The sequence below is a fragment of the Nicotiana tomentosiformis genome, chromosome 8 (assembly GCF_000390325.3).
Source record: "Nicotiana tomentosiformis chromosome 8, ASM39032v3, whole genome shotgun sequence".
Lineage (NCBI taxonomy): Eukaryota > Viridiplantae > Streptophyta > Magnoliopsida > Solanales > Solanaceae > Nicotiana > Nicotiana tomentosiformis.
In genome coordinates this window covers 99,779,044-99,851,132 of record NC_090819.1, presented here as the reverse complement: position 1 = coordinate 99,851,132, position 72,089 = coordinate 99,779,044, and the positions used below count along the sequence as shown (strand labels likewise).

General features: G+C 39.1%; 3 protein-coding genes, 2 long non-coding RNA genes and 1 pseudogene across 19 annotated transcripts; 4 read left to right on the top strand and 2 right to left on the bottom strand.

Annotated features, from left to right (window-relative positions):
- The first annotated feature begins 16,494 nt into the window (after nt 1-16,494).
- On the top strand, nt 16,495-26,702 carry LOC104091273 (protein PLASTID MOVEMENT IMPAIRED 1-RELATED 1-like). 15 transcript variants are annotated; one of them, XR_011410514.1, is made up of 5 exons: nt 16,495-16,603; nt 16,740-16,852; nt 18,728-18,782; nt 18,899-18,999; nt 19,400-19,911. XR_011410514.1 is itself a non-coding variant. In XM_070182557.1 (5 exons), the coding sequence occupies exons 4-5, from the start codon at nt 23,053-23,055 to the stop codon at nt 26,513-26,515; spliced, it is 3,354 nt and encodes a 1,117-aa protein (XP_070038658.1). In that variant the 5' UTR covers nt 16,495-16,603; nt 16,740-16,852; nt 18,899-18,999; nt 23,045-23,052; the 3' UTR covers nt 26,516-26,702. The 15 variants fall into 15 exon arrangements, 8 of the variants coding, with proteins under 8 accessions (XP_070038658.1, XP_070038653.1, XP_070038656.1 ...); XM_070182557.1 differs by lacking the exons at nt 18,728-18,782; nt 19,400-19,911 and adding exons at nt 23,045-25,292; nt 25,402-26,702; XM_070182552.1 differs by lacking the exon at nt 19,400-19,911 and adding exons at nt 23,045-25,292; nt 25,402-26,702 and having other exon boundaries at nt 18,728-18,999.
- LOC138896917 (uncharacterized) lies at nt 19,182-19,569 on the bottom strand. The gene is made up of 2 exons (XR_011410515.1): nt 19,429-19,569; nt 19,182-19,374 (listed from the first exon to the last, which is right to left on the bottom strand). It is a non-coding gene; the product is annotated as an uncharacterized lncRNA (long non-coding RNA).
- A 1,765-nt stretch (nt 26,703-28,467) lies between the features above and the next one.
- On the bottom strand, nt 28,468-30,327 carry LOC104091271 (probable WRKY transcription factor 50). The gene is made up of 3 exons (XM_009596562.4): nt 30,090-30,327; nt 29,777-29,915; nt 28,468-28,931 (listed from the first exon to the last, which is right to left on the bottom strand). The coding sequence occupies exons 1-3, from the start codon at nt 30,325-30,327 to the stop codon at nt 28,802-28,804; spliced, it is 507 nt and encodes a 168-aa protein (XP_009594857.1). The 3' UTR covers nt 28,468-28,801.
- LOC117275530 (uncharacterized) lies at nt 29,830-30,969 on the top strand. Its single transcript, XR_004505706.2, has 2 exons — nt 29,830-29,968; nt 30,099-30,969. It is a non-coding gene; the product is annotated as an uncharacterized lncRNA (long non-coding RNA).
- Nucleotides 30,970-39,087: 8,118 nt separating this feature from the next.
- On the top strand, nt 39,088-39,744 carry LOC138897891 (uncharacterized). The gene has a single exon (XM_070183912.1). The coding sequence runs from the start codon at nt 39,088-39,090 to the stop codon at nt 39,742-39,744; it is 657 nt and encodes a 218-aa protein (XP_070040013.1).
- Nucleotides 39,745-67,541: 27,797 nt separating this feature from the next.
- On the top strand, nt 67,542-70,795 carry LOC138897890 (uncharacterized; annotated as a pseudogene).
- The last annotated feature ends 1,294 nt before the right edge of the window (nt 70,796-72,089 follow it).

Genomic DNA, 72,089 nt, shown 5'->3' with positions numbered 1-72,089 from the left:
AAATATACTCCAATGCGAATAATTTATAAATTTATAATAATTTTCAACTCCACTCGAAAAGTCAACATAACCCACGTACCCAGATTCCGAAAATTTTTGAAGATAAACATTACCCATAATATTACGAACTCAAATATATGATTTATTCCCAATTACATGTCTAATTTCGTGGTCAAAATTCAAAAATATCAATTTTTAGGTTTCTTTCAAAATCACAAAATTTCTACTAATTTTCATGTTTAAATTCACATATAATCCATGTATTTCACTAACATTATATAGGAATTACTTACCTTGCAATAGATGATGAAAATCCTCCCATGAAGAGCTTCAAAAATCGCCCAAGCCATGTGAGAAGTACAAGAAATGAACCAAAACCCGCAATAAAACAAGTCTGCCCAGCAACTTCTATGCCTCGCGATCGCGAAGGCTAAAAAATGCTACTGCCCAAAATCCTTCTTCGCGTTCGCGACCTGGACATCGCGTGCGCAATGCATCACTGCCCCGATCCTCCGCATTCGCGATTGTCATGTCGCGTAGGCCAAATGCCTCGTGCCCCATTTCCTCCATTTCCTCATCGTGATCGCGATTGGGCCTTCGCGTTCGCGAATAACTGCCAGGACAACCTACGCATTTGCAGACCCATCTTCCCGTTCGCGTAGGGCAATCAGCCTCCCCCTCCAATTTCTTTCTTCATGATCGCGGTACAATCTTCGCGATCCAAAACACACTAGCACACCAGCAGTAACAAATCATCCAAACTTGGTCTGAAACCATTCCGAAACACACCCGAGGCCCTCGAGACTCCGTCCAATCACACCAACAAGTCCCAATACCTTATACAAACTTACTCGAGGCCTCAAATCACACCAAACAACATCAAAACTACGAATCAACGATCGAAACCTTCTTTAAACTTTCAAACTTCCAAACTTCGACGAACGCGTCCGTACCATATCAAAATATTTCGGAATGACGCCAAAATTTACGTACAAGTCATAAATCACGATACGAATCTACTACAAGGCTCGGAATCCCTAACGGACATCGACAACATCAAAACTCACTTCAAATTAAACTTAAGAAACTTGAACTTTAAAATACCAGCCTTCCATAATAAGCACTAAAATGCTCCCGGGCCACCCGATACTCGACCCGAACATACGCCCAAGTACAAAATCATCATATGAACCTATTGGAACCTTCTAATACCAATTCCTATGTCATTTACTTAAAAGTCAAACCTTGGTTAACTCTTTCAACTTAAAGCTTCTGAAATGAGAATTTTCCATCTGAATCAACTCCGAACTTCCCGAAATTCAATTCCGACTACGGGTACAAGTCATAATACATGAAGTGAAGCTACTCAACGCCTCAAACCGCCGAACAACGAGCTAGATCTCAAAATGACCGGTCAGGTCGTTACATTCTCCCCCACTTAAACATACGTTCGTCCTCGAACGTGCTAAGAACTACTCCGGAGTTGCCTCAAAATCACTATTCAATACCTTATGCACCTACCCGTTCCACCACAACCCAGTTGAGCATATTAGCTCGAGCCAGACTAAAGATCCTCCCTTTTATTTAGTCAATAATCCTTAGAACAAAATTCCAACCTCCGAATTCTTCTACAAGACCTGATTCTAACATACAAACACCGTATCAATCACCACACACTATACCAAAACATGATCATACACCTTTGCTGAATTCACACCATGCACCGCATGATTCACATGCTTATAATAACATCCTCCGACTACAATAGCTGCAATTTCACGAATGTGATACCCGCAATATGCCTCATAACACATGTAATCCATGTCCCAACTCTTGCAATACCGCCACGACGAAAGAGATGTGTAGAAACTCATAACCACCTGCCAAAATAATAAATCATGGGGTCTCTTTACCTGACAAGCACCATTACCTCATTCTGAACTAAATAATAATATATTCTCTTTAATATACCCTACTTTACTCTGATCGCACAGATCTCAGAGCCAATAATCTCATCTCATCCAATACAGGTTGCTCGGGCAATAAGTCACCTCAAACACCGTCTAAAATCTTATATGACGCCATCAACGTGCCAACAAGCTACAACCCGAATATGACTCATAATGGAAAACGAACTCTGGCAAGGAACTACCCTGCCTGCATAATTAATGAAATGTCCAAGACGATGTTATGCTTCCATCTCGGAGATAAGAAACAATACACACAAATAAGTATAAGGAATCGTACATAAAATCTCACTGTTGCGGCGTGTAACCCAATCCAACTATAACACTATTGCAGCATGCAACCCAATATGAACATGAAACTGTTGCGGCGTGCAACTCGATCCGAATATGACATTGTTACGGTGCACAACTCAATCTACACAACATACCTGTGGCGGTGTTCCACTCGATCTAACAATATACCCATGGCGGCGTGCCACCCGATCCACACAACAATCAATAAGGACTCACCCATCAATCCGTAAATGTTTATACTTACGACTGCTCGAGTATCGACCACAAGCACGCCAAGTGCATAATACAAGCCCTGGGGAGACGGATAGCACCATACACTAAAAAACCCAAGAATGACTAAGGTGCAATAAATGACATGCATCTCAAGAGCCATCCTGCTCATATAACACCATAAACTACACGATATCACAACACATGTGCGAATAATCAAGCCGTATCATGACCCACCTGGCACAATACAGTATTACATGGAATAGATGATGGGGGGAATAACATCCAATGCCCAAAGACTCCTCCATAATCAATGTTATGAAGAATGAACACATACGACCTGGCGTAGAGCACACATTCACATTAGACTTACCAACGGACCTCAAACTTATTCTAATCATACCATACTAGTCCAACAACCTTTCATGGATCCAAAATGGACCTATTTATGACACATACGAGCAGTCGTCCAACCCGGAACAAACTCTCACGGTCCACAACCAAATGACTAGAGCGCCTTTCAGGCATAAACAATCATATTAGCGATAGTACCAGAATCTCCATACTTGGATTCAATCATTAACAATTAAGTGACTAACATGTAACACTTATACAAATCACCCCATGGGATACGCTCCCACGACCTTCCGCACCAGGTAGCCAAGTCTGCACATCCATACCATCAACCGTACTAATTTTGTAAAGCAAATGAAGAATCCACAAATCTACAAAGCCTCTTACACAGGACACCGTTCTTAGGTGACACTAAATAAAATACCAGCTTACTCTGAACATATGAATTCTTCCCTGCCCATCCGAGCTTGTGACATTCTTGTCAACACCGAACCGCAACCTTGATCCTTCACTTTCAGTTCCCATGTTGTTCACTGCACCTATCATGCCGCTACGCGAGAGTACAAGAATTCATCATAACCCCTATACTACTAGTAGAATAAACACTTCATTGGCTAGAACATTTCACTTAACTCATTTCAGAAGAACCATTGCAACACGCAGCTGAATTCCCATAACTGCAGAAAATACAAACCTCAAGTTGTGGTCTAAACCGCCATAATCCTTTCGGGATCCATTTACGCATAACAAGTCCATTGGAATCAAATACCTCTCAAATAAATCAAATTATGGTGGTTGTCATGCCCGCACATACAACCACAAACCACATGTATAACTTAACATGTCGAAGGAACTGATCATTGCCATAATTACATTGATTCAAACCATTACTAACCGGTCCAACTTCTTCCAATTTACTCTTGACTTGCCTTAGAAATAATAATAGCTCCATTAAAAAACATAACAAACTCAATCAGAACTCATCCCGAGTGACCCGAATCACAAGACCATATCGTCTCAGTACCCATGAATCATATCATACCCTCCTCATGCGCATAATAGCATCTCCAACTAGTACACGCATTCTGAAAGACCTCCCGCGAATCATTCATCAAGTTTTTTGCTCGAATTACCCTTGATGTTTTTTTTCATAGTCATAAATAATCCACCAATACACCGATAACCAGAAATCGCACAAGCACACAACCACGCGATCCAATCATAGACGGTGGGCTCCCCCACTTAGCTTAAGACGCCATCACATAATGTAGAACCCACAAAGATTTCTCCTTCTTAATCACTATGATCTCGCACCATTAACCCGTAAAATTTCTCGAAATCTCTTGTTAAACTTTTCATGAACATTCCGAATCATCAGCCACAATCGCATATTCGACCTTATATCGAGTAGTAAGTAGAAATCTTCGTAGAAATTTCATCAAAATCACGCAACCGCTAACCTGCCCACAGGAGATAGCCCATATGTGGAATTCCATACCGACATCTTCAAGCGACACTGCACTGGGTACCACTACTACGAAATTAGTAAACCCTCCTGAGCCCATGCTCGTCCACCCACTGTAAAAGTCTATTCATTCCCCATAGACATCAACTGAAAGTCCGACAATACATTCCAAACTCGAAGTCACGTTGCATCCCAAAAACGATAATCAAGTTTTCACACCCCTCTTCATTTCAAGAAAACTCCTCTCTGCCATATTCAATCTTCCTCAGTACAGTAGCCACCAACCCAAATAAAATCCGTAGACCTAGTCACTTTCCACCATGATTCCCAAATCGCTCTAAACTTTGCCAAGGCATGTGGCTATACTGCCACAGAATTCATATGCTACTCTACTACTCCGACTCCAGTTAAACCATGTTCTTTAAGCAACTTCTCGACCTCTGCTTTTCATACTTTACCTTTTAGAAATTAAACCACCGCGAGACACCTCCCATCATGTCCTTCCTCGTCATTCGCTACCCAGAGGTTGCCTCAAATGAAAATCCATCTTTGTAGAACCTGAACTAATAAATTGCTACCAACTCTACGCCTCTTCGAAGATCATCTTTCTCGAGCCATCAGCATTAGAAACACCGATTCGATTCTGAAACTGCTACACACCGACATCTCTAACAATCGCTTCTTAGGTACCACTTCACAATACCCTACCCAAAAGCAAACCACGGAAGACCATAACGTCGGCAAACCTTGATGCGTTCAAGCAAGGACGATGACACCACATCACAAATGAGAATTCCACCACACTCAAAAATTATCAAGTCTCGTACTCCATCAAACAAAGCCTGAACATTCATAGTCTGATTGCCTTTCCTCCGTTGGAATTAAATGCTGAACCTCTAAACCATGCACTGATAAATACTCATTTCAAGTCATTCACTACCTCAACATATAAATAAGCACCCTACCATTACACTAGCACTGTGGGATAACAACACATGAACATCATGATAGTCTGTGCATAGCCTCGAAACCATAGGAAATACAGATGTTGGGCTGCAATGATAGAACACCCTTCTGCAAGGCAACGATAATAGTCTGCCCGAATACGCAGGGAGAAACATCCCGCACCACGCCTGCAGTACCACTACAACTCCTCAATGCCCAATTGATAACAAGAGCCCCTCATCGCATAAGATTGAGTAGGAATGAAATGAAGGCATAAGCTCCAATGGAATCAAAGCGCACGAAGAGGAATCAAGAAGGAAAGTTATCCTAATAGCCATGTAGCCTCTCAAAGAAAGTACAGACGTCTCTGTACCGATCCGCAAGACTCTACTAGACTTGCTCATGACTCGTGATACCTAAGTGAACCTAATGCTATGATACCAAGGTGTCACGGCCTAAAACCCACTATGGGCCATGATGGCACCCAATGTCGCCGTTAGGCAAGCCAACGGTGACCTATCTCATTAATTGTTCATTTTATTACTTTCGAAATCATACATTTTATTAAGGAAAGAAATTTACATTTTTCAATCTATAGGAATGAACATAAGTAGTAGTTTATAAAAGAAATGAAAGGCGATAATAATATATAAATCCGTAAGCAACAACTAGCATATCCCAAAACCCCGTGTCATAAGTGTATGAGCATTTACTAGGGAATACAATAATAATACAACATCTATCAGGAATGTAAATAAGATAGGATAAAGTAAATAGTACGATGAAGACTCTATGGGTTGCGATACGTACCATGTAATGCAACTCATCATAAAGTCTCCTCAGCAGCTGCGCCTACGCTCCAAGACAACCAACAGATGAACATGTGAGATCCTGCACATTTAGTGCAGAAGTGTACCATGAGTACGTAAATTAACGCGTACCTAGTAAGTATCTAGCCTAATCCCAAAGAAATAGTGATGAGGGGTTGACATAGACACTTACTAGAGGTCCAATAAAGCAATATAATAAACCATAAGCAAATATGAAGCACACAACAATAATGGGGGAAATCTGTAAGTTACATAATCTTCCAAAAATTTCTTTTAAAGGTATAAATTTCTCAGTCTTGTATTCTACCTCAACAACTCAGATGTATCAAGTGCCAGTATCAAATGGATAAGGAATACCACATGAAATTCCATGCATCAGTGGAAGGATAATCTCGTGAATATTCGACTACCAGCGATATAACGCACGATTATGCCGAGGTCGTTCGGCCCGATCCTGAATAATGTGTACACTGCCGAGGGTCGAGCAGCATGAACCATAGATGCATCTATTTACCTTTTCTCAAATAACTTGCCAACAACTCAAGGTGATAAGGCTCTACCTAACATATATATATTTTTCAAACCAATTTCAATTATAAATTCAATTAATTAAGCTAGCAGAGTGAGTTCAAGTAATTCGCATATTACATGATAAAGTCCTAAGTCTACCCGGACATAAACATGCTTTAGTTACGTACGGACTCTCGTCACCTCGTACGTACGTAGCACCTACAATTAGTACCACATAAGAATTATATCACCTACTGTCACGACCCAAATCCATTATCGGTCGTAGTGGTGCCTACCGCCGCTGTCAGGCAAGTCAATAGTGATTGATCAACTTAATTACTCATTTTATTACTTTTGAAATCATAATTCTTATTAAGGAAGGAAATTTATGCTTTTAAATCCACAGGAACGTACATAATTAGTACTTTATAAAAGAAATGAAAGGCAATAATGATATATAGCTTCATAAACATCAATTAGCATATCCCAAAATCCGGTGTCACAAGTGCATGAACATTTACTAAGTAGTACAATTATGATACAACATCTGTCTAGAATGTAAATGAGACAGGATAAAATAAATAGTACGATGGAGACTGTGTGTACTGCAATGCGTAGCCCAGAATACAGCTCACATAAAGTCTCTGCAACAGTTGTGCCTACGCGCCAAGATGATCACTAAATGAACCTATTAGATCCTGCAAATTTAGTGAAGAAGTACAGCATGAGTACGTAAATCAACGCGTACCCAGTAGGTATCTAGCCTAACCCGGAGAAGTAGTGACGAAGGGTTGACATCGACACTTACTAGTAGTCCAATAAATCAATATGGCAAATCATAAATAGATAAGAAGCACAACAGTAGTAGCGAGGTAAATCTGTAACTAACACAATCTTCCAAAATTTCTTTTAATGATATCAATTTCTCAATCTCGTATTATATCTCAACAGCTCAGAAATATCAAGTGCCAATATCAAACGGATAAGGAGCTACCATATAAAGTGTCGGGCATCAGTGGAAGGATAATCTCGTGAACATTCTGATTGGTAGCGATATAACGCACGATTATGCCGAGGTCGTACGGCCGATGCCAGAAGGAATATGATACTGCCCAGGCGAACGGCCCGATCCCATCATAACGTGTACACTGCTGAGGGTCGCGTGACACGAACTATAGATGCATTTATTATACTGCCGAGAAAAAACAGCCCGCTCCCATAAGAGTGTAGTACATGATCCTGCCAAGGCGCTCGGCCCTCTCCAAAAGAAAGGAAAGGAGTTTTTGAATTACGAGGCACGTGCTTATGATATAATATATGAACACAAAGTGAGTATAGCCTTTACCGATTCTCAAATAATTTGACAACAACTCAAGGTGATAAGGCTCACCCTAATATATATGTAATTTCTAAATCAAGTTCAATTATAATTTCAATTAGTAAAGCCAGCATAATGAGTTCAAATAATTCAAATATTACATGGTAAAGTCCTAAGTCTACCCGAACATAAACATGCTTTAGCCACGTACGGACTCTCGTCACCTTGTGCGTATGTAGCACCCACAACTAGTAGCACATATCAATTACATCACCTGAGGGTAGTCCACAAGGTTAGACATGAGACTTACCTCGCTCTAAAGTTCCATAACCGGCTCCAATGCCTCTTTAACTTCTCGACTCAAAGCCAAACGATCTGAAACTAGTCAAACAATGTGTAATTCAATCAAAATATACTCCAATGCTTATAATTAATCAACTTATAACAATTCTCAACTCCACTCGAAAGGTCAATAAAGCCAACCCTTGGGCCCACGTGCCTGGATTCTGAAAATATTTGAAGATAAACTTTACCCATGATGCCATGAACTCAAATATATGATTTATTCCAAATTTTATGTTCAATTTCGTGATCAAAATCTAAAAATACCAAATTCTAGGTTTATACCAAAATCCCACAATTTTTACTAATTTTTATGTTTAAATCCTTATATAATCCATGTATTTAACATACAATAGGTGGGAATAACTTACCTCACAATAGATGATGAAAATCTCCCCTCCAAGAGCTCCAATAATCACCCAACCAAATGAAAAATGTGAGAGAAATGGGCTAAGTCTCGGATTAAAAACACCCCATTGCCCAGCGACTTTCGCACCTGTGGACGAATTTGTCGCACCTGCGAGCTTGCTTTTGCGAGACAAAGCTTGCTTCTGCGAAGCGCACTACCTAGTTGCTCTATCGCACCTGCGGCAGAATGTCCGCTTCTGCGCAAATGCAGGTGCGAGCTACCATTGCGCTTCTGCGCTTTCCATCGCTTCTCCGTTGCCAGAGACCGCATCTACGATCATGCAGGTGTGGGAATTGCTTCGCACCTGCGACCACTGCCTTGACCCTTCCCCAGTCACTTCTGTGACATTCAACTCACTTCTGCATAATCGCTTCTGCGACCAAGGCTTCACATAAGCGATTGCACCAGCAACAGAAATTCCAGCAGCTTCAACAAAGCTCAAATCGATCTGAACTCCATCTGAAACTCACCTGAGCCACTCGAGGTCTTAACCAAATATACCAACACGTCCTAAAATATGATACGAACTTAGTCGAAGCCTCAAATCATGCCAAACAACATTAAAACTACGGATCGATAATCGAAACCTTTCTATAAACTTTCAAACATTCAAACTTCACCGAACGCGTCCGAATTATACTTATACATTCCTGAATGACGCCAAACTTTACACACAAGTCATAAATCACAATAAGAACTGATTTCAAGGCTCAAAATCCCAAATGGACATCGATAACATCAAAATCCACTTCAAGTCAAACTTAAAAATTCTTAAACTTTCAAAATGCTCACTTTCCATAATAAGCACTGAAATACTCCCCGACCACCCGATACTCAACCCGAACATACGTCTAAGTCCGAAATACGAATCTATTAGAACCTTCAAATTCCGATATCAATGTCATTTAATCAAAATTCAAACCTTAGTCAATTCTTCCCGCTTAAAGATGTCGAATTTAGAATTTTCCATCCGAATAACCTTTGAACTTCTTGAAATTCGATTCCGACTATGCGTACAAGTCATAAAGCATGAAGTAAAGCTACTCAAACCTTCGAACGACGCGCTGGAGCTCAAAATGACCGATTGGGTCATTACACTTATAGGTTTAGTTTCCGCTCACAAGGTTAGACAGGAGAGTTACCTCGCTCCGAAGTTCCATGACTGAATCTAATGCCTCTCTAACTCTCAAACCAATGCGCATCAATCCGAAACAAGTCAAACAAGGTGCAAATCAATCAAAATATACTGAAATGCAAATAATTTATCAATTTATAATAATTCTCAACTCCGCTCGAAAAGTCAACAAAATCAAACCTCGAGGCCACGTGCCCAGATTCCGAAAATGTTTGAAGATAAACTTTACCCATAACAATACAAACTCAAATATATGATTTATTCCCAATTCCATATCCAATTTTGTGGTCAAAATAATAAAAAATAAATTCTAGGTTTCTTTCAAAATCCCACAATTTCTACTAATTTTCATATTTAAATCCACATATAATCCATGTATTTCACTAACATTATGTGGGAATTACTTACATTGCAATAGATGATGAAAATCTCTCCTTGAAGAACTCCAAAAATTGCCCAAGCCATGTGAGAAGTAGAAGAAATGAACCAAAACCCGCAATAAAACAAGTCTGCCCAACAACTTCCTTCTTCACGATCGCGAAAAATGCATTGCGATTGCGAAGGCCAAAAAATGCCACTGCCCAAAAACCTTCTTCGCGTTCGCGATGCAACACTGCCCCGACCCTCTGCGTTCACGATTGCCATGTCGTGTTCGCGTAGGCCAAAGGCCTCCTACCCTGTTTCCTCCATTTCCTCATCACGATCGTGATTGGGTCTCTGCATTCACGAATCACTGCCAGGCCAACATACGCGTTTGCAGAACCATCTTTGCGTTCGCGTAGGGCAATCAGTTGCCCCCTCCATTTTCCTTCTTCGTGATCGCTGCTCAATCTTTGCGATCGCAAAACATACAAGCACACCAGCAACAACAAATAATCCAAACATGGTCTGAAACCATCCCAAAACACACCCGAGGCCCTCGGGACCCCGTCCAATCACACCAACAAGTCCAATACCTTATACAAACTTACTCACGGCCTCAAATCACACCAAACAACATCAAAACTACGAATCGATGATCGAAACCTTCTTTTAACTTTTAAACTTCCAAACTTCGACAACGCGTCCGAACCAAATCAAAATATTCCGGAATGACGCCAAACTTTGCGTACAAGTCATAAATCACAATACGAATCTATTCCAAGGCTCGGAATCCCAAACGGACATCGATAATATTAAAACTCACTTCAAATCAAACTTAAGAAATTGTTGAACATTAAAAATGCCAACCTTTCATAATAAGCGCCGAAATACTCCTGGGCCACCCGATACTCGACCCGAACATACGCCCAAGTCCAAAATCATTATACGAACCTATTGGAACCTTCAAATCCTGATTCCGAGGTCATTTACTTAAAAGTCAAACCTTAGTCAACTTTTCCAACTTAAAACTTCCAAAATAAGAATTTTCCATCCGAATCAACTCCGAACTTTCCCAAATTTAATTTCGACTACGCGTGAAAGTCATACATGGAGTGAAGTTACTCAAGGCCTCAAACTACCTAACGACACGCTAGAGCTCAAAACGGTCAGTCGGGTCGTTATATTCGGTCTAATCACTCAAATATCTATATGGCAGCTACAGTAAGATTCCTTTTTATTCAATCACATTGCTCCATTTCACACGAAATCGCCATAACGCCCTTGAGGTTCCAAGCAGGCATGTTGACTTCCTGCTAGCTTATTCCCCCTTATTAATAGTTAGAAATTAGAATATAATATATAATATATTATAAATATATTATATTATGGATGTCCATTTAGTACTCCATTGTAAACGAGCTTCCTGAAGAAGATTATCCATATTGGACTCCGCCGTAAATATGTTTATATATTTAGTACTCTGTTGGAAATAAGCCTCCTGAAGAAGCTTATCATTTCGGCATTCCGTTGTGGATAAATATTATTCATGTAGAAGATTATCTATAACTCGTACAAAAACAACTTACAAGAAGCTTACACATCAGCTTGCAGTAGGAGCTTACAAGCAGCTTAAACAGCAGCTTGTAGTAGCACCTTACACAACAACTTCCTTTTTTCTATTTCAGTTCATTATGTACATGAGTTTGAAGTTGAATAATATATCAATATCTCTCTATACTTGTCTTCGATTTATTTACTTTATAGTTTTTATTTTACAACACGTTATCAGCACAAGACTCTGCCATTTTGAGCACTTACTTTGAATTTAATTTATATTTCAGTGTTCATCTCTGATGTAAGGCGACACTCTTATATCCGTGGTTAGATCTTGTTCATTCCAAACATCATAAGGCAGATTATATCCTTGAGGTGGCGGGTTTTTCTTCTTGACAGTAGTGATGTAGATATCACCTACATCTGGAGTGGCCAAATTTGCGTAAATTAATTTGAGCCTTTTGCTTATATTTTAATATCTTTATCATCGCTTGCTTGGTTATATGTTACGTATATAGTACCTATTTTGGTATTTGTTTTCATCCTAATTATCTTAATAAAGGATTACAAACTCGATAACATTTTTAGATCCACTTAAACTCCAGCAGAGTATGCAAGAAATATACAACCACCAGAAGAGGTTATGTTTCGTATATCTCATTGTAACTAAATTTTGTTAACCACCTTGAAGTGGTAAATGCCTATGACCGCCAGAAGTGGTAATTTAGGCTTTCTATGCACGCCTCGATTTGCTCCTGAAGTAGTAAATATTTTAAAAGAGGTTGAATCATCATAATTTGATGTGATTAATGTGCGTTCAGATAATTATGTTCGATTTCCTGAAGGATGAGAATTTTTGATAAATATTAATCCATTCCCTGAAGTAAATGTGATAATATTAATAAAGCTGTAATTATGAATGCGCTCTTGATTTAAATATATTATAATTCACCTCCAGAAGAGTTAATATGGTTGAGAGAATATATACTCAATATTTCGTATTTTAAATTTGCTCCTGAAGAAGTAACACAATTGAAATTTCCTTCTGGAGTAGGAAAATATTATGAAGAGGTATTTTCTTGTGCTTAAACAATTATTTTATATTGTTTATTTAATTATAATTTTCTCTCACGATACCAGAAGTGTCTGAGAAATATTTGATAGTACAAAATGTATCAACAACTCCTGAAGAGCTAGTTGTTTGTCTTGAAGACACATGATACCAGTAGTGTCCGATAAATATTAGATTGTGGATAATAAACGAAGTCTCTCGAAAAGCTTATATACAAATATGTCATTCATATTATATGATTATGGTCAAAACATATGTGGTAGTAAACCTGAAGTTTAATAATACAAACTATCATATTGAGACTACAAATGATTGGAAGAATGAAAATCTTCATGTTTCTACAATCATAGGGGGTAAAATAATATGTATGTGAGAAGTGACCCGCCTTATTCTTCAATTTGTACTATATCATGTATCATAGTAAACCAGAAGTTTACTAATGCACAAGCACTCACAGTAAATAAGAAATTTTACTGAGGGAAAAGTAGCTACAGTAAATCAGAAATTCATTGATATAAAAGTAGCCACAATAAATCAAAAGTTTACTAATGCAATAATTTATGCCATAGTAAACCAGAAACTTACTAAGAGATAACACATGCCATGATAAACTTGAAGTTTTCATTTGCCATTTTTTAAATGAGCTATTTGAGAATTGAGATAAGCATATACTGAAGAACTAGAAGATTCTTCAAGAATTCTCTTGTGTTGCTTGTTCACATAATAAATTGATTATACTAGCTAAAGTTGGGACTAAGACCCCTGAATTTTAGAATATATAAAAGGTAAATATGGTTCTTCTTGATGATGCTGGTTTATATCCAAGCTAATTTAGCATTTAAGAGCATAATTTTCAGATTAAGAAATCAAGATAGTTCATCTTGATGATGCTGGTTTATATCCAAGCTAGTTTAGGATTGAGTACCTCATATTAATGGCTAAACTATTGCTTATGAGAACAAAGTCTCATGTGTTGGTCTAAGATTTTCTAAATTGCATACATCAATACTTGTATGCATCAGACTAACAAAATATGATAAGCCCTCCCCTCACAATTGGTTTAGGATTATAAACCAAATATTTTTACTATCTAATAACTTTTGATGTGTGAAATATGATTAATTTCTCTACCACAATGCACAAAGATAGGTTTTCTAAAGAAGATTGGGGATATGTGTTAGTTTTTCTAACATTTGGGGGATGGAATAAACAGCTGGAAAATATGCCATATGAATCGAATTATTATTAATATGATCCTCACTTAAAAGATAATTCAAGTCAAATGCCAGAAACATTTGCTGATCCAAAATTAAATATCATATTTCAGCTGCAAATGCTCCTATTAAATTAAAGTCCATGAATGATAAAGTTTACTGCACGCATGAAGCGTAGTAAACCGATCAGTTTCAAAGGTAACAATCCTTGAAAAATAATATGAGCAAATGATCAAAATGATTGTAATGAGGAGGAAATGGGCTTTAGAAGAGCCCACGACATAACATTTCATTTAACTCCAGAAGAAGTTCAAATACCTGAAAATAAAGAAAGTGATGAGATCTCACCAAGTTTTGTCGCTTAGGAACCGATACAAAATCGTCAACGATATATTTGATGCAATATAGTTCACAATATTATAAAAAGATTGTGAGGATCAGACCTGTAGTCCAGACACCAGAAGATGTCATGCCATCTAAATGCAAGTCATAGCCTATATGACTCATTTGATTAAGTCTATATGAAGATCCCTGAATAATTTAAAATGCTTGAAACAAATAGTTCAAAGTATCGTGAAATGTGCTCAATCAGATTATAAAGATCTTTGTACGATTTAAATCAATCTGGGTGCATGTGATATAATCGCCTCAGTACATATTTGCTGAAAGAAGGTTACATAAACGATGTTATTTGTCCATGTATTTTTATAAAGAAAATGGTATCAGAATTTGTTATACTTGCTATTTATGTTGATGACATAAATCTTGTTGAAACTCCAGAAGAGCTCCAAAAGGCAATCGAATATCTTAAGAAAGAATTTGAGATGAAAGATCTTGAAAAAATAATTTTTTGTCTTGGTCTGCAAATTGAATATTTAGCAGACGAGATCTTTATCCATCAATCTACCTATATAGAAAGGGTCTTTAAATGCTTTTACATGGACAAAGAGCACCCATTAAGTACACCAATGGGTGCTCGATCACTTGAAGTGAATAAGGATCCGTTCCGACCTCCAGAAGAGGATGAGGAACTCCTTGGTCCTGAAATATTCTATCTCAGTACAATTGGTGCACTTATGTATCTTGCTAATACTAACAAAGGTGGTGCAGATCATATTGGTTATGCAGATGCAGGTTATTTATCCGATCCCCTTAAATCTCGATCTCAAATCGGGTATGTGTTTACATGTGGAGGTACTGTCATATCATGGCGCTTCACAAAATAATCTATTGCTGCTACTTCTTCAAATCATGCTGAGATAATAATTATTCATGAAGCAAGTAGGGAATGCGTATGATTGAGATCAGTGATTCATTTTATTCTAGAAAAATCTGGGTTGGAATGTGATAAAAACCCACAATATTATACGAAGATAATACTGCATGCATAAACCCAATTAAAGGGAGGATTCATAAAAAGAAATAAAACGAAATACATTTTACCAAAGTTATCATTCACACATGATCTCGAGAAGAATGGTAATATTCACACATGATCTCGAGAGGAATGGTAATATCGTTGTGTAGCAAATCCATTCAAGTGACAATAGATTTATTCACTAAATCTTTACCAATTTCAACTTTTGAGAAGATAGTATACGAGATTGGAATGCAGAGACTCAATATTTGAAATAAAGTTTTTATCAGGGGGAGTAAAATACACGCTGTACTCTTTTTCCCTTATTAAGATTTTTCCCACATGGTTTTTCTTATAAGGTTTTTAATGAAGCAGCTAGCAATATGTATTACTGTATATGTGTAGTCTTTTTCCTTCACTGAAATATTTTTCCACGGAGTTTTTCCTAGTAAGGTTTTAATAGGGCACGTTATCTTTTAATAAACATCAAGGGGGAGTGTTATAAATATATTATATTATGGATGTCCATTTAGTACTCCGTTGTAAATAAGTTTCTTGAAGAAGCTTATCCATATTGGACTCCGCTGTAAATATGTTTATATATTTAGTACTCTGTTGAAAATAAGCCTCCTGAAGAAGCTTATCATTTCGGCACTCCGTTGTGGATAAATACTACTCATGTAGAAGATTATCTATAATTCGTACAATAACAACTTACAAGAAGCTTACACATCAGCTTGCAGTAGGAGCTTACAAGTAGCTTATACAACAGTTTGCAGTAGCATCTTGCAAGAAGCTTACACAACAGCTTATACAACAACTTCACTTCTTCTATAAATAGAAGAGATTTCAATTCATTATGTACATAAGTTTGAAATTAAATAATATATCAATCTCTCTATACTTGTTTTTGATTTATTTACTTTACAATTTTTATTTTATAACATAATTCATATATATATATATATATATATATATATATATATATATATTACTTATTACTATTATTTAGAAATGAGAGTTGGGTGTACAAGTACGAACAGGGGTACTCTTGGAATTCCAAATATAGTTAGGGATAAATTGGTAATACTTCTTCACTTATTAAATTGGTAATACTTCTTCATTTATTAAATTGGTAATTGTCCCTCCTTTATTGGCAATGACACCTGTACTACGTTTGTGACACATTTCCTTTGGCTTTCTTTTTTATACTATTATTGTGCGCTCAATCTCTCTCTCTCTCTCCAGAAAATTCACAATTCAGGCAAGTATTATTTTTCAGTGATTTTTACTTTTTTGCTTCTCTTTTCTCTAATCTGACTCAATATCGCTCTATCTGTTTCAATAAGAGGTTTCCTAGGATTATATAGAGGTTTATCCTTATGTATTTTCTTCTTCAGGTTAAAATTTGGTAGATGGATTTTTTATGCGAATCGCTGCTGCTGACTGTGGAAAATGGGTGCTTGCGGATCTCTTTTACCCGTGGGATTAAATTTGTCGGGTGAATGCGCAGGTAAGAGTTGTCTGACAAAGAATTTGTAGTTTGTATTGCTCTTCTTTGTTGGTAATTGGATTTAGAGCTGTTCATTTTTTCTGTAGTTTTTGGTGACCTTCTTCTGCTTAATTTCTTGCCAGAATTCTTCCATGTATGTCAGTAATTGTATATGGTTTGCACATGCATTATGTCTTTTAGGTAAATTTTTCTTTTGCCTGCAGATAATTTCACTTATTTTACGGAATAAAAATTGAATCTTTCTGAAGATAACTTTGAAAACCAACCACAACAATTGTCTCCGTGACAAAAATTCACCAAATTGACACACCAATATTTTTAGTCATTTATATAGCATAGGAAATCAGAGACTAAGAAATGCGTTCTCTCTCTTGGGTAGGTTATTCTCGCTATCTCTTGTCGGTAAGTATATCTGTTATGGTATTGCTGTCGTGCCGTTCCAGTAGTGTTTGTTAATTTGTAGTTTTGAGGGGGGAATGAAAAAAAGGTAAATAAAGGCCTTAGCCAAAAGCAAGGGCTTCCCGGGGTCCGAACGAAAGCAGAGGCAGCAGGGCAGGTATTCTCAAAAAAAAAAGACGAAAACATAAAGAATATTGATTAGAGTATTCTGAAATTAGTCTCAAAGTGCATTTTGAAGATTGTATTGAGCTAAATCTTTGGTTTGAAAGATCTGTAAGATATAGTTAAATAGACTTACATCGTCGATTGTCTGATATTATATTTTTTTCTTACGCCTTCACACTTCTTGCCTTTCGGTCCTTATTGTTTGTGGCTTATGTTGTTTTCATTAGGATAATTCTTACACGCATAAGCTAGAACTGTTTGATTTTAGGAGTATACAGATATTGATATGTGATTTTAAGTGCTCTTGTTCCTTCTAAAATAGCGAATTGAAAGATATAAGATGTTTTCCAATGATTGGAAGACCTTTTTGGCCTTTGGAATTTGTAATGGGCCTTATGACATGAGGCTTCTCATCAAGTGTTATTATAAGGACAAGGTGCTGGTAAGGTGTGTGCTTATCAGGGAAGAAGATATTTGTTTATGATATTTTTGCTTTGTCAAAGCATGCATCTAGCTGAAATCTTTTAGTGGAATGACATATAAAGTATATGTTACCTGCAGTAACTTAAAATAAACAATCAGGTAACGTTTCACCATAGTTGAATATGGTTTTAAATTTATATAGTTGGAGATATGTCCTTGGTATGCCATACATGTGTCGAAAGAAGAAAAAAGATGAAGGAAGAGGATCCAGGGTCAATCAAATGTGCTAGCCTGAACTTTAAAGGATCGGGAAAGAAATTATTTGAAGATCAATGTAAAGCTGGTAGTCTAAGGGCATGGTGTTTTCTTTTATATTATGTAGGTGATATATCCTATATATGACTGCCAAATCTACAAATATACTTGTTTCTGCAATACTTTTGCTTTATTTGAGATGGAAATTTGGTGGAACTCGGAATCAAGTTAGTTGAGAAGTAAAAATTTAAACAGGATGTTGCAAGGAAAATTTGAATTAATCTCAGACCTTCAAGTTAATTAGACTGAAACTCTTTGACCTTCTAAACATGATTCTCTTGATGAATTTACTTTTATTACCTATATGTTGATTCTGATTGGAATTCATACTGTTCTGAGACATCAAAGTAACTTCTTATGATAAATTTAGTTTTGTTTATCACCTATGAGGCTGCATGAAGTTCCTACTCAAATTCCATATTACCAAATAAATAATGTGATAATATGTGGCTTCATAACCATAGTATTGTATAACTTATACATAAACATAGTGCTCCGATTTAACCGATTTTCTATTCTATAGTTTTTAAAGGTAGGCAAATTGTTCAATTTGTTCTCCTTTTCCTCTTCCAGATAAGTGAGGGAAGGCGGGAAGGTGTTGACCAGAAAAGAGATGGAAGGCTGCAATGTGCTGCTAATTACCTGATCCGACTGTATAGAATGATGGAAAAATTTAGCAAGCTACCCACCTTTCTACATTTGATGTGATATTTACTGACTTAACAGTAATTTGTTGATTTGCAGCGAAGCCTGTTCAGATATGCTTCATTATTGCTCTGCTACTGAAGCTGCATCCGGAGGAAGAGATGCAGAACAAGTGACTAAAATTAGAAATAGAAGCTGAGGTAAGCCAACACACTGTGAGCACGTTTAACATTGTCGATTGTTTAATTCATTTGCATCTGTCCAAAATATACGCCTATATACATTTCTAGAGCTAGAGATAAGGACATCTCCCCACCCTCACCCCAAACGGGAAAAAAGGTTTCTCAGTCTTTTTTACACCAATTTTGAAGTATTTTAAAAAAAAATAGGAAGTTTCTACAACATACCTTGCTTCCTTTTTTTTATTATAGAAAGAAAATGCCATCTGTTGCTTGTCTATTACCCCTTTTTAGTTGTCAAACATATCTCTATTATACTCCTAGGTGAAAAAATCCAACGTTAGGTTTGTGCATTATTTCATCATGGTATGATCTTGAACTTACATATCTTAAAAGCTATTTTTATGTATGTGCTTCTCAGACTCGTGTGTTCAGTGGAGCCCTTAAAACATGAACCTATCACTAAAATATGAACCTAATTAGTGATGTAGTTGATTGTTACTTCTCCATGATGATGAAAATTGGGAAGACCTGGAGTTGCCTCCCAGATCAAACTTGCTTCGGTATGCAATTGGAAAGTTCTGTTCTTTGGATCATAGTGAGGTCACAGAATTATTGCAACAACCACCCCTTTACTGGCTTATGACTAAACACGTTATTTTGTTGTATGAAATTTCAAAACGCTAGCATGAGGGAAGACTGTTATTACTTAATATTCCCCAACCAGATATCTTTTAATGTTGTTTTTTAATTTGTTTCAATGTAATTGGTTCTTTAATCTGTATCAATGTAAATGGGCGTAGATGAGATTTGTCTCTACTTTACAAGATTTTCTTGAAAAACAAATAGTGTAATTTAGTTCTGTTAGGAGGGAGAAGTTTCTATCCCTGAATTTTCATAATTGTATATGCTATTGATTTTCAGTCTTCCTGAGATGACCGCCCCTTATTAACCCATTGGTCAACATTAGTGTATGAAAGTTTGGCGAGAAAAAGCCCAAAACCATACATTATCTTTGGCTTTAGACTCAAAGTCATACATATTCTTTCACATGGAGTACTTATAGTCCATTTTACTTTAACAAAGTAGTGCACTTTTAGTTATAACACTGAGAAAAAGCCCAAAAACATACATTAACTTTTAACTTTAGACTCAAAGTCATACATTTTCTTCCACATGGAGCACTAATAGCCATTTACTTCAACGAGGTGGTGCTAAATTAAATGGACTATTAGTGTTCCATGTGGAAGAATATGTATGACTTTGAGTCTAAAGCCAAAGATAATGTATGTTTTTGGTCTTTTTCTCAGTATTATGACTAAAAGTGCACCACTTTGTTAAAGTAAATGGACTATTAGTGCTCCATGTGAAAGAGTATGTATGACTTTGAGTTAAAGCCAAAAATAATGTATGGTTTTGGATTTTTTCTCAAAGTTTGGTTCTTAAACTAAGTAACATACTGGTTATAATGTCTATATATACGTATAGCTACATGTCACGAGGCGGAGTGAGAAGCTCAAATATGGATCAAGTCGCTAAATAAATATTTATTAAATACTCTTAATATTAAATGTAGAATTTAGTTATTAGCACTTAAAGTTATTCTAAAATTTATGTTTAAAGTTGAAATTTTGGTTCCTGTTGCTGCACATATTTTACTATTCTAATCTATATATTGCTAAAGGGGTCATTAATGGAGTGATAACGGTAAGTGACTCTGTAGATGTTCTCGTGAATCGTGATAGAGAAAATAAACTAAACAATCTCTTAAGTGTAGGACTAGGTTAAGTTTGGCCATTGTCCCTTTTGTTAGGTCTTTTACCTTAATAAAGAGAAAAAAACACACAAAGCAATCCATTACCTACTCCATTGTGGCATTTATATTTGGTTTAAAATAGTCAGAATAATTTTGGAGATTCTCTGTTTGCTTTTCATTATTTCGAAAAAAATTATAAAATGGTTCCTTATATTACAGATACGTTTAAAATGATCCCTTAAATATGTTACTGAGGAACAGAACTAGCCTTTGATTTTGGTTTAAATGCTGTATTTATATTAAAAATTTACTTAATATATAAGAAAAATTTATTCTATTCAGAACCTAATAAGTTATTTTTTCAAGGATCAAGAACCTATAAACTCAAAATCCGAGCTCCGCCGATTCTGGTCCTTTAAATTAACACAAGATGAGTACTTTTGATTTCCATCAAATATTTAATAAATACTACTCCCTCCGGTCCAAAATAAGTAATTTTCTGACTGTTTTCACACAGATTAAGAAATTCATATTTTAACATTAATTAGCAATAAAATTTACCATATTATCCTTTACTATCTCTTCACATTTTTTTAATTTTATTTTATATTTGACATAATGCCATATTGGGATTTGGGATGTGATTATTATCAACTCTCACTAAAGCAAATGAAGCAACGGCATAACAATGAAAACTCTGTGATTTCAAATTTTCAGCAAGAATCTCAATTTGTCATGTATTTCAACTTTACTGTTCAGAGAGTACTCTTGAACTATTTTGATTGAGTCTTCAACTTTAAAATTCATGGAGTCTTGATCATCCCTCTCATATTGCCTCTCTATTTTTATACTAACAAGCACTCCATAGTTGAAGAGTAAGAGAACTAGAAAGTGGAAACGTGAATCTGATCATATGGAAGAATTTAATTGCATTGGAAATAAACACTCCTAACATATACTCCAATAATATTTACTTCAAGGGCAATGTAAGAAAAAAATAATTAACTTATTCTTAAAATTTGAAAAAATAACTTGTTTTGGATCACAAAAAAAGATCAAAAAATCACTTATTTTTAGATACGAGGGAGTAATTATTAGATTTAATACAATAGCGAAAAAATAGGATTTAACAAGGCGATCTTGTTTTCACTACTCCCATAGAAGTAATTTTCCTAATTTAAAAAACTAAACATGAGAATATTGAAAAAAAAATATTTTCCTCCATTACGAAAACACCCACAATTTCCAAGCTGGAGTTGTAGGCCGCGTGGAAAAAAAGGTAGCTGTCAGAGAAAGTGCAGAAGAAAAACCCAAAAGAAACACGATATTCAATAAGAATATACCCACCATTTCCCCAAAAAGAAAACAACAAACAAAGGTATAATAAGCTAGCCAGTAGTAGCAGAGGATAACATCATCAATCGGGCAACCCATAAACTTTAGCTAAAATCAACGGTCAACTCATCTTCCTTGCTCTTCTATGTTGGATCTCACTTCTGTAAGCCTTCTTCCCAAGTTCTTTCTTTATTTTTAGATTCCACGCTTTTTGGTTTGAGGTGTAAGTTGGATTTGTTTACTGTAACTGAAGTTGGAACTTCTGTATTGAATTGGGTATTTGATTTTGTTGAAAATTTGTGGGAATTAATTGAAGAAAATAAAACTAAACGTAGAATAAGTTTAGTTCTTTGTTTTTGACCTAATTACCTATGTTAAACTTGAAGAGAAACATAATGATTTGTAGTTGAAGCTTCTGTAATGTATTGGGAGAATTGAGGGACAGTATTGGTTTACTGAACTCAAAATTGAAGAAATGAAGTTAAAAGTTAAAACAAGTTTAGTTCTTCATTATACCTAAGCTTATGTTAATCTTATATAAGCTGAAATAGAAACATTAAGATTGATGATGGGCTTGAATACGTATATTTTTTTATTTTTTATTCTTTTATAATTATTTTGGATTTAACTCTTCGATGTGCAAAGCATAGTCAGTCTCGAACCCAATAAATGATCGGCTTATAGTTGATGTCAAACTGTGATAAATCCTCTGAAAATAGCCTACAATTAGTTTGGAATTGTGGCATAGTTGATATTTAGGTATATTTTTTATTTATTTTTGGGTTTCCCTTACAAAATATAAACTTTTATGATACTTGTGCTGGTGGGAGGTAGCAAGTACGAGGTGGAATAGTCGAGGTGCATGCAAGCTGGTCAGGAGTCGTAAAAATATAAATAAAATTTTCTGGCCCACAAAGGTCTTTTTGTTTTTGGCTTCTCATTTGGATTCTTGGTTGGATATTTACATTTTGGCAGTGAAAAAGATGTCTTGGAAGAGCAGTAGCGGGGAACAGAATGGTGGGCGATTGCTGCGTGACATTGAAGAAATTAGTAAAGCCCTTTATGTACATAAAACCCCTCAGAAGGCTTCAACTTTTCAAGCAGATCATGGGCATGATTCTTTTGGCGATACCCATATCTCTAGATCCAGTTCCAATGTTGTATCTGATGACATGCTGCATAAACAGAAGAAATCATCAATGTGGAGTTGGAATCCATTAAAGGCTCTAACTCATATCCGCCATCGACGGTTCAATTGTTGTTTCTTTCTTCATGTTCATTCCATTGAAGGCTTGCCTGTCAATTTCAAGGACCTTGCTTTGTGTGTAAACTGGAAACGTAAGGGTGAAGTGATGAGAACTCGCCCTGCTCAGGTTTGTCAGGGAACAGCCGAGTTTGAAGAGACTTTGACGCATTCCTGTTCTGTATATGGAAGTAGGACAGGACACCAGCATTCAGCAAAGTATGAGCCTAAACATTTCATGCTTCACGTTTCTGTGATTGGGGCTCCAGGCCTTGATATTGGCAAACATTGGGTTGATCTTACGAGGTTGCTTCCACTAACCTTGGAGGAGTTAGAGGAGGGAAGAAGGAATTCAGGGAAGTGGACCACGAGCTTCAAGCTTTCAGGAAAGGCTAAAGGTGCATTGCTGAATGTTAGTTTCGGATTTTCTGTATTAGGGAGTAACTCGATTGAACCTAGTCAATTCGTACAAGCCATCAAATCTGCTGCAATAGATCATTTCTCAGAATGTGATGGGACTAGTGGTAATAGAATGCTTCGGAGGGTTGGAAGTGTTCCCCGCAAGCCTGCTGGTATGACTCATTTTTCATCTAGGTCACTGGATGCGAGAAGTTTTGATGAAGTTTTATCAGACCAAAAATCAGAACTTTCTCGATCTATTACCTTTCTGTATAAAAAACTTGAGGAAGGAAAATTGGAGAAATTGGATGAATTAGATTTCTTATATGAACATTTAGAACCCTTAAAACCAAGCTCTGGTGCTTTGTCTCAGTCTTATGCTGAAAGTACCAGGGATGATCTACATATTGAGTTTACTGTCAGTGAGCTGGGTATGGAATCTTCTAGGAAAGAGCAGTTGAAACCAGAAGTATGTTCTTATGACAGTTGTGATGATACTTCAATAGAAACTACTGATGTTGCTTACATTTTGGAGGTTACAAGTAATGAGAAAAGTGAATACAATCAAAAGCATGAAAGCAATGACGTTTACGAAGGAGAACATACGATGAAGAGCAGCAACTATGAGGAGACTGATGTGTGCGAGGATGGAACGTTTGAAGAGCTTGAATCGATTTTCCTAGACCTGTTGACTGCTGAGTCCGCAGAGTTGGATTCACCAGTAGAAATCTTTGATTCCATTGACCAAGAAAACTACATGAATCTGAAGTCCAGCTATAAATCCAGTAGGCGGGTGAAATCACTTAGCCTAGATGATGTTACAGAGTCTGTGGCAAATGATTTTCTAGATATGTTGAACATTGAGCAGACGTCAATTGACTTGAATTTTGATAGTTGTCCGGATTCACCCAGAGAATGCCTTTTGAGACAGTTTGAGAAGGAGACCCTTTCTTCTGGAAACCCAATTTTTGGTTTTGATGCAACAGATGATCAAGTGGAATTCAGTGGCATTGCTTCAAGTGTTCATGGAAGAGTTGCATGTTCTGATGACTTTGATTTGTCATCGGTTATTAAGGATTTTGAGATGGAGCACTGGCGGGGTACCCAGTCATTGAGGAGTAAAAGGAATGCAAAAATGATAGAAAACTTGGAAACTGAGGCTTTGATGCGAGATTGGGGTTTGAATGAGAAAGCATTCCAGAATTCACCACGCACCAGCTCTGGTGGGTTTGGAAGTCCAATCTATCTTTCCCCTGAAAGACCATTAGAATTACCTCCTCTTGGGGAGGGCTTAGGTTCCAAAATGTGCACGCATAATGGGGGCTTCTTATGTTCTATGAGTCCTCAACATTTTAGGAATGCAAGAAATGGTGCAAGGTTGACCATGCAGTTTTCCAGTCCAGTTGTGCTCCCTGCTGCAATGGGTTGTAGTGCTATGGAAATACTCAGCTGCTGGGCATCTGGGGGAATTTCCAAAATGTCTGTTCAGGCGGATACACTGATGCCTTTAGAAGATATCACGGGGAGGAATATACAAGAAATGGCCTGGGAAGCCAGATCCGGAATTGAACCAGATGAGAGGTGGTAATTTTAAGATCATGATATAAGTTATAAGTTTTCTATTATTTTCATTATTTGTATGTCATCCAAGACGATCGTTTAAGTTATGTTCTTGTGATTCTTTTGGCAGGTTCACTTTTTGGCATGGCTTATTTGGTATGAAGAAGGACAGTGAAGGTCTGTTTTTACATCGGAGTTCTGGTCATCTGAATTCAACCTCAATAATTGATGATGTAGATTTAGGTTTTGTGTCTATGGAGGATCTAGCTCCTTTGGCAATGTATAAGATAGAACCTCTTACAGTAGAAGGGTTAAGAATCCAGTCAAACTTGTCAGATAATGAAGCACCTTCAAGCATTAGGCCTCAACTTAGTGAAGTTTTTGGTTCTAATATAGCTAGCGCATTAGAGCATTGGAGTGGCAAAGAAAGTGATGATGACGAGGGTGATTTAGTGGAGCTGTCTGTTTCACCAGATGAATGGTTGAGGCTGGATGCTGGAGATTTCAGTAATAATCCTGAGATCAAAGAAAGAACCATCAAAATATTAGCAGCCCATCATGCTAAGTCCCTTGATTTAGATAATTCAGGACTTGCAACAGGTGAAGAAAGATCGGAATTGTTGGGTAGAGAATGTGGTCAACTGTGTAACAACTTGACTTTAGCTCTGAGGGTTCAACTCAGAGATCCTTTGCGTGACTATGAGATGGTCGGCATCTCCATGCTTATTCTGATTCAATTAGAGAGATCTTATGCTCCTGTTGAACAATATTCCTGCAGCAGAGCATCAGAAAGAAATTCAAGCTGTGAAAATGATCCAAAGGAGCAATTCATTCAGGAAGAAATTATTGCTGGAGAAAGTGAGAGAGGAATCCATAGGCAGGCTGTTTCTCAGTTTAGGATAACTGAAATTCATGTCGCAGGTTTTAATGTTGAGCCTAATGATGAACAAATCTGGGGCACAAAAAGACAGCAACAAGCTGGGACGCGGTGGTTGCTATCAAGTGGCATGGGGAGGATAAGCAAACGTCCATTTTCCATGTCAAATGCCATCATAAGATCATCGCCGCAGATAAGGAGAACTATGCGGCCTGGAGATGCTTTGTGGAGCATCTCATCGGATTTTCATATTAGAGATTCCAAATGGAAAGAGTTGGCAACATCAAATGTTCATATACGAAATCCTGATATTATTTTTCCAACTGAAGGTTGTCCAAAGCCCAGTCATTTGGGAATCAAGTTATAAAACCCTCTTTCTACACATGTATATGTTTCCATTTTGTATATGAAGTGAAGATATCTCTCGATCATCTTTATGTAAAGTAGCTGAAAAAAGTTTCACAGCATAGCATTATCTCCAAGCCATTTCCTTGTTGTAATGGTTAGCATTTCGAGATGTTCGTTTATAACTATAACAAAGTTTTTGGAGCTTTCATGCTGTGCTTCCTATGTTGTAGACCAACTTTCTTGAAGCTGGTTATTTCTACCTTCTTTCCCTTATAAACTTTTTACAGTATAGCCTGTGACTGATACTTTCCAAGCTTCTCTTGTCTTGGCTGATATTGGACTTGCATTGCAATGCATCATCCTTGAAGTATTTCCTGCAATCTTTATGTTCCAATAAAACATTAATATTATTTAGAGACTAGTTTGATGCTCAATCTTTTTCTGATGTTATGACTGCTTGGGGAAGGGGTTGAAGATCACAAATGCGTCGCGAATTGGCTTCAATATTTGATTGTTAGTAGGAATGTTCAAACAGTAATTTGTTCAAGAAATTATACTGCAAAGTTTCAGTTTTCCTCTGCACTGCTGACTGAGTTTTCGGTTGTCACTGCTTGCTTATAATCCAAGTTTCATGTCAAAAGCACTCTCCACTGCCCCTTTAATCTTCCCTTTTCCTTATTCCTGTGGATTAAAGGAGGATGGCCATATATCAAGGCATATAGTTCTTCTAGTTTTGCTTGCATTTCATTTTCATGATGCTTTTCCTCTTCCCATTGTTTCTTGATCGAGTTTCTGAGTTGACAAATGACACCGCTGTTTGTAGTCAATAACTTGCTATGCAATATATTTTCATGGCAGACAAATCATCAATATTATGCAACTTGTAGAGCCACCTTTAGTTGAGTAGGTCGAGAAATGAGTTAGACTAGCGATGCTTTCTTTGGAGTTTTGTACGAACTTATTGATAAACATGGGATTGTTCCTCTGTACTTAATCTTATAAATTGGTTGAGAGTTTTTTATCTGTGTTCTCTGGAAACTTAAGTCTGTTAGTTTTAGTATCTGTCTTTTATCTATGTTTACCCGAAAAATGGATAGAGTTAGAATTTGTACGTAGTTCTAAGGATATGTGATATAGCTTAATATAAATCGTAAGGATAGATAAAAATATCAAATATGGATTGCAAAGAATGCAAAATAAACAAGGTTGGAAAGAAGATGATTTTTAGGACTAAACAAGATGAATCAATTTATGAAGCTTAAAAGAATAACTCTTGAATATAGGAGAATATGGTATTTGAATTACAATGTAAGCAAAAGACCCTCCTTTACAGAAATGTAGCCATCCTCTTTATAGTGGAAGATCCTACTTTTAGATATAACTAAAAATATATAGTGGAAGACTCATGACAAATCAGCTTTTCCATAATTCCTGCCAGGATTCTCTCCTCTAGTGAGATTGCAACGGCTCTTGTCTGTGAGCTCGATATTGACTCGAGTTTTCGGTCTTGACTCGAGCTCTCGATCCTGATTCGAGCTCGATTCTGACTCGGACCCCTGTATTGATTCGGGCTCAGTGTTTGGTCGGTCTCTGAATCATAAGCTCGATATCTTTACTTTGCATCATAGCTCGACTTGGGCTCGATCTTGATAATAACATTGAGCTCGACATTGATCCTTCGGGCTCTAAGCTAGGTGACCTGACTTCGGACCTCAACCTGATACTACGAAGACGCTTCTCCGATCCAATATATTACCATTTAAACTAGTTCGTACGAAAGACTAACCGGTTTTTAGTGCATAGTATCTAAAACCACGGAACGATGTTCCTATTGCATTTGCCTCCAGGTCAAAACAGAGTTTATTCAACCATTTTGTGGTTCATCTCAAATTTTCAGGTGAAACAAGATACATCTGACACTTCAGTTTTCCTTTCTTCACATTGGCTGGAAAAAGGCTGTTTTTTTAAAAAATATATTGGATGGCCTGTTTCTCGATTGATTACTTCACTGATGCACAATATGTGTCAACACTGAAGATTACCATGTCAGTTGGTAATGCTATAACATATATAAATCCTGTTGGAAGCAAGATTAGACTACATGCCAACTGACGAGTACAAACTGTTGTAATTGATTACTTATAAGTTACAGAGAGACGTCTCCATCTGAGCCCACTGTGATAGGTTACGAACTCGCCAAGATGTCAGGTCTAAACACCGGAAACAGGAATTTACTAGTAAAACCCTGATTTAGCTACTTTGCAACAGTCATAGTAACTTCAAAATTCATGCTCTGTTACAGGAATCAGAACTGGGAAGGACCTTGATGGTTGTGGACACCCTCATAGGTGGTTATCACATACCGACAGTCCTCTTTGTCTCGTTCAACTCTCTTCTTCACTGGACAACTTTCAATGGAGCACCTATAGTAATTCCTGTTGATACAGAACATGATTATGTGAGTAAGTTATCATACCAATTTCCATAAGCTGCTATTCGTATAAAGCAAAAGCCATAACTTTTTTGTTAGTCTCTGTGAAAGCGTAGTTAATTGATTAAAGTATGTGGAAGTTTCTTTTTGCCATAATAGAATTACTACTTTCAATTTCTCAACTTTTCTTTTCAGGTCTTACACCCTAGTCTTGGTGTCTTATTGGAACCTCATCTTCTTTTGATGTGACATTCGTTTTTAAGTGACACTAGCACTTCTCTTTTGCCTTTAATATTTAACTAGAAATGGGGCCTTGATAATGTGGTCCCATGGTTTGGCAGATGTGGACTGTTCTTTGGTGAGTTATGTTTCTGGTAAATTTCCTAGAATTTAGGTTGCTTGACTGAGAGTGCAAAGAGTATCAAGTAACTGAAGAGGAGCAGTAGTTGTTATATTGTTAGGATAACTAATAAATTAGGCAGCTTATAGAAATACAACTTAAATAAGTCATGTCATGCTCGGTTGAACATAGATGCAACCAGCTTTTCACTACATCTTTATTTAAGCAAACAGTTACTGCAGATATATGCTTATTTGATTCAGATAGCTTAAGCCAGCAAACTAAACAATAAGCTATCATGAGCTATAAGGCTAACATCTTCTGAGAGCTTTATGGCATAGCGTGGACTGAGTTCTTCAGGTTTCAAGGCCTGAGGAGTGATATTTGTCATGGGAACGTGGATAAAAATGAAAACCGAAAGAAAAGGAAAGGTAGAAGGAAAGTTCTAACTAAAACTCTTCCTTCTGTCACCCTTGCCTGAAACAGAAAATATGAAAATATTATCTTACCTTGGGTTTGGACTATCTTTCACCATCTTCTTTCCATACTTTCTCCACTTATAGCCATCATCTAGTATTTCAATCTGTGACAGTGTCTTGAAAGCAACCTTGTCCTTTACTTCCTTCCTCTCCCTGCTGCTCCCAATGTCTATTTGTTTACCAAACCAAATGTTTCATCAATAAAGTTAATCAAATTTCATGGTATGTGCTACTCTTACCTAATTTGTGCATGTGTGTAATGTTATTAGATGTCTCATGTTAATGCCATATAACTAAATTACATAACAAAATGCTAAAAACTGTTTCTTGATGAAATGCTTACTGTTGCTAGATCCTTCATGGTAACTCCTGCTTCTCTCAGTGACAACCACTTCATTTCCTGAGTACTGGGAAGGGCCAGAAACAACGAACGTTGGATCATCATGAACGGGCCAATTATCGAGCTCAAAAATGTCAGAAAGCTCAAAGTTAATTAGCTGGTTGGAAAAATCACTATCAGGTGAGTCCAGTGATCTAAAACTCCCATCAGACATGTTTGCACTAGGATTATTTGCAGCCATGGTAATCGACTGAATTCACATGGTGTACCTTTATGTTGAAGGCAAAGTTCCCCTTTATATATGTATCTTTCCTAGTAAGCTTCCTACGAGGTCGAAAGAAGGTTCATGGACGATGCTTAGGATTGGTGGCTGAATGCATGTCATTGTCGGGGGCTCTTTATTTGCTCTCTTAGTGACTCAAAAAACTATGGTTATGATGCTAAACAAAGAGTGGACCAGTAGAGATCGAGAATGGGACATGGAAGACTTGTGCATAGACTTTTCAAGTTGCTTCTTGTGTGTAAACTTCACATATATCAGGTCTCGTGCTTAGACCAACCCCTTCACAACTGTGAGCGGAATACGACAAGTCAATTTGTGACAATGATTGATTGGTGTCATGACCTTTTCTTATTTGATTGCACTTTCACTTTTCGCATACGCATTCGAGGATTAATGCGAGATAATTTGCACTTGTGTTAACTTTTGTGCGGTGACACTATATCGATCTTTTACCTTATTACTTAAATTTACTTATAACAACATGTAACCACTCGTAACAATAGTCTATTATAGCTAGTTAAATTATAGTATTCCACTAATAGTGTAATGATTTTATAAAACTTAATTCTCATGCACTTTATGGTGCAAGTTTTCATGCTATTCTTTTACCCTGTGGATGTGAAACCTATTGGAGCCCACTTAAGATCTAGGCAAGTTCCAGGGAGTATCTTAACATGCTTTGGAGACTTTTGTTGGATACAGTGGTTGACTTGGGTAGCAAATATATGAAGATTGAGAGATTAAAAATATCATACCAGGATTGGGGTAGATGGATAATGTGTATCCTGATGGCTAAATAAGTTAAGAAATTATAAAAATGGAAAGGAAAAAGTGTTGAGATGTGCGTAGTCTAGTCAGTAATGATGGTATTACAGTCCAAAGTTAGGTTTAGTTTACTTGCGAATAACATTCTTGACACTGTAATTTTGTATGTGACATTTCATGACCACTTAATCCTTCAAAAGATTAATACTTAAAAAAAAATTTAGTTCAAGATAAATTAGGGTTTACTACTATATACAATTCAAACCAAAAGACACTGGATCATTCAAGATTGTCTTTTTAATATACTTCTTGCTCTAACGCTAAGCTGCCACATGTATTCAAGAGGTGTCAACTGACCTCGGCTTATTTGCGAGTCAGCTGACCTCGGATTATTTGTGAGTTTACTTTTTTATAGGTTGACCTTCATTAGTGAAAATTTTAGCTCGATCCGCCATGCCAATTCGAGTTACATATTCAAGAAGCACATATACATTGCCCCCTGCCAACCTGCAAGATGGATGAGTAAGGAAGGAGTTTAAGTGTTTAATGGGTTAGGTATCGGATTGAACATTGAAATAGTCCATGAAAATGGACATCCATGTTCACTTTGTAATTTGGAGACTTTTACTAAGTCTTTTCTTCTGGTTTCACTATATTTTGATTAGAGAAAGGGTAATGTTGGTCAAGGAGTCAATACAACTGATATCAAAATCTTGGACATGGGAGTTGTATTTTCGAAGTCCTTTCTTTCCATCATGTCCCCTTGAAAGAGGGGTTTTAGACCTTAGAGAGATCTTTGATTTTTAATTTAGAGAGATCTTTGGTTGCTTGTGAACAAACTATACTTTCCACATGGAATTTTATGTGTAAAATCGCATCAACTGCATTTCCCAATAAGCTTGTGCCATCTCATTTTTTTCCCATACATGTATTTAGGGCATTAATACAAGTTAATTTGCTAATAAATTTAATCATTATTTGATATGGTTATGTCACGACCCAATTTCTCCTATAGGCTGTGATGGCGCCCAACGTCGCCGCTAGGCAAGCCAACGGTGAACTAGTCATGTATTTGTTCTTTTTAATAATTTCAAAGTAGTTGATTTTTATTTATTAAGTAGATTAGTAGTGAAAAATTATAGTAAGGTAAGACATAAACTAATGAGAGAGTAAATACAGTGAAATAAATATTCAAAACCATAAAGTGTCTACTAGAATACTCTCAAAACCTGCCAGATGCACCTGCCTCAAATTCTGCACGATTAGTGCAGAAGTGTCGCGTGAGTACATAAACAACATGTACCCAGTAAGTATCTAGTCTAACCTCGAAGAAGTAGTGATGAGGGGTCGACATTGACAATTACTATGTGCCAATAAATAAAGTACAAAGATTCTAAATAGGCATGGAATACATCAATAATAATAACACAATAACAAACAGTAAATAAGTGATTCTTTAACTAGAAATCAATTTAAAAATCTCCAATTAGCACATACTAACTTCAACAAATGCGGACCATCAAGTAAACTATATTTTCTCAAGCCATGAAAGTAAAATCAAGTGTAATCGGACTCCGAGATTATCACGCACGATTTATGCCGAGGTCGTAAGGCCTGATCCAGAATAATGTGTACACTGCCTAGGGACGACCGGCACGAACCATAGATGCATCTATTATACTGCCGAGGCGTTCGGCCCGCCCCACAAGAAGATAGAATACTCTACGAACATCCGATTAAAAGGCTATCACAAGACTAATACACAAAGAGGCACAATTTCTATCGACGGTTAAGTAACCCGCCAAAACTCAAAGTAAGTGAAGTTCGGTCTTTTCGAATCATTTATCAAGTTTCAATATAATTTAATCACTTAAATTAACAAGTAGAGTGTAAACAATACAAGTATTTCATGATAGGGTCCTAAAGCTACCTGAATATAAGCATGATTTATAGCTACACACGGACTTTTGTCACTTAGTGCGTACGTAGCACCCACAATTAGTAGCAAATAGTAATTTAAAATACCTATGGGGTAAATTCCTTTTCACAAGGTTAGTCAAGAGACTTACCTCGTCCCAAATCTCATTTTCCGGCCAACAAATTCACTCTAAAGCCTCAAGTTGGTGCCAAACAATCCGAATCTAGCCAAATATTATATAAATTAAGCAATATACACTCAAAAGTTCATAATTTAGCTATTAGAGTAATTACCCAACCCAAATTGGAACACTCCTAAAATTCACTCTCAGGCCCACGTGCCCGAATTCTGGAAATTTTCGAAAATAAACGTTACCCATAACCTAACGAACCCAAATGTGTAATTTTTACTCAATTCCATATTCATTTCGTGGTCTAATCCAATTTTTATCAAAACCTAGGTTTTCCAATAATCTCCTAAAATTCCCATAATTTTTATGTTAAAATCTACCGATAATGCATGTATAAACTCATATTGTGTAGAAATTACTTACCTCAAAGTGCTAGGTGAAAATGCCTTCTCAAAGAGCTCTAAAATCGACCAACAAGTGAGAGAAATGGACCAAAAAGCCTAAGTCTCGACTTTTAAAACATTCTGCCCAGGTCTGCTTTCATCGCGATCGCAGACAAGCCCTCGTGATCGCGAAGGAAAAACTAAAGAACTCAGGAAAATTCCTCTTCGCGATCGCGAGAGGACACTCGCGAACGCGATGCACTGGGCCGCCTCCTCATCGCGAACGCGTGACCTCACTCGCGAACGCGTAAGGCAACTGGGTTGCCCAGGCCCAGGCTCAGGGCCTCGACTCTATGTGAACGCGATAGGTCTCCCGCGAAGGCGAAGGCCACTAGCCCTAAGCCTTCGCGAATGCGTCCAAGACTTCGTGAACGCGATGCACAAAACCACCCAGTCCCTATTCCTTCTTCGTGATCACGAGGGTTCCTTCGTGTTCGCGAAGAAGGAAACCAGAACAGCACACGCACCCAAGTCCTCGGGGACCCCGTCCAAATGCACCAAAAAGCCTATAACTATAATGCGGACTTGCTCGAACTCTCGAAACACATAAAATAATATCAAAACTAAGAATCGCACCCCAAAACCAAATCTAATCAAGTTATGAACTTCAAGCTTTTCAACTTACTCCGAACGCGCTGAATCATACCTAGACTACTCGGAATGACACCAAATTTTGCGTGCAAGTCATAAATCACCATACAGAATTATTCCCAGGCTCGGAATCCCAAACGAACCTCGATAACACCAAAACTTACTCCAAACCAAACTTAAAGAACTTGAAAACCTTCAATGCGCCAACTTCCAATATTAAGCGCCGAAACGCTCCCGGGTCATCTGAAACTTGATCCGAATACATGCCCAAGTCCAAAATCATCATATGAACCTATTGATACCGTCAAATCCCGGTTCCGAGGTTGTTTACTCAAAACATTGACTCAAGTAAAACTTAACCATTATAAGCCACTGTTAAGGAACTAAGTGTTCTGATTTCAACCCGAACCCTTCCAAACCCGAACCAACCATCCCCGCAATTCATAAAAAAGTAAAAACACATACGGGGAGTCTAAATCAGGGGAACGAGGACCTAGAAGGTAAAACGACCGGTCGGGTCGTTACATTCTCCACCTCTTAAATGAACGTTCGTCCTCGAACGGGTCTAGAATCATACCTAGACTGTTGAATAGGTGTGGATATATGCTCCGCATGTCCTCCCCGGTCTCCCAAGTTGCCTCTTCGACTGGTTGACCCCTCAACTGAACCTTTACCGCAGAAATCTTCTTAGACCTCAATTGGCGAACCTACCTGTCAACAATGGCAATTGTCTCCGCCTCATAACCCAAGTTCTCATCTAGCTGAACCGTGCTGTAGTCTAACACATGCGACCTGTCGGCATAATACTTCCAGAGCATAGACCCGTGAAAAACCGGATGAACTCCCGATAGACTAGGAGGCAAAACAAGCTCATAAGCGACCTCCCCAACTTGCCTCAACACCTCAAATGGACCTATAAACCTTGGGCTCAACTTTCCCTTCTTCCCGAACCTCATGATTCCCTTCATCGGTGAGACTTTAAAGGGAACCTTCTCGCCCACTATAAATGATAAATCACGCGTCTTCTGACCCGCATAACTCTTCTGTCTGGACTATGTTGTGCGAAGTCGCTCCTGAATTAACTTCACCTTCTCCAAGAGACCCTTCACAAAATCAGTACCATATAACCTAGCCTCGCCGGGCTCAACCCATCCGATGGGCAAATGACATCGCCAACCATACAAACCCTCAAATGGAGCCATCTTAATGCTAGAGTGATAACTGTTGTTATAAGCAAACTCGACCAAAGGTAAGAATTGATCCCACTGCCCTCCGAAGTCAATCACGCATGCTCTGAGCATATCCTCTAAGATCTGAACCGTCCGCTCCCACTGCCCATTGGTCTGAGGATGAAAGGCTATTGTAACACTCCTCAAATCTATAAAAGTTTCAAGACACGCTAAATATATAATTTAATTTTTATAATCTTAAATTATACTTGTATTACAGATTTAAACTCTTGTGATTGATTTTGAGTTACTTCTCTATTTATAAATAATTGGATATAGAATTAGGGGAATATTAATAATTTTAATGTTATTAATTATTAAAAGTAGGTATAATTAAATACTAGTTAAGTAAAAACCAAAAACAAAAACAAAAAAAGAAAGCGCGTGCCTTAGCCCATAAAGGGCTGTGGAATGCAAAACTTTAAGCAAAGTCTTATATAAGAAACAGAACGCTATTCTGTTTACGCAGCAAACGCAAGGCACACAAGCAACGGAAAGAAAATTCTACGGTTCTTTACAAACCACTAATTCTTGAACTCAGGTATATAAATTTCCTATTGTTAATTATCCTATAGTGGTAATAAGTAAGAATTTAATATTTAATTCCCTTCTTTCTCTGTATCAACAGTAAATTTCATATTTAGGTGAGAAGCTTTAAAATTGATTAAAATACACTAGTTGTTGTAGAATCGATTGTTTCACTGGTGTCAATTAGACTGGGGCCTACGTATTGGCTCGAGAAGTTTTGAGGTGAGTTGATATAACTCTTTACTAAAGTGGTTTAACTCACAAAAGAACGCATACAAGGTGTTTGATGAATTGCTTAAAAGAGTTAATATGTACTTAATTGGAGTGAGTGAGTACCTATTAGCTAAGAATTATTTTAGTTAAAGTTTAGATGATTTATTCTGATATATGTGCTTAAATTTTCAGATTTTTGTGTAATTCTTATGGGCCATTTACATGTTGAAAAAGAAAATTTCATGAAGAAGCAAGAATCTTCAGAAATACTTTTGAATGTTTATTTCATTTTTATGCCATACCTTACATTTAAGGATTTCAGTATGATTATGTTTAAAAGATTTAGACTTGAAAAGTCACAAGAAGAAGTTTTAGAAAGAAAAGATTTTTGGGAGTATCCTTTATTCTGAGAAGAGGTCATCGTCCAGGCCGAGGGTCTTGACCAAGGCATTGACTTCCTAAAACTACTTGTGCCAAAGTAGGGAGCACACGAGCCGATGGTCTTGTTGTTGAGAATTTACTTAGCCAAGCTAAGGTATGATACATGAGCGCTGAGAACCATGAAGCGAGTGGCACCTCGTGGATTGGGCCTATTCGACCGGGTTGGGATCGAACCCGTGTCTATCACACGGCGACTAAGACAGAAATAGGTCAGGATAGTTGGAACTCCCAAAGTATAAAGTGAAGTATTTTTTTATAAGAAAGAAAAAGAAAAGAATTTCTTTTAGAATATTCATAAACTGCTATTATGCAATTATTTTAGAATTGTTCTTATAAGCTTTATGTTTTACATGCATTTAGAATCTTTGTTCATAATGTATATGTTATTAAAGTTTCGTCCCATGTCATTGAGACTCACTGAGTACAATGGATGGTACTGACGTTCTCTTTTGAGAACCTACGTTAGTTTGTGGTACAACGTAGAAATCGATTTTGCAGGCGAGCAGGGTACGGGTTAGGACTTCCCTCACTTCCAGTGCTATTGGTGAGCTTCACTTTGTTCGTGGAGTACTCCTTTGAGTCATCATTATTTAGCTATTTCTTTTTTACTTAGAGAACTGGCCAGGAAATCTCATGTCTTGAGCAGTGCGTTAGTTTATCAGTAAAGGCTTCATAGACGCAGTCGGTGGGTTAAGATTCAGATGTTTTTGATAATAACTTAGCAGTATTTCATTGGTTACTACGATAAAGTTTTGGAGTTGGTTTATTTTAGATATTTAAATCTATTTAAGTATTTGGTTACAGTATTGCCTTCTGGCATATAAAGTTTGAAGTTATAATAGATCTGATAAGCGCAGATTGTTCGCTCGGTCATGTTTAGTGATCGGGTGTCGGTCTCAGCTTGTTCAGAAAATGGGCAGTGATAAACTTGGTATCAGAGCCTCAGGTTTATGGAGTCCTAGGGGTCTATGAAGCCGTGTTAGTAGAGTCTTGTTTATGGTTATGAAGCGCGCCATACTTATAAACAGGAGGCTACAAACATTTAGGAAAAGTCTCATTTTTTCATACTTTAGATCGTGCAGTAGATCCTACCTCTAAGAAATTATCTAATGTATTCGTTTCTCCAAAACTCGTAGAAATGGCTCGTACTCGCAACTTTGACACCGACACTCAGGATGCTGCTCAAGAAAATATTGCAACTATTGTGGCTCAAGGTAGAACTAAGAAGGTTTCAACTCAGAAAAGGAAGAGTAAATCCACAAAGAGGGTTCAAGTACCCCTGGTTGAACATGAAGAAGGGGTGGAGCATGATGATCCAGTACCTCAGGATCCAATGCCGCCCCAACAGCACCTCCGGCTCAGACAGCTATATCTCAAGAGGTGGGTCGGATGTTTAATGCTGTCAACAGTGCTATGGAGATGTTTAAAGCCTTCATGGCCAACCTGAGTGAGTGAAGAGATGAGATTCCACCTCAATCAAATAGACAGAACAATTCTGAGTCCTTAAGAGTGAATGAATTTTTGAAGTTGAGTCCTCCATTGTTCCATGGTTCTATAGCTGATGAAGATCCAATGTTGTGGCTGAAGGGTGTCAAGAAGCACTCCGAGCGATAAAGGCATTTGATGATGAAGCTGTGGAGATGGCTGCTTACCAGCTTAGAGATGTTGCTGGCGCTTGGTTTGAGATGTAGGAAAAGGAAAGAGATGAAGATGATGGACCGCCTACTTGGGAAGAATTTGAAGAGGCCTTCATGGCTAACTTTATCCCGGAAAAGGATAGGGAAGCTAAGGCTACATAGTTCGAACAACTCAAGCAAGGGAATAAAAGTGTCCAAAAGTACTACATGGAATTCATAAGGTTGGCTAAGCATGCTCCTCATATGGTTAAGACAGAAAAAGCAAAGATTCGCAGGTTTGTTGGCGGTTTGGCTTACCACATTAAGGATACGACATCAGCTGCAGCGGTAGGAATGACAATTTTCTCCTATGTTGTGGGATTCGCCAAGCACTTAGAAAAAGACAAACAACAAAGGAGAGAAGAAAAAATGCATAACAAGAAAGCCTGGACAACGAGCAGGTTTAATGGTACATCCAGCGGAGGTGGAAGGGGTTCCTGTGATAAGCAGTCATTAGTACCAGCTCAGCCCAGTCATCGGTCAGGTGGTGGGTCTTCCTTCAGACGTACTTAGACATACTTAGAGTTATGGAAACCAGTCTCGCCAGAATCAGAATTTTAGGACATCATCCCCACATAGCCAGAGTCATGCTGAGCAACATTCATAACAACAAGGTCTTTGTGGAACATGTAAGCGGCAAGCTCGAGTTTAGACATTGGTCATATAAAGGCCAACTACCTAAAGTTACGACGTAATTTCAGTGGTGGATCAACTCATCCTTCTAGTTCCTCAGCTACTACAGTTGCACCACTAGAGGCTCATGGTTCTCATAATCAGGTAGGGCATGGAGCAGGAAGAGGTGCATATCGAGTTACTCAAGGAGGGGGCACAACCCCGTTTGTTTGCTACACTTGATCGTCAGAGTGCAGAGGCATCTGCAGAAGTTATTACATATATGCTTCTAGTCTGCTCACATAACGCTTATGCCATAATGGATCCAGGTTCAACATTTTCATATGTGACTCCATACTTTGCAATTAACCTCGGGCTAGAACCGGAACAACTTAGTGAGCCATTCCTAGTATCTACTCCAGTTGGCAAGTTAGTGAAAGTCGCAAGAGTCTATAGAGGTTGTATAGTTTCAGTCCAAGGTCGCATCACCGATGCCGATCTCATAGAGTTTGAAATGGTGGATTTCGATGTGATAATGGGTATGGATTGGTTGTCTTCCTATTATGCCATATTAGATTGTCGTGCCAAGATAGTCAGGTTCCAATTTCCAAATGAAGAAGTCTTAGAGTGGAAGGGTAGTTCAACATTGCTGGTAGGTAAGTTTATTTCTTACCTTAAGGCACAACGAATGATCGGTAAGGGATGTATCGCTTATTTGGCTCATATCATTAATCCAGAATCAAAACCACCAGCTCTTCACTCTATGCCAGTTGTTAGAGAATTTACAGAACTTTTCCCAGATGACCTTCCCAGACTTCCTCCTGAATGAATCATAAACTTTGGCATCGATCTCATGCCAGGCACTCAGCCCATATCTATACCTCCTTATAGGATGGCTCCAGCAGAACTTAATGAGTTGAGAGAACAGTTGAAAGACCTTCTTGACAAGGGCTTCATCAGGCCAAGTGTTTCACCGTGGGGTGCCCCGGTCCTGTTTGTCAAGAAGAAAGATGGTTCTCTCAGAATGTGCGTCGACTATCGACAGTTGAATAAAGTTACCATTAAGAACAAGTACCCACTGCCAAGAATTGATGATTTATTTGATCAACTTCAAGGTGCAAAGTACTTTTCAAAGATAGACTTGAGGTCGGGGTACCATCAGTTGAGAATCAGAGAAGAGGATATATCTAAAACAGACTTTAGAACTCGCTACGGGCCCTATAAATTTCTAGTAATGTCCTTTGGGTTGACAAATGCTCCAGCTGCATTCATGGACCTCATGAATAGAGTTTTCAAGCCATTCCTTGATACCTTTATCATCGTGTTTATAGACGATATTTTGGTATACTCTAAGAGCAAGGATGAACATGCTGAACACCTCAGGATAGCCTTGCAGACCTTGAAGGAGAATGGACTTTATGCCAAGTTTTCAAAATGTGAGTTCTGGTTGCAATCAATGGCATTCTTATGCCATGTGGTATCTAGTGAAGGCATAAAAGTAGATCTTTAGAAGATAGAAGCAGTCAAGAACTGGCCTAGGCTGACTACGCCAACCGAAATCAGGAGTTTCTTGGGATTAGCTGGCTACTATAGAAGGTTTGTAGAGGGATTTTCCTCACTTGCAACTCCATTAACTAAGTTGACTCAGAAAGCAGTTAAGTTCCAGTGGTTAGACGCTTGTGAGCAGAGTTTTCAAGAGTTAAAGAAAAGGTTGACCATTGCACCTGTGTTAACCTTGCCGACAGGTTCGGGGGGATTCACAGTGTATTGTGATGCCTCTAGAGTGGGCCTTGGTTGTATTCATATGCAAAATGTAAAAGTTATTGCTTATGCTTCCAGGCAGTTAAAGAATCATGAGAAGAACTACCCCACACACGACTTGGAGCTTGCAGCGGTGGTGTTTGCATAAAGATATGGCGACACTACCTTTATGGCGAGCATTCTAAAGTGTTTACAGATCACAAAAGCCTCTAGTACATTTTCAAGCAAAAAGAATTAAATTTGAGACAAAGAAGGTGGCTTGAGCTATTGAAAGATTATGACATCAATATCCTTTATCACCCGGGCAAAGCTAATGTGGTAGCAGATGCACTTAGTAGGAAGTCAATGGGTGTCTTGGCCCATCTTGCAGTACAAAGGTGATCTTTGGGTCGAGAAATTCAAAAACTAGCAAATGATAGAACTAGATTGGATGAGACCGAAGAAAGAGGTATAACTACTTATGCCTTAGCGCAATCCTCCCTTATTGCGCATGTTAAGGCTAAGCAAGATGAAGATCCGTACTTACTGAAGTTAAAAGAAGGTTTCAGAAACAAAGAAATCACTGCTTTCACTCTAGGAAGTGACAGAGTTTTGAAGTTGAATGATCAGTTATGTGTGCATGATGTAGATGGTCTGAGAAAGGCCATAATGGAAGAAGCTCACAATTCGAGGTACGCTAATCCACCCAAGTGCTACAAAAATATATCTGGACTTGAAAGAGTTGTATTGGTGGAAAGGCATAAAGAAGCAAGTAGCAGATCATGTGGCTAAATGTTTGAATTGCCAGCAAGTCAAAGCCAAGCATCAGAGGCCTGATGGCCTAGCTCAAGAAATAGAGATACCACAGTGGAAATGGGAGATGATTAATATGGATTTCTTAGTAGGTCTACCTCGCACATACTGTAAGCATGATTCAATTTGGGTTATCGTAGAACGACTCACAAAATTCGCTCATTTCCTACCAGTAAAGACGAAAGATTCCGCAGAGCAGTATGCACAGTTGTACATCAAAGAAATAGTCCGATTGTATGGTACTCCAGTTTCAATCATATCTAACAGAGGCCCTCAATTCACAACGCATTTTTGGCAGGCATTTCAGAAAAGATTAGGTACCAAGGTCAATTTGAGCATCGCTTACCATTCACAGACCGATGGTCAGGCAGAAAGGACCGTTCAGACACTCAAAGATATGCTGCGAGCATGTGTTGCAGATTTTGTAGGTAATTGGGATGATCACTTGCCACTTATAGAATTTGTTTACAATAACAGCTATCAGGTCAGCATTGGTATGGGTCCTTATGAAGCGTTGTATGGGCGAAGATGTAGGTCTTCAGTGGGTTGGTTTGAACCAGCAGAGGTGTCGTTGATTGGTCCAGAGTTTGTTTGTGAGGCCTTAGAGAAAGTTCAGTTAATGAGAGAAAGACTAAAAGCGACTCAGAGTCGTCAAAAGTCTTATTCTGACAAGAGGCATCGTGACTTAGAGTTCATGGTTGGTGATAAGGCATTTTTGAAAGTTTCACCAATGAAAGGAGTTATGAGGATTGGTAAGAAAGGGAAACTTAGTCCTAGATTTATCGGACCTTATGAAATTCTAGAAAAGAAAGGAAACGTGGCTTATGAGCTAGCGCTGCCCGTTGAGTTGTCCTCTGTTCATCCTGTCTTTCATGTGTCTATGCTTAAAAAGTACATTCATGATGAGTCGAATATAATACCCGCCGATACCATATAAATTAAAGAAGGCTTGACTTATGAAGAGGTACCTATAGAAATTCTCGATAGGCAAGGAAGAAAGTTAAGAACAAAAGATATAGCATCAGTAAAAGTTTTGTGGAATAATCATGATTCAAAAGAGGCTACGTTGGAGGTCGAGGAAGATATGAGGTAAAAGTATCCTTATTTATTTGAGGAACAAGGTATGTGAACCTAGGTTTGGCTTGGAATTTATATTTCATTTATTAAATACAAGTTAGCAAGTGTTTATGTCCTTCCTAGATTATACTTAGTTATTGTAGTAATTTAGTTTATGCCAGAGTATATTTAATTTATTAAAGTGATTTACTTTTGCTGAAGTGTTGTGCTTTAGATTTTTGGTTGGCTATTGGGGTACCTCCTTGCCGGAGTGTGAGTAATTAGTTTATGAGCTGTGTATGGTGCCTATGAATGGCCTGTTACAGTATATTTGGTTGTTGTTATTGTAGTTGTGGTATTGGTGACATGGATTGTTTTTTTGGATAGTCCAATTTACAAGGGAGACTCTGCCGAAATTTTGAAAATTTAGGGAGTTAACCAAAATTTTGAGTCCCTTGGAAGAGTGAGTAGTGCTAAGAAAACATAAGAGGTTCAAGGACCTAAGGAATGATTGTTAGCTTAAGAATAAGGCCCTAGTAACATTCGAGGATGAATGTTTTTAAGGAGGGAAGATTGTAACACTCCTCAAATCTATAAAAGTTTCAAGACATGCTAAATATAGAATTTAATTTTTATAACCTTAAATTATACTTCTATTACAGATTTAAACCCCTGTGATTGATTTTGAGTTACTTCTCTATTTATAAATAATTGGATATACAATTAGGGGAATATTAATAATTTTAATGTTATTAATTATTAAAAGTAGGTATAATTAAATACTAGTTAAGGAAAAACCAAAACCAAAAACAAAAAAAAGGAAAGGAAAAAAAAAAGGAAGCACGTGCCTTAGCCCATAAAGGGTTGTGGAATGCAAAACTTTAAGCAAAGTCTTATACAAGAAACAAAACGCTGTTCTGTTTACGCAGCAAACGCAAGGCACACAGGCAACGAAAAGAAAATTCTAGGGTTCTTTACAAACTACTAATTCTTGAACTCAGGTATATAAATTCCCTATTATTAATTATCCTACAGAGGTAATAAGTAAGAATTGAATAGTTAATTCCCTTCTTTCTTTGTATCAACAGTATATTTCATGTTTAGGTGAGAAACTTTAAAACTGATTAAAATGCACTGGTTGTTATAGAATCGATTGTTTGAGTGGTGTCAATTGGATTGGGGACTACGTATTGGCTCGAGAAGTTTTGAGCTGAGTTGATATAACCCTTTACTAAAGTGGTTTAACTCACAAAAGAACGCATACAAGGTGTTTGATGAATTGCTTAAAAGAGTTAATATGTACTTAATTGGAGTGAGTGGGTACCTATTAGCTTAGAATTATTTTAGTTAAAGTTTAGATGATTTATTCTGATATATGTGCTTAAATTTTCAGATTTTTGTGTAATTCTTATAGGCCATTTTCATGTTGAAAAAGAAAATTTCATGAAGAAGCAAGAATCTTTAGAAATACTTTGAATGTTTATTTCATTCTTATGCCATATCTTACATTTAAGGATTCCAGTATAAGTATGTTTAAAAGATTTAGACTTGAAAAGTCACAAGAAGAAGTTTTAGAAAGAAAAGATTTTTGGGAGTATCCTTTATTCTGAGAAGAGGTCATCGTCCAGGCCGAGGGTCTTGACCAAGGCGTTGACTTCCTAAAACTACTTGTGCCAAAGTAGGGAGCACACGAGCCGATGGTCTCGTTGTTGAGAATTTACTTAGCCAGGCTAAGGTATGATACATGAGCGCTGAGAACCATGAAGCGAGTGGCACCTCGTGGATTGGGCCTATTCGATCGGGTTGGGATCGAACCCGTGTCTATCACACGGCGACTAAGACAGAAATAGGTCAGGATAGTTGGAACTCCCAAAGTATAAAGTGAAGTATTTTTTTATAAGAAAGAAAAAGAAAAGAATTTCTTTTAGAATATTCATAAACTGCTATTATGCAATTATTTTAGAATTGTTCTTATAAGCTTTATGTTTTACATGCATTTAGAATCTTTGCTCGTAATTTATATGTTATTAAAGTTTAATCCCATGTCATTGAGACTCACTGAGTACAATGGATGGTACTGACGTTCTCTTTTGAGAACCTACGTTGGTCTGCGGTACAACGTAGGAACCGGTTTTGCAGGCGAGCATGGTACGGGTTAGGAATTTCCTCACTTCCAGTGTTATTGGTGAGCTCCTCTTTTATTTGTGGAGTACTCCTTTGAGTCGTCATTATTTAGCTATATCTTTGTTTACTTAGAGAACTGGCTAGGAAATCTCATGTCCTGAGCAGTGCGTCAGTTTATCAGTAGAGGCTTCATAGACACAGTCGGTTGGTTAAGATTTAGATGTTTTTGATAATAACTTAGCAGTATTTCAATGGTTACTACGAATAAAGTTTTGGAGTTGGTTTATTTTAGATATTTAAATCTATTAAAGTATTTGGTTACAGTATTTCTTTCTGGCATAAAAAGTTTGAAGTTATAATAGATCTGATAAGCGTAGATGGTTCGCTCGGTCATGTTTAGTGATCGGGTGCCGGTCCCGGCTTGTTCAGAAAATGGGTCGTGACAGCTATGTTGAGCTTTACCCGGGTACCCAAATCACTTTGATACCAAGTTGTCATGACCCAATTTCCCTTATAGGCCGTGATGGCGCCCAACGTCGCTCGCTCGCCGCTGGGCAAGCCAACAGTGAACTAGTCATGTATTTGTTCTTTTTAATAATTTCAAAGTAGTTAATTTTTATTTATTAAGTAGACGAGTAGTGTAAAATTATAGTAAGGTAAGGTATAAACTAATGAGAGAGTCAATACTGTGAAATAAATACTCAAAACCATAAAGTGTCTACTTGAATACTCCCAAAACCCGGTGTCACAAGTGTTTGAGCAACTAGTAGAATCTACAAAATCACCTATACTACTGTCTGGAATAAGATAGACAGAAAGTAAATACAAAAGAGAGACTATGGGTGCTGTAGAACGAACGTAGAGAGCAGCTCACTACTATACCTCGGGGTAACGGGGGTATGCGCCTGAATGACTGCCAGATGAACCTGCCTCAGATCCTGCACGATTAGTGCAGAAGTGTAGCGTGAGTACATAAACAACATGTACCAGTAAGTATCTAGTCTAACCTTGAAGAATTAGTGATGAGGGATCGACATTGACACTTATTATGGGCCAATAAATAAAGTACAAAGTTTCTAAATAGGCATGGAATACATCAATAATAATAACACAATAACAAAAAGTAAATAAATAATTATTTAACTAGAAGTCAATTTAAAAATCTCCAATTAGCACATACTAACTTTAACAAATGCGGACCATCAAGTAAACTATATTTTCTCAAGCCATGAAAGTAAAATCAAGTGTAATCGGACTCCGAGATTATCACGCACGATTTATGCCGAGGTCGTAAGGCACGATCCAGAACAGCACACCAGCAGATTTGTGACTTAGCTCCGAGCGGTCCGAAACGCACCCGAGCCCTCCAAGACCCCGTTCAAATGCACCAACAAGTCTATAACCATAATACGGACCTGCTCGAACTCTCAAAACACGTAAAACACCATCAAAACTAAGAATTGCACCCCAAAACTAAATCGAATCAAGTTATGAACTTCAAGCTTTTCAACTTACTCTGAACGCACAGAATCATACATAGACTACTCTGAATGATTTTGTGCAAGTCATAATTCCCCATACGGAACTATTTCCAGGCTCAGAATCCCAAACGGACCTCGATAACACCAAAACATACTCCAAACCAAACTTAAAGAACTTGAAAACCTTCAATGCGCCAACTTCCAATATTAAGCGTCGAAACGCTCCCAGGTCATCCGAAACCCGATCCGAACACACGCCCAAGTCCAAAATCATCATACGAACCTATTGGGACCGTATCCCGGTTCCGAGGTCTTTTATGCAAAATATTGACTCAAGTCAAACTTAATCATTATAAGCCACTATTAAGGAACTAAGTATTTCGATTTCAACCCGAACCCTTTCAAACCCGAACCAACCATCCCTGCAAGTCATAAAATAGTAAAAACATATACGAAGAGTCTAAATTAGGAGAACTAGGACCTAAAAGGAAAAATGACCGGTCGAGTCGTTACAGGTTAAGTAGTTAACAACTTAATTGTAGCGACCCGACCAGTCGTTTTGCTTTTTGGATCCCCGTTCCCCTAAATAAGAGTCCCCATAAGTGCTTTTACTGTTTTATGACCTGCAAGGATGGTTGGTTTAGGTTTGGAAGGGTTCGGTTGAAATCAGAACACTTACTTCCTTAATAGTGGCCTATAGGATCGGGCCGTTCGCCTCGGCTGTACTGAGTACCACTATTCTTATGGGATCGGGCCATTCGCCTGGGAAACTTCGTGTTAGATAATCAAAACGGGTTCCAGTTTGGACATAATTGAGTTAGGGTCTTCATGGCCAGTTATGAGATATTCGTGATGTGTTACGAATTCATGTCGTATTTATTGTATTTGTTTTTATTTGTCTCATCGATACTTGCCGTATGTTCACACCATGTCTACTTTATGCACTTTCATTATTATTATTGACCTCTAGTAAGTGTCAAGTCGACCCCTCGACATTACTTCTTCGAGGTTAGACTAGCTACTTACTGGGTATTTGTTGTTCTTCGTACTCACGCTACACTTCTACACTGATGTGCATGTACTGAGACAGGTTCCACCAGTGGTCACGCGGGTGCATAGCCGGTGATTTCAGAGATTAGGGGTGAGTTGCTTGTCTTGTTATGATCTGCAACATCGGAGCCTCCTTCCATCTTATTTACTATTCCTGTCTATTACTTTCGGACAAGCCTTAGATTGCTCATGTACTTGTGACACCGAGTTTTGGGGATTTGTAGCACTTATGTACTGCTGTACTTGTTATTTTGATCACCGCAGACTATGTACTTATTACGTCGATATTTTGTTTAAAAAAACTTGTCACAGTTGCATGAAATTCAGTGTAGTTAAAAATATGTTAAAAGGGATAAATAAATAGTAGCTTCGCTTATGAGCTTGCCTAACAGTGGCGCAGTCTCGACCTAGTACGTAATTGGGTTGTGACATCTTGGTATTAGAGCTTTAGGTTCACATAGGTCTCGCGAGTCATGAGCAGACCTAGTTGAGTCTTGCGGACCAGTGCATAGACGTCCGTACTTATCTTCGAGAGGCTATAGGGTGTTCGGAAACTTATCTTTATTCCTCTCTTATCGCGCAGTTGATATTATGCTAAGTACCTTTCTATTATTCTACTACCCCTGTTGCTAGAGGCCGAGGCAGGGGCCAAGGGAGGGCTTCAGCTCCAGGCAGAGGACGAAGGCGCCTTAGGGTTGCTCCTGTTGCACCACCTGTGGATCTAGTGGAGGATCCTGTTGTTGAGGAGCAGGATGAGGCACATGGAGCTGTGCCAGCCCCAACAGATTTTATGACTGCGTCGGGATTCCAGGAGGTCATGGGTCGTATGCTACGGTTTATGGACTCTATGGTGCAGGTTGGTTTACTTCCGGCGAACCCTGCTACATCTCAAGCGGGAAGGGGAGCACAGACCCCTACCGCTAAGGCTCTAGGGCACGCTGCTGCCGTTTATCAGACCCCTGGTGCACTACCTGTGGGTGGAGCCTAGCCTGTTATAGCGGCTATGCCAGAGGCTGTACCAGTCGCGACTGATGATCACTAGAAGTGGTTGGTCAGATGAACTAGGCTTCGCCCCCTACATTTTGGGGTGAGCGGTCAGAGGACCCCCAGGATTTCATTGACCAGTGCAAGATTAGACTTTGGAACATGGGGATATTGGAGTCCAACAGGGAGGACTTCACTACTTTTTAGTTTGAGGGCAAGGCCCGTAGATGGTGGCAGGCTTATCTTCTTAGTAGGCCAGCAGGTTCACCTCCCTTGACTTGGGATCAGTTTACACATCTGTTCTTGGAGAAGTATATACCACCTTCAGAAAGGGAGGAGCTTCAGGGTCAGTTTGAGCGACTCTGTCAGGGTCATATTTCCGTCACTAACTATGAGGTGAGATTCACTGACTTGTCTCGCCATGCAGCCATTATACTTCCCACAGATGCATAGAGGGTGAAGAGGTTCGTTGCAGGCTTGCACCATGAGACTCAGGTACCTATTGCTCGAGAGGCAGAGATGGGGACTTCTTATTTCCAGGTTGTGGATATAGCTTGGAGAATCGAGGGTATTCGTAACCACAGTGTAAAGTTTGCATTGAGGGTGAAGTGGCCCCGACATTTTGGAGGATTCAGTGGTGCCCCACCTGGGGGCAGAGGTCAGTTTATGAGGGGTCAGCCCATCAAGCCCATGTAGTCAGCACCACCACCTGCTCGGAGTGCTCCAACATGACCCTATTTCAGTGCCATTCTAGAGAGTACTTACTGCCCGCCAGCTATTGAGGTTCCTCCAGTGGGTATTCAGGCCATCGGGGTCAAACATCAGGTCAGCAGTCCACCGTTCTGAGGGGTTGTTTTGAGTGTGGGGATCTTGGCCATGTGAAGAGGTTTTGTCCTAGACTTCGGGGCAAGGCTGAGCAGCAGGACTATCAGCCCATGATTACAGCACCAACTGCCACTGCTGCACCGATCTTCTGGTCGCCCAGAGGTGGAGGGCAGGTGGGCAGGGGCTATCCTAGAGGTGGAGGCCAGCCAGGTGGCGCTCCAGCTAGGTTCTATGCCTTTCCAGCTAGACCAGATGTAGTAGCCTCAGATGCTGTGATCACAAGTATTTTTTCTGTCTGCGGTAGGGATGCTACGATACTATTTGATCCAGGGTCTAAGTAATCATATTCTTCATATCTGTTTGCTCATTTTCTTGGTGTTCGTCGCGAGTCCTTTTGGTACTCCTTTATATGTATCCACGCTAGTGGGCGATTTGGTTGTTGTGGATCAGATTTACCGGACCTGTATCGTGATTTTCTATGGTTATGAGACAAGAACGAATCTTTTGTTGCTTGATTTGATCGACTTTGAGGTCATCCTGGGCATGGACCGGTTGTCTCCATATCATACTGTCCTTGATTGCCATACCAAGACTGTTACCTTGGTGATACCAAACTTTCCTAGATTGGAGTAGAAGGGTTCATCTGTCAGTGCATCTAGTCGAGTTATCTCTTTCTTAAAGGCTCGACACTTGGCCGAGAAGGTTTTTTGGCTAATCTAGCTTATGTTCAGGATACTGATGCAGAGACTTCAACGATTGATTCAGTGCCCGTGGTGCGGGAGTTCTCCGATGTGTTTCCTTCTAATCTACCAGGCATGCTACCAGATCATGATATCTATTTCTGTATTGATTTGGCTCTAGGTACCCAGCCTATCTCCATTCCACCGTACTGCATGGCTCCGAAAGAGTTGAAGGAATAACTTGAGGAGTTGTTAGCGAATGGGTTCATCAGACCGAGTGTGTCGCCTTTGGTTGCACCGATGTTGTTCGTGAAGAAGAAGGATGGGAATATGCAGATGTGCATTGATTATCACCAGCTGAACAAAGTTACCATTAAGAACAAGTACCCGTTGCCGCGTATTGATGATTTGTTTGACCACTTGTAGAGTTCCAGGGTATTATCTAAGATGGACTTGAGATCGGGGTATCATCAGTTGAAGATTCATGCTTCGGATGTTCCGAAGACGGCCTTTAGGACTAGATATGGTCACTATGAGTTTTTGGTGATGTCCTTCGGCTTGACTAATCCCCTGACGGTGTTTATGGATTTGATGAACCGAGTGTTCAGGTCGTATCTTGATTCTTTTTTCATTGTCTTCATTGATGACATATTGATCTACTCACGTAGCATGGAAGGGCACGACCCGCATTTGAGAATTGTGCTTCAGACCTTGTGGGAGCAGAAGCTATATGCTAAGTTCTCCAAGTGTGAGTTCTGGTTAGATTCCGTGGCATTCTTGGGGCATGTTATATCAGGCAAGAGTATTAAGGTAGATCGAGGCAGTCCAGAGTTTGACTCGTCCTACCACAGTGATCGAGATCAGGAGCTTCTCTGGGTTAGCAGGTTATTATTGCCGATTTGTGGAGGGATTCTCATCTATTGCAGCACCTTTGATTAGATTGACCTAGAAGGCTGCTCCATTCTGATGGTCCGACGATTGCGAGATGAGCTTTCAGAAGTTCAAGAACACATTGACTACAACACCAGTGTTAGTTCTCCCTTTAAGTTCAGGGATGTATACCGTATATGGCGACACTTGGCGCGTTGGCCTGGGTTGTGATGCAGAAAGGGCGAGTTATTGCATATGCTTCGCGTCAGATGAATCCCCATGAGAAGAATTACCTCGTACATGATTTGGAGTTGGTTGCGATAGTTCATGCTCTTATGATCTGGAGGCATTACCTTTATGGGGTGTCCTATAAGGTTACACCGATCATCACATCTTGCAGCATTTGTTCAAGCAAAGGGATCTCAATTTGAGGCAGCGCAGGTGGCTTGAGTTACTAAATGCCTATAATATTACCATACCTTTTCATATGGGCAAGGAGAATGTGGTTGCAGATGCCTTGAGCAGAAAGGCTGAGTGTATGAAGAGTTTGGCATTCATTTCAGCAGAGGAGAGGTCATTGGCTTTAGACATTCAGTCCTTGGCTAACAGACTTGTGAGGCTGGATATTTCTAAGCCTAGTCGAGTTCTTGCGTGCGTAGTGGCTCAGTCTTCATTACTTGAGCAGATCAAGACTTCCCAGTTCGATGATCCACACTTGTTGGTTCTCAAAGAGATGGTACTACAGGGTGGTGCCAAGGAGGTTACTATCGGTGATGATGGTGTTCTGCAGCTCCAGGGTTGCCTATGTGTTCCTAATGTTGATGGCTCGAGGGAGAAGATTCTAGATGAGGCACACAGTTCTCGGTATTCTATTCATCTAGGTGCTACGAAGATGTATCGCGACCTGAGGCAACATTATTGGTGACAATCGATGAAGAAGGAAAAAGTTGAGTACGTAGCGAGGTGCCTAAATTGCCAGCAGGTTAAGTATGAGCACCAGAGGTCAGGTGGCCTACTTCAGCAGATGGTTATACCTGAGTGGAAATGGGAGCGCATTACTATGGACTTCCTAGTTGGGTTGCCGCGGTCTTTGAGGAAGTTTGATGTAGTTTGGGTCATTGTCGACCGGTTGACAAAGTCGACACACTTTATTCCGGTTGTGGCTACATATTCTTCAGAGAAATTAGCCGACATTTACATGTAGGAGATTTCTCGATTGCATGGCGTACCTGTTTCTATCATTTTATATAGAGGCCCTCAGTTCACTTCGCACTTCTACAGAGCAGTTCAGAGCGAGTTGGGTACCCGAGTAGATCTTAGCACAACTTTTCATCCACAGACCGACAGGTAGTCGGAATGGACAGTTCAGATTCTGGAGGATATGCTCAGAGCATGTGTCATTGACTTCGGAGGGAAATAGGATAGATTCTTGCCCTTGCCCGAGTTTTCTTACAACAACAATTATGAGTTTAGCATTGAGATGGCTCCATTTGAGGCTTTATATGGTCTGCGATGTTGTTCGCCCATCAGATAGTTTGAACCCGGTGAGGCTAAGTTATAAGGCACTAATTTTGTAAAGGATGCCTTGGAGAAGGTAAATTTGATTCAGGAGTGACTTCGCACAGCACAATCCAGGCAGAAGAGTTTCGCGGATCAGAAGGCATGTGATCTTTCATTTATGGTGAGCGAGAAGGTTCTCTTGAAAGTTTCACCGATGAAGGTGATCATGAGGTTTAGGAAGAAGGGCAAGCTGAGCCCATGGTTGCTTATGATCTTTCTTTGCCTCCCAGTCTATCAGGAGTTCATTCGGTCTTCCATGTGTCTATGCTATAAAGGTATCATGCCGATAGGTCGCACATGCTAGATTACATCACAGTTCATCTAGATGAGAGTTTGGGTTTTGAATAGGAGCTAGTTGCCATTATTGACATACATGTTCGCCAGTTGAGGTCCAAGAAGATTGTTATGGTGAAGGTCCAGTGGAGGGGTCAACCAGTTGAGGAAGCGACTTGGGAGGCCGAGGAGGACATGGGGAGCATATATCTACACTTATTCAGCACTCCATGTATGATTCTATACCCGTTCGAGGACAAATATTTGTTTAAGAGGTGGAGAATATAATGAACCGATCGGTCGTTTTGCTTTCAGGATCCTCATTCCCTTAAGAAGGGTTCATGTTGAAATCAAAACACTTTGTTCCTTAATAGTCTAAGGTGGCCAGGTTTGACTTGAGTCAACATTTAGAGTGGTTTGTGTGATTGGACAGGGTCTAAGTGGTCGCGCTCTTATTTGTTGTTTCAGCATCATTTTCTTAGGTATAAAGGATATTATATTGAGTAAACAACCTTTGATTTGTGATTTGATTGAACCATTATATCCGTATCATAATTACGAAGTCATAGAAACAAGAATCATCGAATTCCTATGTCGTATGAGCGAGTTATGCCCATTTCCGTGTCGGGAAAGATTGCTAGTGTTGTTGGTGCTCAGGTATCGCAATTGCGAACAATTGCGAAGATATTAGATTTTTGCCTTGGTTCACAATTGCGAAGCTTGTTGGTTTGTAGTTGCGAACATTTTTCAGCAATTGTGAAGCCTGTAGATTTTTGTCTTGGTTCGCAATTGCGAACATTTTTTCGCAATTGTGATGTTTGTAGATTTTGCCTCGGTTCGAAATTGCGAACATTTGTTGTAACGACCCGACCGGTCATTTTGAGCAGAGTGCATCATTCAGCGGTTTGCGGCCTTAAGTGGCTTCACTTCGGGTATTATGGCTTGTACATGTGTTCGGAATTGAACATTAGGAAGTTCAAAGTTTATTTGGAGAGAAATTTTTAATTTCAGAAGCATTAAGTTGGAAGAAATGGTAAAGGTTTGACTTTTTGAGTAAACAACCGCGGAATCGGGATTTGAAGGTTCCAATAGGTTTGTATGATAATTTCGGACTCGGGGGTGTGTTCGGGTTGAATATCGGATCACCCGGGAGCATTTCAACGTTTATTTTGGAGGGTTGACATTTTTAAAGGTTTAAGAATTTCTTAAGTTTGGTTTGAAGTGGATTTTGATGTTATCGATGTCTGTTTGGGGTTCTGAGCCTTGGATTAGCTTCGTTATGCCATTTAAGACTCGTGTGTGAAATCAGAAGTCATTCCGGATTGATTTGATACGTTTCAGCACAAAAAATAGAATTTGGAAATTTGAAAATTTATAAGTTTGATTCGAGGCGCAATTCATGATGTTGATGTTGTGTGACTTGGTTTAAGGCTTCAACTAAGTTCATATTGCATTTTGGAACGTGTTTGTATATTTGGTTAAGGTCCCGAGGGCCTCGGGTGAATTCCGGATTGTTAACGGATTGATTTTTGGACTTAAGAAATGCTGAAGCTGGACATCAGCTGGTGTGATTGCTTATGCGATGTATTGGTTACAGAAGAGACATCGCAGAAGCGAGGTCGAGCTTGCAGAAGAGAAATGGGAAGGAATAAGGCAGTGGTCGTAGGTGCGAAGAAATTCCTCCACCTACGAAATCGCAGAACCGAGAAATGAAGACGCTGAAGCAGCTGGTCCGCAGGTGCGCGATTGGCCATCGGAAAAATGCCTGCGCAAAAGAGAAAATGCTTCCGCAGATGCGAGGTCTCATCTGGACAGTGTACTCCGCAGATGCACATTTTGGTTCGCAAAAGCGAGGCCGCAGATGCGCAAATATGTCCGCATATGCGAAAAGTCGTCTGGGCAGAGAGTTCTTTTAAAAGCGGGATTTGGCCCATTTTCTCTCACTTTCACTTGGTTGGGGCGATTTTGGAGAGTTTCAAGAGGATATTTTCATCAAGCAACACAAGGTAAGTGATTCCCACCTATTACAAGTTAAATACATGTGTTGTATATGGATTTAAGCATGAAAATTAGTAGAAAGTTGGGATTTTGGTAGAAAATCTAGAAATTGGTATTTTTGGATTTTGACCATGAAATTGGACATAGAATTAGGAATAAATCATATATTTGAGTTCGTGGTGTTATGGGTAAAGTTATCTTCGAACATTTTCAGAATCCGGGCACGTGGGCCTAAGGGTTGACTTTATCGACTTTTCTAGCGGAGTTGGGGATTGTTTAAATTGATTAATTATGGGTATTAGAATGTATTTTGATTGGCTTTCACATTGTTTGAACACTTTTGGATCGAGGGGCTTTGGTTTGAGGTGTTAGAGATGCCTTGAAGCCGGTTATGGAACTTCAGAGCGAGGTAAGTCTCCTGTCTAACCTTGTGAGGGCAAACTACCCCCTAGGTGAGATTTATTGTTATGTGCAACTAGTTGTGGGTGATACGTACGCACAAGGTGACAAGAGTCCGTACGTATCTAAAGCATGTTTATATCTGGGTAGACTTAGGATCTTATTTCGTAATATTTGAATTATTTAAACTATTTGAACTCGTGTTACTGGCTTAATTAATTGAAGTTATAAATGAAATTGATTTAGAAATAAAAATATGTACACTAGGCCAAGCCTTAACACTTGAGTTATGGGCGTGTTATTTGATAAACGGTAAGGATTATATCCATTTTGTACTAATGTACGGTATTGTAAACACATGTCTCGTAATTCAGTACTTCCTTCCTATTCTTGTGTAGCGGGCCGAACACCTCGGCAGTATATAAATGGATCTATGGTTCGTGCCACTCGACCCTCGACACTGTACACATTATTCTGGATCGTGCCAAATGACCTCGACAGAATCGTGCGTTATATCGCTATCAGTCTGAATATTCATGAGCTAATCTCTCCATTGTGCCCGACATGTTATATGGTATTCTTTATTTATTTGATAATGCCACTTGACATTTTTTTGAGCTGTTAAGGTAGAATACAAGATTTAGAAATTCATGCTTTGAAAGAAGAACTTGGAAGATTATGTAACTTACAGATTTACCCCATCATTGCCATATGCCTCATATCTGCTTATGTTTTATTTTAATGCTTTATTGCTCCTTTAGTAAGTGTCAATGTCGAACCCTCGTCAATACTTATCCGGGGTTAGGCTAGATACTTAGTGGGTACATGTTGATTTATGTACTTATGCTGCACTTCTGCACTAAATGTGCAAAATCTGACATGTTCATTAAGGATCACCTTGGCGCGTAGGCGCACCTATTGAGGAGACCTCACGTGAGCTGCATTCCAGGATACACATCGCAGTCCACCGAGTCTCCATTGTAATAAATATTTTATTCTGTCTTATTACATTCGGGGCAGCAATTGTATTGTTCTTAAACTCCTTAGGAAATTGCTCATGCACTTATGACACCAGGTTTTGGGGGTTCCTACGAGTTGTTCGTTTTTATAGTTGTGTAAATATTATTACTTACTTTGTAAAATTATATTTCATACGAGTAGATTAAATAATATTTTTTTATTTGAATTACTAAAATGGATAATTAAGGGGATCAATCACCGTTAGCTTGCCTAACGGTGATGTTAGGCACCATCACGACCTTTAGTGGATTTTGGGTCGTGACAAATTGGTATTAGAGAATTAGGTTCACTTGGGTCTCACGAGTCATGAGCAAGTCTAGTAGAGTCTTGCGGATCGGTACTGAGACATCTGTATTTATCTTTGAGAGACTATATGGCTGTTAGGAGCACTTCCCTTCTTGATTTCCTCATCGTGCGGTTTGACTCCATTGAGGCTTGTGCCTTTATTTCCTTCCTACTTAATCTTATGCGACGTGAAGCGCTTGTTGTCAATTGGATGTCTAGAAGTGTATTTGTACTACAGACATGGTACAGGATATTTTTCCCTGCATGTTTGGGCATGCTATTATCGTTGCCTCGCGGAAGGATGTTCTGTCATTTCAGCTCAGTATCTGTATTCCCTATGGTTTTGAGGCTATGCACAGGTTGCTATGATGTTCATGCGTTGTTTGCATAGTGAAGGTGTAAGGGTAGGGTGAATGACTTGAAAGGAGGATTTCTCAGTGCATGACTTAGAGGTTCATCATTTAATTTCAGCGAAGGAAAGGCAATCGGACTATAGATGTCCAGGTTTGGTTGATGAAGTAACAAGACTTGGTATTTTTGAGTGTGGTGGAATTTTCATTTGTGATGTGGTGTCATCAACCTTGTTCGAACGTATTAGGGTTCCCTTGTGGTATGGTCTTCTTTGATTTTGCCTTCGGGGTAGGATGTTGTGAAATGGTGCCTAAGAAGCGTTTGTCAGAGATAGCGGAGTGTAGCTGTCTTAGAATCAAATTGGTATTTCTAATGTTGATGGCATAAAGATTATCTTCTGGGAGGTTTAGAGTTGGCAACAATTCATTGGTTTAGGTGCCACAAGTATGGATTTTATTTGAGGCAATATTTTGGTAGCGAAGTATGAGGAAGGATATGGATGGAGGTGCCTCACGGTGGTTGAATTACTAGCAGGTCAAGTATGAAAAGCAGAGGTCGAGAAGTTACTTAAAGGAGATAGTTTGACCGAAGTGGGAGTGGCAGAGTAGCGTATATATTATGTGGTAGGATAGCCGTGTGCCTTGAGATAGTTTAGAGCGATTTTGGGAATCGTGATGGAAAGTGGTTTGGTCTACAAATTTTATTTGGGATGGTGGTTAATGTACTGAGGAAGACTGAATACTGTGAAAATGAGTTTTCTTGGAATGAAGAGGGGTGTGAAAACTTGATTATCATTGGGATACAACATGACTTCGAGTTTGGAATGTGTTGTCGCATTTTTAGTTGATGTCAATGGGGAATTGACAGACTTGTATAGTTGGTAGGGAGAGCATGGGCTCAGGAGAGTTTACTGATTTTGTGGTAGTTATAACCAGTGCAGCACCGTTGGAAGATGTCGGCATGATTCCACAAGTGGGTTATTTCCTGTGGGTAGGTTAGCGGTTGTGTGATATTGATGAAGCTTCTACGACGAATACTACTTGCTACCCAGTAAGAGGTCGAATATGTGATTGTGACTGATGATTCAGAATGTTCATGAAAAGCTTAACAAAAGACTTCAAGAAGTTTGGCGGGTTAACGGTGCGAGGTCATGGTAATTGAGAAGGATGAATCATTGTGAGCTCTAAATTATGTGATGGTAGCTTAAAGCTAAGTGGGGGAGCCCCACCGTTTACGATTGGATCGCATGGTTGTCTGCTTGTGCGGTTTTCGATTATCGGTGCGCTGGCGGATTATTTATGACTAAGAAAAGGGAACATCAGGGGTAATTCTACAAAGAACATGATGGATGTGTGCTATATTTAGCTTTATCGAAGCATGTTCAGGTTTTTTGGGAAGACTCGGAGCTTATGCTTTTGTAGATGTGATGTACAAGGAAAAGAGTTCTGCCGTTTGCTTCTCCGAGAGGGTGTTCATATGCTAGCAGAGCGTTGAAGTTTGGTTATATTCGGGATCTGGTCAGAGTGGGTGAATCTCAACAATGGTCCTAGTGGGTTCAAGAATTAAAGTGCAGTATTAGAGAAAAGGAAGAAATAACTTCGGACTCGCGGAAGGTCTTGCAGAATGGGTGCACCAATTGGAGATGCTACTGTGTGTGTGAGGAGGTATGAGATGATTTATGGGTATTGAGATGAAGTGGTCTCGCGATTTGGGTGACTCGGGATGAGTGTGGATTGAGTTTGTTATGTTGTGAATGAAGCTATTATATTTCTAAGTCAGGTCAAGGGTAAATTGAAAGAAGTTGGGTCGGTTAGTAATGGTTGAGTCGGCATGATTGTGGCAATGATCAGTTCCTTCGACGCGTGAAGTTATATATGTGGTTTGTGGTTGTACGCGCGGGCTTGACAACCACCACAACTTGATTGATTTGGGAGGTATTTGATTCAAATGGCCTTGCAGTGTAAATGGATTCCGGAGGACTCATGGTGGTTTAGATCACGACTTGAGATTTGTATTTTTCGCGGGTTGGGAATTCAATTGCGTGTTGCATTGGTTCTTCTGAAATGAGCTAAGTGAAATGTTTCTAGCCAATGAAGTGGTTATCTTACTAGTAGTTCAAGGGTTATGGTGAATGCGTGTATTATTGCGTAGCGACATGATAGGTACAGTGACGCATGTGATTTTTAAAGTTGAGGATCAAGGTTGCGGTTCGGTGTTGACAAGAATGTCACGAGCTCGGATGAGCAGGGGAAAATTCAGATATTCAGAGTAAGCTGGCATTTTTTTTAGCATAACCTTAGAACAACGTTCTGTGTAAGAGGCTTTGTGTATTGATTTGCGGATTTTTGATTTGCTTTACAAAATTTGTACGATTGGTGGTATGGAGGTGCAAATTTTACTACTTGCTCGACCCTCGGCAATGTACACATTATTCTGGATCGGGTTGAATGACCTCGGCAGAATCGTGCGTTATATCGCTAGCAGTCCGAATATTCACGAGCTAATATCTCCATTGATGCCCGGCATGTTATATGGTATTCCTTATTTATTTGATAATGACACTTGACAATTTTCTGAGCTGTTAAGGTAGAATACAAGATTTAGAAATTCATGCTTTGAAAGAAGAACTTGGAAGATTATGTAACTTACAAATTAACCCCATCATTGCCGTATGTCTCATATCTGCTTATGGTTTTTTTAATGCTTTATTGGACCTTTAGTAAGTGTTAATGTCGACCCCTCGTCACTACTTATCCGAGGTTAGACTAGATATTTACTGGGTACGTGTTGATTTACGTACTCATGCTGCACTTCTGCACTAATCGTGCAGGATCTGACAGGTTTATTGATGATCACCTTGGCGCGTAGGCGCACCTGTTAAGGAGACCTCACATGAGCTGCATTCCAGGCTACGCATCGCAGTCCATTGAGTCTCTATTGTACTAATTATTTTATTCTGTTTTATTATATTCGGGACAGCCGTTGTGTTTTTCTTGAACTCCTTAGAAAAATGCTCATGCACTTGTGACATCGGATTTTGGGGGTTCATATGGGTTGTTCTTTTTTGTAGTTGGGTAAATATTATCACTTACTCAGTAAAAATCTATTTCATATAATTTGATTAAGGAATTTGTTTTTTTGATTTCAATTACTAAAATGTATAATTAACTTGATCAATCACCATTGGCTTGCCTGACGGCGATGTTAGGCGTCATCACGACCTTAAGCACTGAAACGCTCCCTGGTCATCCAAACCTCGATCAGAACATACATCCAAGTCCAAAATCATCGTCCGAAACTATTGGGATCTTCAAATCCCGGTATCGAGGTCGTTTACTCAATACGTTGACTCAAGTCAAACTTAACAATTTTAAGCCACTATTAAGAAACTAAGTGTTTCGATTTCAACCCAAACCCTTCCAAACCCGAACTAACCATCCCCGAATGTCATAAAACAGTAAAAGCACATATGGGGAGTCTTAATTAGGGGAATGAGGATCTAAAAAGCAAAAAGACCGGTTGGGTCGTTAGATTATCCACCTCTTAAACAAACGTACATCCTCGAACGGGTCTAGGATCATACCTGGAGTGCCGAATAAGTGTGGATATCTATTCCGCATGTCCTCCTCTGTCTCCCAAGTCGCCTCCTCAACTGGTTGACCCCTCCACTGAACTTTTACTGCAGAAATCTTCTTGGACCTCAACTGGCGAACATGCCTCTCAATAATGGAAACTGGCTCCTCCTCATAACCCATGCTCTTATCTAGCTGAACCATGTTGTAATCTAACACATGCGACCTGTCAACATGATACTTCCAGAGCATAGACATGTGGAAAACTAGATGAACTCTCGATAGACTAGGAGGAAAAGCAAGCTCATAAGCAACCTCCCCAACTCACTCTGTACTGCCCTCCGGAAATGCCAAGCAAACTGAGGGCCTCTATATGGTCTCTTTCTTCTTCTTCTCCTCCTCCTCCTCTTCTTCTTCTTCTAAACTTTCAGTCCTTATTTTATTTCTGTCACGACCCAATTTCACTTATAGATCATGATGGCGCCCAACACTACAGCAAGGCAAATCAACTAATAAATTAAACATATATCGATAAAATTTAAATCCAAGAAAAATAATAAGACACCAAATTCTACCAATGTGTGTGCCAATACCTGGTGTCACAAGTGTATGAGCATCTAGTAGATTATACAAAACTCCCAACACTGTCTGAAATGAACACAGATAGAATTAAAAATACAAGAAGAGGCACTGGTAGGTGCATGACGACTCAGGAAGGCAGCTCACCACTACGCCCCTAGATAACAATGATGTGCGATGATAGGTCCTCCACTAGTATCTGTCTCAGATCTTGCACAAAAAGTGCAGCAAGTGTAGCATGAGTACGTAAACAACGTGTGCCCAACAAGTATCAAGCCTAATCTAGAAGTGGTAGAGACGAGATGGCCGACTTTGACACTCACTAAGGGTCAACAATAATAAATAGAATAAATTATAATTATTTAAATCAGCATGATTCACAGAGTTAACAATAATTTTATTCAATTAGCAGAAATAATAAAAATCCGTCAAATGCAACAATTTCCAATCTATTAATTAAATCCTTCAATTTAAATAAAATTTCCAATTTATCAAATAGCTTTACAAGTTGCAATTCAATTTCAATAAATTTCTAATTTATCAAATAGCTTTACAAGCTGAAAAAAACTATCCAAGTATCGTGTAATTATTATTATTATTAAGCACGATTTCTGTCGAGGTCGTACGACCCAATCCAGAGTGTTGTGTACACTGCCGAGGGACGTGCGACACGATCCATAGATGCATCTATCATGCCGAGGCGTTCGGCCCGCTCCACAAGAAAGGAGGACATTTTCTTACGTTCCTCCGGAATCAGAGTATATTTATTATAAGATTAATTCAGGAGGAAGAACAATTTCCCCCGGACTTTAGCATTAATAGTAGCTATGCACGGAGTCTCGTCACCTCGTACGTACGTAGCCCCTACAATTAGCAACAATTATTACTTTAATTACCTATGGGGTAATTTTCCTCTCATAAGATTAGATAAGAGACTTACCTCATCTTGCTCGAATTTAATCCACTAGTAGGCCTTTTCCTCGATTATCCAACTTTGATTTGCTCGAATCTAACCAAAACTAAATCGATACAATCACTAAAATTTATAGGAATCAATTCTATAAGAAAATACTATATTTTCAATAAAATCCCAAAATTAATTAAAAATTTGTCCGTGGGGCCCACATCCCAGAATCCGGTGAAAGTTACAAAATCCAAAAACCCATTCAACTATGAGTCCAACCATACCAGTTTCACTCAAATCCGACTCCGAATCGATACCGAAATCTCAAAAATTCCTTTATATTAGATTTCTAAAATTTTCCCATATTTCAATCTCAAAACACTAATTAAAGGATGAAAACAATGATATATTTATGTATATAGACCAAATCCGAGTTAGAATCTCTTACCCCCAATATCTTTCCTTGAAAATCTATCCAAAATATCCTCTGCTCAAGCTCCAATTTGTTAAAAATGGCGAATGCGACGAATGCCCTATTTTATAAATCTGCCTAGGCAGCCTTCGGAGCCTCGATCGTGGCCCTCGAGCTTAGGCCTCGATCGTGGCTTTGATCACAGGCTCGATCCTGGACCTCGGTCATGGCCTCGATTATGGCATCGAGGCTGAGCCTTCGATCAGGGCATCGAGCATGTGCCTTCGATTGTGACCCTCGATCTTGGGTCTCGATCCTAGCCCTCGAGCCTTGCCTTCGATCATGTCCTCGAGCAGGACCTTAGATCGTGGCTTCGATCACAAGCTCGAGCCTGAGCCTCATCAACCCTAGGATCGATACCTGGGCTCTATATCTGGGCTCGATACCTGAGCTCGATATCTAGGCTCGATTACAGCCCAGTATATCCAACAGAAGGGCAAAACTTGCAGCAGATTTTTAAGTCCAACTTTTGATCCGTTAACTATATGAAACTCACCTGAGGCCCTCGGGACCTCAAACAAATATAACAAAAAGTCCTAAAACATCATACGAACTTATTTGAAACCTCAAATCACCTAAAATGACGCCAAAAACACGAATTACACTCCAATTCAAGCTTAATGAAACTTAGAATTTCCAACTTCTACATTCGACGTCAAAATCTATCAAATCAACTCCGATTGACCTAAAATTTTGCACACAAGTCATAAATAACTTAACAGTGCTTTGAACATTTTTGGAACTATATTCTAACTCCGGTATCAAAAAGTCAACTCCCCGGTCAAACTTCCAAACTTAAATTCTTATTTTTAGCCATTTCAAGCCTAATTTCACTACGCACTTCCAAATAAAATTCCGATCACTCTCCTTAGTCTAAAATTACCATATTGAGTTGTTAGAATCATAAAAATTCTATTCCGGGATCATTTGCACATAATTGATATCCAGTCACTATTTAAACTTAAACTTTTAAAATTTTTATCAAAATTCCATATCTCGGGCTAGGGACCTCGGAATTTGATTTCTTGCATACGCCCAAGTCTCAAATCACGATACAGACCTACCAGAACTGTCAAAACACTGATCCGAGTCCATTTTCTCAAAATGTTGACCAAAGTCAAATCAGTTGAGTTTTAAAGCTCTAATTCACATTTTAATCCATTTTTCACATAAAAACTTTCCGAAATTTTTTACGGACTATGCACGCAAGTCGAGGAATGATTCCTTTCATCGGTGAAACCTTCAAGAGAACTTTTTCACCCATCATAAATGATAAATCTAGCAGTTTCTGATTTGCGTAACTCTTATATCTAGACTGTGTTGTACGAAGTCGCTCCTGAATCAACTTTACCTTTTACAAGACATCTTTCACCAAATTAGTACCATATAATTTAGCCTTACCGGGCACAAACCATCCGATGGGCGAACGGCATTGCCGACCATATAAAGCCTCAAATGGAGCCATCTCGATGCTGGATTGGTAACTGTTATTTTAAGCAAACTCAGCCAAAGGCAATAAACGATCCCACTGACCTACAAAGTCAATCACACATGCCCTTAGCATATCCTCCAAAATCTAAATTGTCCGCTATGACTGCCCATCGGTTTGCGGATGAAGAGTTGTGCTGAGCTCTACGCAGGTCCCCAATTCACTCTGTACCGCTCTCCAGAAATGTGAAGTAAACTGAGGGCCTCTATCTGATATGATTGAAATTGGCACACCGTGCAAACGAACTATCTCCTAGATATATATCTTGGCTAACCTCTCTGAAGTATACATAGTCACAACAAGAGTAAAGTGTGCCGACTTGGTCAACCTGTCGACAATGACCCAAACTGCATCAAACTTCCGCAAGGTTTGCGGCAACCCAACTACAAAGTCCATAGTGATGCGTTCCCATTTCCACTCTGGTATAGTCATCTGCTGAAGTAGGCCACCTGGCCTCTGGTGCTCATATTTAACTTGCTGGCGATTTAGACACCTAGCTACATACTCAACAATGTCCTTTTTCATTCGTCGCCACCAATAATGCTATCTCAGGTCACGATACATCTTCGTAGCACCTGGATGAATAGAATACCGAGAACTGTGTGTTTCCTCTAGGATATTTTTCCTCAGTCCATCCACATTAGGAACACATAGATGATCCTGGAGTTGGAGAACACCATCCGCACCAATAGTAACTTCCTTGGCACCACCTCGTAGTACCGTTTCTCGAAGAACCATTAAGTGTGGGTCATCATACTGGCGGGCCTTGATATGCTCAGATAGTGAAGACTGAGCTACGACACATGCAAGAACTCGGCTGGTCGCTGAAATATCCAACCGCACAAGTCTGTTGGCCAAGGAATGGATATCCAAAGCTAATGGCCTCTCTTCTACTAAAATGAAAGCCAAAGTACCCTTACTCTCCGCCTTTCTACTCAAGGCGTATGCAACTACATTTGCTTTACCCGGATGGTATATGATAGTAATATCATAATCTTTCAGTAATTCCAGCCATCTGCGCTGCCTCAAATTTAGGCCCCTCTGCTTGAACAAACGCTGCAAACTACGATGATCATTGTAAACTTCACAAGACACCCCATAAAGATAATGCCTCCAAATCTTAAGAGCGTGAACAATCGCAGCTAACTCCAAATCATGTACTGGATAATTCTGCTTGTGAGGCTTCAGCTGACATGAAGCATATGCAATAACTTGCCCTTCCTGCATTAATACACAACCCAAACCAACGCATGAAGCGTTGCAATATACTATGTACATCCCCGAACCGGAAGGCAACACTAACACTGGTGCTGTAGTCAATGCCGCTTTGAGCTTCTGAAAGCTCACCTCACAATCATCAGACCATCGGAATGGAGCACCCTTCTGGGTTAATTCGGTCAAAGGTGCTGCAATAGATGAAAAGCCCTCCACGAACCGACGATAATAACCTACTAAACCTAGGAAACTCCTGACCTCAGTTGCCAAAGTAGGACGGTGCCAATTCTGAATGGCCTCAATATTTTTGGGATCAACCTTAATACCCTCGCCCGATACATTATGCCCAAAAAATGCTAGACTCTAGCCAGAACTGACATTTGGAGAACTTAGCATATAGCTTTTGTTCTCGCAATGTCTGAAGCACTACTCTCATATACTGCTCATGCTCCTCCTCACTGCGCGAGTAGATCAAAATATCATCAATAAAGACAATGACAAATGAATCAATATATGGCCTGAATACCCTGTTCATTAAATCCATAAATACTGCCGGGGTATTAGTTAAACCAAAGGACATCACCAGAAACTCATAATGACCATATCTAGTCCGGAAGGCAGTCTTCGGAACATCCGATTCCCGAATATTCAATTTATGGTACCCCGACCTCAAGTTGATCTTAGAGAACACCCTAGCACCCTGCAACTAGTCAAATAGATCATCAATACGCGATAACAGGTACTTGTTCTTAATAGTGACTTTGTTCAATTGGCGATAATCAATACACATCCGCATTTTTTCATCCTTCTTCTTCACAAATAATACCAGTGCACCCCAAGGCAATACACTCGGTCTGACGAACCCTTTGGCTAATAACTCCTTAAGCTGTTCTTTCAATTCTTTCGGAGCCATATGATATGATGCGATAGATATAGGTTGAGTATTTGGATCCAAGTCAATACAGAAATCAATATCACAATTAGGTGGCATACCTGGAAGATCTGAAGGAAATACATCGGAGAACTCTCGAACTACATGCACTGAATTAATAGCCGGAGTCTATGCAGTAGTATCCCAAACATAGGCTAGATAAGCCAAACAACCCTTCTCAACCAGGTGTTGATCCTTTATAAAAGAAATAACTTGATTAAATGAACTAACAGACGAACCCTTCCACTCCAGCCTAGGCAACGATGGATTAGCCAAGGCAACAGTTTTGGCATGACAATATAGAATAGCATGATATGGAGATAACTAGTCCATACCCAGAATAACTTCAAAATCGGTCATCTCGAGCAGTAAGAGATCTTCTCTAGTTTCATAACAACAGAATGTAATAATACAAGACAGGTAGATCCGGTTTACAATAACAGAATCGTCTACAGGATTGGACACATAAACATGAGTACTCAAGGACTCACGAGAAACACCCAAGAATGGAGAAAATAGAGATGACACATATGAATAAGTAGATCCTGGATCAAATAATATTGAGGCATCTTTGCCACAAATAGAAATAATACCTGTAATCACGACATCTGAAGCCTCTACATCTGGTCTAGCCAGAAAAGCATAGAATCGAGCTGGAGCGCCAACTGGCTGGCCTCCGCCTGGCTGACCTCCACCTCTAGGACTGCCCCTACCCACCTGTCCTCCATCTCTTGGTGGTCGGACTACTGGTGGAGCAAATGATGTAGCAATCATAGGCTGTTGACCCTGCTGCACCGGTCTACCTCGCAGTCGGGGGCAGAATCTCCGCATGTGACTGGGTTCCCCGCACTCATAACAACTCTTCGGTGCGATGGGATGTTGTCTAAGTGTTTGGCCCTGGGGACCTGAATACCACTGGGAGGACCCTGAATAGCTGGTGGGCGATAGAACTCTCTGGTATAATATTGAAATAAGGTCGCACTGGAGCACCTCGAGAAGGCGGTAGTGCTGGATTTGGGGGCCTACTGGACTGCCCTCTCACGAACTGACCTCTGCCCGCAGATGGAGCACCTCCGTACTCTCTAGAATACCTGAACTGCTTATCTCTCATAACCTACTCTCGGCTCCGCTGATGTAGAACTTCAATCCTGCAGGCTATCTCCATGACTAGCTCATAAGAAGTACCCATCTCAACCTCTCGAGCCATAGTGGCCTGAATGCCAGTATGTAAACGCGCAACAAACCTCCGCACTCTCTCCGTCTCAGTAGAGAGTATCTTAAGTGCATGGAGATAAAACTCAGAAAACCTCGCCTCATAATCGGTCACTGACATCTGATTCTGTTGGAGCTGCTCAAAATGAAACCGCAACTCTCCCCTCTGGGAGGGTGGAATATACCTATCCAGGAAGATACGAGTGAACCTGTCCCAAGTTATGGGAGGAGAATCTGTTGGTCTGCCAAAAACATAAGACTGCTACCATCTATGGGCTCTGCCCTCTAGCTGAAAAGTAGCAAAGTCTACCCCATGAGACTCCAATATCCTAATGTTGTATAGTCTATCCTTGCACCGATCAATGAAATCCTAAGGATCCTCATGTCGCTCATCCCCAAAGACAGGAGGATGTAGTTTAATCCATATGTCCAATAGTTTCTGAGGATCAACCGCTAGAGCAAGCCTGGGCTCAGGTGTAGCTACTGCCACTGGCAGGGCTCCACCCACGGGTAGTGCACCTTGGATATGATATACAACAACTACTTGTCCATGAGCCTGTGCGGTAGGGGTCGGTGCTCCCCTGCCCGCCTGAGATGTGGCTAGGTATGCCGGAAATAAACTGGCCTGAGTCATATTGTCCATGAACCGCAACATACGACCCATGACATCCTGAAATCCCAGTGCAGATGTGAAATCTACCAGAGCTGGCTCTGCCAGTGGCACCTCACCCTGTTCCTCAACAATGGGGTTATTTGCTGGACCCACTGGCGGCATAACTGGAACAGTCCTGGGATGTCCTCGCCCTCTACCACGGGCTGAAGCCCTCCCTCTGCCTCTAGCAACTGGGGGAGTAGCTCTTCCCTGGTCTGAAACCTCATTAGAGCGCGTTCTCACCATCTGTGAGAGAATAAAAAAGGGAAATTGAGTACTACATTACTTGCACGATGGAATATGAAGAAAGGTAGTTTTCTTACACCTTATAGCGTCTCGAAGATAAGTACAGACGTCTCCGTACCGATCCACAAGAATCTATTAGGCCTGCTCATAACTTGTGAGACCTACGTGAACCTAGTGCTCTGATACCATGTTGTCACGACCCAATTTCACTTATAGGTCGTGATGGCTCCCAACACTATAGCTAGGCAAGCCAACTAATAAATTAAACATATATATATAAAATTTAAATCCAAGAAAAATAATAAGACACCAAATTCTACAAATGTGTGTGCCAAGACCTGGTGTCACAAGTGTATGAGCATCTAGTAGATTATAAAAAACTCCTAACACTGTCTGAAATAAAAATAGACAGAATTAAAAATACAAGAGGAGGCACTGGTAGCTGCAGGACGACTCAGGAATGCAGCTCACCACTACGCCCCTAGCTACTGAGGATGTGCGATGATAGGTCCTCCACTAGTATCTGTCTCATATCCTGTAAAAACAGTGCAGCAAGTGTAGCATGAGTATGTAAACAATGTGTACCCAGTAAGTATCAAGCCTATTCTTGAAGTGGTAAAGACGAGATGGCCGATTTTGACACTTACTAAAGGTCAACAATAATAAATAGAATAAATTATAATTAGTTAAATCAGTATGATTCACAGAGTTAACAATAATTTTATTCAAATAGCAGAAATAATAAAAATCCTTCAAATGAAACCATTCCCATTCTATTAATTAAATCCTTCAATTTAAATAAAATTTTCAATTTACCAAATAGCTTTACAAGCTGCAATAAACTGTCCAAGTATCGTGTAATTATTATTATTAAGCACAATTTCTGTCGAGGTTGTATGGCCCATCCAGAGTGTCGTGTACGCTGCCGAGAGACGTGTGGCATGATCCATTGATGCATTTATCCCGCCGAGGCGTTCGGCCCGCTCCACAAGAAAGGAGGACATTTTCTTATGTACCTCCGGAATGAGAGTATATTTATTATAAGATGAATTCATGAGGAAGAACAATTTCTCTTAATAATTAATTAATTTAAACAGAAAATTTAAGCATATGAGATTTTCATCCTTTAATATCTTCTCTAACAATTCACAATATATATATATATATATATATATATATATATATATATATAATAATAATAATAATAATAATAATAATAATAATTAAACAAAGAATATAATTTACACAAGTAATTCATGCTTTGAGTCCTAAACTACCCGGACTTTAGCATTAATAGTAGCTACACACGGAATCTTGTCACCTCGTGAGTACGTAGACCCACAATTAGCAATAATTATTACTTTAATTACCTATGAGGTAATTTCCCCCTCACAAGATTAGACAAGAGATTTACCTCATCTTGCTCCAATTTAATCCACTAGTAGCCCTTTTTCCTGATTATCCAACTTCTTTTGGCTCGAATCTAATAAAAAATAATTCGATACAATCACTAAAATTTATAGGAATCAATTCTATAAGAAAATACTGCATTTTCAATAAAATCCCGAAATAAATTAAAAATTCGTCCGCGGGTCCCACATCTCGGAATCCGAAAAAAGTTAGGAAATCCGACAACCCATTCAAGTACGAGTCCAACCATACCAGTTTCACTCAAATCCGACTCCGAATCGATACCGAAATCACAAAAATTCGTTTCTATTAGATTTTTAAAAATTTCCCAAATTTCAATCTCAAAACATTAATTAAATGGTGAAAACAATGATATATTTGTGTATATAGACCAAATCCAATTTTGAATTATTTACCCCAATATCTTTCCTTGAAAATCTATCCAAAATCGCCTCTACTTAAGCTCCAATTTGTTAAAAATGGCGAATGAGACAAATGTCCTCTTTTATGAATCTGCCAGGCAGCTTTCGAAACTGGGCCTCAATCGTGGCCCTCGAGCCTAGGCCTCGATCATGGCTTCGATCACAGGTTCGATCCTGGACCTCGGTCATGGCTTCGATTATGGCATCGAGGCTGGGCCTTCGATCAGGGCATCGAGCATGTGCCTTCGATTGTGACCCTCGATCTTGGGTCTCGACCCTGGCCCACGAGCCATGCCTTCGATCATGTCCTCGAGCTTGACCTTCGATCGTGGCTTCGATTACAAGCTCGAGCCTGAGCCTCGTCAACCCTGGGCTCAATATCTGGGCTCGATCACAACCCAGAATATCCAACAGAATGGGAAATATTGCAGCACCTTTTTAAGTCTAACTTTTGTTTCGTTAACCATCCGAAACTCACTCGAGGTCCACGGTACCTCAACCAAATATACCAACAAGCCCTAAAGCATCATACAAACCTATTTGAAACCTCAAATCACCTAAAACGATGCTAAAACCATGAATTACGCTCCAATACAAGCTTAATGAAACTTAGAATTTCCAACTTATACATTCGATGTGGAAACCTATCAAATCAACTCCGATTGACCACAAATTTTGCACACAAGTCATAAATGACATAACGGAGCTATGAAAAATTTTGGAACTGTATTCCGACTCCGGTATCAAAAAGTCAACTCCCCGGTCAAGCTTCCAAACTTAAATTCTTGTTTTTAGCCATTTCAACCCTAATTTCACTACGGACTTCCAAATAAAATTCCGATCAAGCTCCTTAGTCCAAAATCACCATACGGAGCTATTAGAATCATAAATTTTTTATTCTGGGGTTGTTGCACAAAATTTGACATCCGATCACTGATGGAGAGAAGAAGAAAGGTACTCAGGGCATCATTGAGATTGAGAACCCCAATTTGGTCAAGCCAAAGAACGTGAAAGCTAAAAATGTTGATATTGAGAAAACAACTGAGCTTTCCCGACGTGAAAGGGAAGAGATAGAGAAACAACAAGCTGATGAGAGGTACGTGAGGCTGCAAGAACAAGGAAAAACAGAGCAAGCTAGGAAAGATTTAGACCGCTTGGCTCTCATATGACAACAAAGAGCAGAAGCTGCAAAAAAGCGAGAGGAGGAGAGAGCTGCCAAAGAACAGAAGAAGGTGGAAGCTCGCAAGTAACGAATAGTACCTTGAAATGTTGTTTTAAATTCTCCCAAGAACAAGATATATCTCTACCATTATTGGCTAATGATGGAGTTTACACTTCCACCTTTCATTTATGTCATTGTCTAGTTTAAATGGAGAAGAGTTCATGCTAAAAAAAAAAAAAACTCACACTATTTTTTATCCTAATTTCATATCTCGGGTTAGGGGCCTCAGAATTTGATTTCGGGCATACGCCCAAGTCCCAAATCATGATACTGACCTACCGGAACTGTTAAAATACTGATCTGGGTCCGTTTTCCCTAAATGTTGACCAAAGTTATCTCAATTGAGTTTTAAAGCTCTAATTCACATTTTAATCCATTTTTCACATAAAAACTTTCTGAAATTTTTTACGGACAGTGCACGCAAGTCGAGGAATGATAAATAGTTCTTTTCGAGGTCTTAGAACACAAAATTAATTATTAAATTTAAAGATGACATTTTGGGTCATCACAATTTCATACCTTACTTCATGAACAATTATTTTTGATAGGTAATTTGAATTAATTTAGTTAGCAAATAATTTATTTCTTTTTAATGAAACAATATTAATTTATATATTCGAGTATAGTTTGAACAATATCTTGTATTGAAGTTTTGAAAAAAACAATTAAATGGGTTGATTGATGGTCATTTTGGGTTGATTATCATAGGTTGGACGTTAAAGGTTTTTATTTGGAAGTAATCATCATTTAACTCAACAATTAAGGTGAAAAATTTAATCTAAGAACATACAATTAAATTAATCTACTCAAACGAAGAATATTTATTAACTACTCTTTAAGCAAATTTTTATACTGAGGCGCCTTTCATGAAATGTTATTCTTCTTTTGTATTTTTATTTTAGAATGTATTTAAATTAAGTGTAAAACATTGAACTAAAATTGAACTTATTTGGTTTGTAAATAATAGACCTATTCGAATTAACCAAAAACTAACTGAACCAATCCATTATTTGTATTTTGTCTTTGTAGCTAGTGGCATTTATACTATATACATAATGTAGTGGCATCTGTCACACCTCTTTTTTTTCCGAGGGATGGTGCCAAAGGAGTTTTTCCAATTTAAGTGACATTGATCGAAATGGGATTATTTATTAGATTTAGAGTCGCCACTTGGAATAAATATTTACGGTGTCCCAAGTCACCATTTATTTTAAAATCCCAATTCAAGGAATTTGACTCTGTTTAAATCTGCGAAACACAGAGGACCAAGTAAGGAATTCTGTTAACCCGAGAGAAGATGTAACGACCCGACTTGTCATTTTAAGAATTAACGCCCCGT

Excerpts from the sequence above, each read along its gene's own strand:
- LOC138897891 (XM_070183912.1), top strand. The coding sequence starts at position 39,088 with ATGGAGCAGGAAGAGGTGCATATCGAGTTACTCAAGGAGGGGGCACAA.
- LOC104091273 (XM_070182557.1), top strand. The coding sequence starts at position 23,053 with ATGTCTTGGAAGAGCAGTAGCGGGGAACAGAATGGTGGGCGATTGCTG. Across the intron at positions 25,293-25,401 it reads GGAATTGAACCAGATGAGAG|GTTCACTTTTTGGCATGGCT; the intron begins GTGGTAATTTTA and ends TTCTTTTGGCAG.
- LOC104091271 (XM_009596562.4), bottom strand. The coding sequence starts at position 30,327 with ATGGCTGCAAATAATCCTAGTGCAAACATGTCTGATGGGAGTTTTAGA. Across the intron at positions 29,916-30,089 it reads CCATGAAGGATCTAGCAACA|ACATTGGGAGCAGCAGGGAG; the intron begins GTAAGCATTTCA and ends GTAAACAAATAG. Across the intron at positions 28,932-29,776 it reads AAAGATAGTCCAAACCCAAG|GAATTACTATAGGTGCTCCA; the intron begins GTAAGATAATAT and ends CTGTATCAACAG.